Source organism: Leptosomus discolor, chromosome Z (genome assembly GCF_034619465.1).
Source record: "Leptosomus discolor isolate bLepDis1 chromosome Z, bLepDis1.hap2, whole genome shotgun sequence".
Classification (NCBI taxonomy): Eukaryota; Metazoa; Chordata; class Aves; order Leptosomiformes; family Leptosomidae; genus Leptosomus; species Leptosomus discolor.
Window position 1 is genome coordinate 41686515 of NC_141419.1, and position 72089 is coordinate 41758603.

General features: G+C 40.6%; 1 protein-coding gene across 2 annotated transcripts; it reads right to left on the reverse strand.

The window, feature by feature from the left end:
- Window positions 1-39754: 39754 nt before the first annotated feature.
- On the reverse strand, window positions 39755-43639 carry LOC104348186 (cryptic protein). 2 transcript variants are annotated; one of them, XM_009953408.1, is made up of 6 exons: window positions 43617-43639; window positions 43104-43153; window positions 42788-42964; window positions 41773-41887; window positions 41561-41670; window positions 39755-39879 (listed from the first exon to the last, which is right to left on the reverse strand). In XM_009953408.1, exons 1-6 carry the CDS (start codon window positions 43637-43639, stop codon window positions 39755-39757), a joined length of 600 nt encoding a protein of 199 aa, XP_009951710.1. The 2 variants fall into 2 exon arrangements, with proteins under 2 accessions (XP_009951710.1, XP_086336450.1); XM_086480324.1 differs by having other exon boundaries at window positions 42788-42946; window positions 43095-43153.
- Window positions 43640-72089: the final 28450 nt, after the last annotated feature.

Sequence of the window (72089 nt, forward strand, 5' to 3'; positions counted from 1 at the left end):
GCACCAATCATCTTCAGGCCACGAATATTTCACAAGGGAGTTTATTTGTTGAAAGTGATGTTGAAGGATTCACAAAAGGTCCAGACACCGCCCCACACTCTGCAGCTCCACACCTGGAGTGACCACTCCCATACCTCTGTGCATAGCCCTTGTCACTCTAAGCAGTGTCTTGTCTCACAAATTAACAGGCAGCCCAAGAGAAGGCAGAAGAGTATCCGTATGTCTATTATAAGCCATTGCTGCCTTCACCTGTATGTGTGAGGGTGACTGGGGGAAATGTGTAAATGCATTTTTCCAGGGCTGTAGGATGTGACATGCTGGCGACCCACAAAAGTCTTCTACATAGTCTGAATGAAGACAGTATGGAAGAGAGCTCACTAACAACCAGCATGAAAATGTTACAGAGGGAACTTTTTTTCTCCAATTGCTTTGTACAATCTTACAGTAAAACTGTAGTTGAGGTTTTCAGGTATTTCCTTCAGGGATTAGTTATACATTGCTGTAAGAGACAGAGGTAAGAACATTTGTCTGAATACTCATTGTTTAAACCCCAGTGATGTACACAGTACCTCCACTGTTGGCTTGAAGGTTTGTACTTATTTCCCTGGTATATCAACTTCACCTTGTTTATACTTATGACTTCACTTGTTCTTTCTTGTCTTGCCTGCTCTAGTGCCTCCAGCCCATGCACTGCATCCCTGCCCACATGTGTTCAGAAAATGGGTATTAGTGGACCTGACAATAAAATATATCTCTTGGCATTGTGTTTAAAGCATAAGAAGACATAGAGAAAGATCTTAAAATAAATTTTAAAAGTAAATTTAAAAGTACCTTGGCCCCAAATATTGCTAACACACGGAACCTTTATAGCCTTTGAGATCCCATGAAAAACATTTCTGCAGTCAATATCATTATGGAGATTTTCAACTTGGAACAGTATTCAAGGAACTCTGTTTGTTAATGTTGAAATTACAGACAATGATCTATATTTTCACAACTGTTCAAGGAAAAACATTTTCTTTGGGACTGGTCATGCAGCCACTATTTCTTTTGCTCCTCTTACCCATCCTGAAGACACACAATCCTGTTCCATGCCAGTCTTACCTGCCTTCAGGATTTTTCAGTGGTTGGACAAGGTGCCTGTAGATTTGGCTCTTTCTACCTTAAAATTTTCCAACATTGGTGCCAAAGAATTTGTATCTTCAGATAGTCCCATACTACCCTCATGCCTTATCCAGGGCATGCAAAGATACCACCTTACCAAGTGAAGAAAACTTCCCTCCAACTAGCTGCAATCCGGCCCTCATTAACAGAGAAACCAGGAGCTTTCTCTCCTTCCTATCCCCATCTTAATTAATCAGGACATGACAAGGGGCTAAACTCTTTATAGTGCAGCTGCATCCAGTTTGGACAACTTTGGATCACAGGTAGAGAGTTGTCCTCATCCCTATTTTATTTAAGGAGAGATTTCATGGATAGTCTTCTGCCACTACATCTCCAGGCGAAGCACGGTGTAAGTTTCCATTTAGCCTTTGTGACCTAGAAGTTCTTCTGTTCCTGCAGGTCTTTAGGCTCTGCATCACTACCCTTCCCTGTAAATCAGTTCTAGATGACAACATCCCGAAATGGCATTTCCAAAGTCAGATTGATCCAGATATATAGTTTGCCAAAATAAACATTAAATTTAAATCCCCTGCTCCTCCTCTTCTTCATTAGTTGAGTCAGAGTAGCATCTGCATCCCTATGAAACAGCAGTCAAATCCAGCCACCTGCATCACTGCAAATACACATGCCATCTGTTTCTTATTAAGGGCTGTCAAATTCACATAATTCAGAACTGGGTCTTTGCTGCCAGAGAAGCTGTTCAGAAGTGGCACTGCAAAAATAATGAATGCCAAGAAGATAAACAGAGGAATGTGTTAGTTTTACTTCTCGTATAATTTTTAGTTTCTCATAGATAAGCTACAACCATGAGGAGAAAAATGGCAAGAGACGGCTTTCCTGTCCTAAGACATCTGCCTGTAGTACAAACCAGTTAATACGAGCAAAGGTAGAACTGCAGAGGCAAAGGATTTACCAGGGAAATTATGTATGGTAAGACAAGGTGTGGTGGATGCTGCTAGGCTTAACCATTCTGTTGTTTTCTGCAACTGAGGAACATAGATTAATGTAATATTGTTATGGAGATATGGCCTTAGTGACACTGTCTTGGTATCAAACACATTTGTAATTCATCATGCTGTCCCCACACGGTAGAAATATTCAGAAGCGTAAAGGAGAGAGGACCCTAATAACCACCAAAAGACTGAGGCAGGGTGAGCTTGCCCTTGACAAGGAATTGAGCTAAGTTAGCGTTGCCTGATTTTCCTCCCAAATTTGGAAGGTTGCAGTTCAAAGACCTGGAAAATGTGAGTTTGTAAGAAACCCCTGATGAAGTTCAGAAGAGAGGGGATGTAATTTGGTGAGGAGGGCAGAGCAGTTGCCTGCTAAAACTGAACTCAGGAGATGCCTTCGAGTACAGGAAGGAGACAACCGTGCAGAGACTTGTAGAAAGAGGAACATTCATTGCCTTCCACAGAAATGGTGTAACAGGCTCAATGACTGAAATGCATGAATGAGCTACTACCACTCTTCTTTGTCTTGCTCTTGCACTAATCAGGATCACATTCAGCTTAGCCAGTTCCTCTTCAAAGCACACCAGAAAGTGGACAGGTGTGTAGCAGGTCCTCTCTCAGAGGCTGACAGCTGGAGGTGGTGTAGTTTGGATTGAATACTAGGAAGCTTCTAGTCATTCGTTTGTGGTGTGCTTTACTATCTGTCTCCTAGAGCGAGTTCTGAGTCATATTTAACATGGCAATTAATGGGGATTAGAGTCTTCTAAAGGAGGCAGATTATGTCAGAGCATTATAATGTGTCACCATCCATATCACTAAACTATCATGGGGAGTAGTACATTCATTACTTGATTAAAAGTTGCTGTTTGCCCATTAATGAAAATCAGACGTTATAGGTCAGCTGACAGCTTTTATGAGACTGGAATAAAATGAAAATGAGGAAAATGGCCTCTGAAACCTGAAACACTACAGTCATAAATTTTTAATACTAATGCTTTGTGATCTCAGCGTGGACCTCTTGAAAAGCTTGAGCTTCTGTTTGGACTTTTGTCATATCACCATCAGTAGGGCTGTGCTTATAAGGGAAGATAGGTAGGGTGGCTTCTTGCCTGTAAGGGTTGAAAGGCTGCCATGACTCATTTTAAAATGAAACTGAGACTTGTGGGAGATCTTGGAGGTCCTCTTCCATCAGCTTCCTAATATATATATATTATACTGGTGCAAAGATTTTGTATGCAACTTACAGCTTCAGGAAAGCTGGTTTCCTTTCACTTATTGCTTATACATACACATGCTCAACTTAATGCCCGTGAATACGTTTTTTCACAACTGAGTTCAAATATCATAAAACAGTTGAGGTTTTTTTCACAGAGACGCAGTCAGGAATTTGGTGCAGCTGAGGAAACTCTGTATCTCTTCCTTGCTGGGAACGTGCCCTGCTAGGCAGAGTCCCTGAACTAATGAAATGGAAAGCATTTTCTTTGTCCGTATGTTCTATATCCCTTCTGCAACCTGATGTTCTGTTTCTGCTATGTTCTCCAGGAGAGATGCTCTTCTTGACACATGAGAAATATGCCAACCCCACTGGCTCTGTCAGAGGTCTTGTTTGCCTTGTCTATTTTCATGCCTGAATGAGCCATGAGTGAAGTGTTTAATGGTTCAGTCTGGGGCAGCAGTCCAGTAGCAGAGATGTGGGCATTTGGGGGAACATTTATGCTAAAAGTTCCTTCAGACCTATGCACTTGCTGTGTTTTGATCTCATATGTCAACCTGGTCTATTTGGTTCAGCATGCTGGGTCTCCTGAGTCTTTGGATGAAAAAGATCAAATTAAATAAGGAACTGGTCCAAGATGAGTTTTAACATTTGATGTTCTGAAGGAAAAACTAGTAGCATCTCAGCTAAATCATTCTCCCAGTTCAGCTATGTGTTGTCTCATTCTTTCCAGAGTATAAAAGTGGAGAAATATTACAACAATATTACACTAGGAGGCAACCTTCGGCTCCTGAAAGCTGCTCTATTCAGGTAAAGCAATATGAAGCTGAGGAGCTTTATTTAAATTTTCTTGAAAAAAATATTGCTCTTGAACTGAAAGAAATTATAAAAGAAGAGATCAAGGTCATCATAATCATGAAAGTAATTTGTGGAGTTCATAACTTACAAGTAAAGAAGGATTATTTGGTTAAATATAATAGTCTTTGACCTGAGATGTCCACTTTCTTGAATAACCCATTTTAATGTGAACATATGTCAGATGATTAAATGCTTTGTACAGAAGATGCTTGAAATGAAGAGCTTCTGTGCAAGCAGTTCTATAGAGTCTTCAGAAAATTCAACCTGGGTCAATTTTTGTAATGGATTGTTAACCTCCATGTTGTATACATGCTGGATTTTTATTTTTTATTTGCTTTGCCCCAAAATTCTGGAGGGGTTAGATTGCAAAACAACGATGGAAAAAGGGTGTTCCTCCCCCACCTAAGCATGAGAATGAAACATGGCTTTAAAGAGAACTGAAGAACCTGTCCAGACCAGGTTTGAGCCACATGCACTGTTTGCAATATTTTGACCAGTTTGCATGCATTTTTATTGTGTTTGGCAAACAGGTCATGTTTCCTGGCAGATAAGGGGCTGGACTGGTGCATAGAGCTGGCATTATAACAAAGCTCCAGCACCGGCCAGTTATGTGCCCTAAAACACAGCAGTTCCCTTCCTTATTTTCCCTGTTAGAGAAAGAATGAGGTAATGTCTCATCTTTAAATGCTCTGAGGCCTACTAATAAAAATCACTATGTAAATTTTAGGTATATGTCGCCGTTTAGCGTCTTGAATTTTTTTTTTTTAACCATTTAGAGTAGTTATTAATGAAATGCTTTTGCATTCAAACAGACTGGGGAAGTAGCATGTTAAATAGCTCAGACATGCGCAGAATGGAGCCTGTCTTAAATATCCAGGACGAGTGGTGTGCTGAGCAGCTCTGTTCTCCATCAGTCATGCTGCTGGCACCACTCTATCTCCTGTACAAGTACGTGAGCAGGGGAAGAATAAGATCAGGGAGCAGATCTAGCTGAAAATCACTCAAGTAAAAATATGTGTGCATCTGTTTATTTCAGCTGGATGGGTCCTCTGCCTTACTTCACTGCACAGCTCCCCAGCAGCTCTGCAACCACAAGGAGGGAGGGGGGGAGGCTAGAGGGGAGAGCACGGCTCACGGCTAGGAGCATGGCTAGGAGCCACTAGTGTTTGTCTGCTTATTTATTTGTTAAAACTGCAAACCATGGATCAGCCTGTGAGCTTGTGTGGTGGAATCTTCAGGAAAAGGCCAGCCTCCTGGCCCTTCAAGATTTCCAGGAATGAAACCTTAAGTATCAGAGCAAAGCTCTCCTTGGGAATCGTGCACTGCACAAAAGATGTGGGGGCAGAGAAATGGACATGGAGCAAGCAGGGTCTCTTTTGTGTTGAGGGCCTGGGCTGTGATGCAGAGCTCCTCTCTCAAGCTCAGCTGCTTCTCTTTACACTGTGCATCAGCTGGGCTAGAGGGTCTCTGTATTCCCACAGGTCAGTAGTTCCCCAAGGGCTGTAAAAAAGCCGTGGTACTTCTGACTTACTGGTTATTGTTAGTACAACTGCTTTTGGGCTGTTGTGGATGAGTGTGCCTAGGGCTTTTGGTACTGTTTCATCATGAAAATCTATCCATGTGTAGCTCTAGTAACAACTGAGGAACCATTTGCAGAGCTCCTTTTGGGGTGGCTGCTGATGCTGTTCATGGGACCATTCAGCAACCCACAGAGTCCCACTGCCATTGCTTTTGGTACAGCTGATCCTCAGCTTTGAATCTGCTCTCTGTGGGTAAAAAGGCTGTCCCAGGATTTGGCTGTCAGTGTAACACTGTCTATTAATAACCTGCAAACAATACAAGGATTATACGGGCTGATTTCTGTTTGCTTTTCTTCTCAATAGACTACCAGATAACTTCCCAAACTTCCCTTTAAAATATGACCTAAATCATGAAACATTGTTTAGATATTCTGACAACAGCATTTAATCTAGGTAGATCAAGTCAATCAGAGAACATTTTTTCTTCCAGTTGGTTTCTGCTCTAACCTTTCTAATTACAATGATTTTAAATACAACATGCAGTTTCATTCACATTGCTTGGACATTAAACGAACTATTAGGTAGTATAGGATTAGAGCAACATCAAAGCCCTCATAGATTTTCAGCATTATGCAAAGCCTCTCATTTTCCTTTTGACTTAGAGCACCATGAAGATTATAGGTTGTATTCAATAATTATACTGGCACTGTTCTTTCCTGTCCATGGGTAATGCTGTGTCAGCATTTCTATTATAATCCCCTAGTTTCAAAGGACTCTATTACTCGCCCATAAAAATTTGTTCTGGGATAGAATTTGGTATTAAACTCTCATCCTGGGATAAGGAGAAGAAAAACTATTTAAACACTTGGTGACTGCTGTCTGGTTTTAGAGATAGTATGTGCATTTTAAAGCAATCAGAGTCAGTGCCTGAAAATTCTCTGCCAGTTTTACAATTCAAAACTAACTCTATTTTCTACAGTGAATGTTGGCAGGTTGCTATTAGACTGCTTGGTGGATTTGTTCTTTCTTCTTTCTGAAGCAGGGACAGGGCAAAGGGTCACAAATACAAAGCGCTCAAATCTCAGAGTAAACTTCACCAGTGACCTCTGACACTAGGGCTACTGCACTGAATCCTCTGGGACAGAAGAGTGGTGAGATTATAAAAAAGAATATGTGCAAGGAGTGAGGTGGGAATAGAAACAAGCCTCTGGGAAAGGTTCCGTGCTTTTAAAGCAGCTGCAACCAAGATCTTGCATGCTGTGCTCACTAATAAGAAAATGGTTGCAGAGGAGGATGAAGAGCTGAGGGAGTTTTTTCTTTGTAAGGAATGCTCTAGGGGTGCTTGCATTAATAATAAGTATTATAGAAGTAAGATGAAATGTACAAGTGTAGAATAGGTTGAGGGTATCATATTTACTCATTAGCAAAAAGTAGATTGTGTTGATAGAAGTGTAAGTTAAGAGATGCAAGTAGGATATTGTGTGACAGCACTTTATAAAGTGCCCCTGTACTGGGCTAACTCTCCAAATGGCTACCAGCAGCCACAGACAGCAGACTGCCAACAGAGTAAGACATCTGTTGCAAATGTAAGGCGTCAACCTAAAGAGCTGTGAGCTAGGTGTATCACAGCTGTCTTCTCTGGAGGCTCTAAGACAGAACGTGTCTTTGGGCACTGTCGTTTGATTGTCCCTTCTTACTGCAGGCACTGTGCTGTCCTTGCTCTAATTATAGAATCAGAAAATCACAGAATCATAGAATTATAGAATGGTTTAGGTTGTAAGGGCCCTTTAAAGATCATCTAGTTCAACTCACTTGCCATAGGCAGGGACATCTTTCACTACACCAGGTTGCTCAAAACCCCATCCAACATGACATTGAACACTTCCAGGGAGGGGGAATCCACAAGTTCACTTGGCAACCTGTTTCTGTGTCTCACCACCCTCACAGTAAACAATTTCCTCCTGATGTCCAATCTAAACCTACCCTTTCAGTTTAAAACTGTTACACCCTGTCCTGTCACTACAGGCCCTGGTAGAAAGCCTCCCTCCATCTTTCTTATAAGCCCCTTTTTTATACTGAAAAGCTGCAATAAGGTCTTCCCTGAGCCTTCTCTTCTCCAGGCTGAACAACCCCAACTCTTTCAGACTTTCTCCATAGGAGAGGTGTTCCAGCCCTCTGACCATTTTTGTCCGTGGCTTTCTTGTACTTGAACCCCAGATCTGGGTGCAACACTCCAGGTGAGGTCTCATGAGAGTGCAGTAGAGGGGCAGAATCACCTCCCTGACCTGCTGGCCAAACTTTTTTTTTATGCAGGCTGGGATATGGTTGGCTTTCTGGGCTGCAAGCACACATTGCTGGCTCATGTCCAATTTTCCATCCCCTAGTATCTCTCAGTCCTTCTCCACAGGGGTGCCCTCAATCCGTTCATCCTCCTGTCTGTATTGGTACTGGGGATTGCCCTGACCCACAGGAGCACTCTCAGAATGGGACTGTCATCCTAAGGTGGATAAATTCAGACCAATAAATTCAGAGACCATTCAAAAAGCTATCTATATTTTGACATACTTTGTAATGGATATGAACATTCCTCATCAACCTTTAAACTTCAGGACTTTCTTACCGGTCCTACTTGCAGGATGTAAGCCAATTTGACCCAAACTAACTCCTCTTTATGCAAGAAGAGGGTGGCTACATCTTCTAGCACGGGGGAACAACTTGTTTGATTATAGAAAGGCTCACACAACACAGATCTTAGGGTCCAGATCTCTTCTGCTGAGCAGTTGCTGCAGATTGTGTGTGGTTAATGTGCACGTGACTGAGCTAACATCAGCAGTGATGTCTGGGAGAGGTTCCATGTGTAACATGGAAAGGTGAGAGGAAGAGTTCAAAACAATAAAACTTGTAATTGACATTAGGCCTTCAGCTGAATCTCTTCAAGACCCTTTCAGTTTAAGAGATTACCTCTTCTTCATCTTCTTTAACTTTTGTCCCCAAAGATATCTATCCTGCTTCTCCAGACTCAGTGATCTCCCCATTGTCTTAATGAGTCTGGCATCCCAGTGGCATCTGACTCCTCATTTTCCTCAGACTTTTACAGTGGGAATCCAGTTACACAAGTAGCGATTCCCTCGACGTGCAGCGTATTTTACCGCAGATGTGGCACCTTTCATGGAATGGTTCAGGATGATTTTATGTTTCAGACATATTTATTCTTCTTTATTAGAGGAAACTATCTATGGATTTCAGTTTTAGCTGGAGCACTAGCTACAGTGTACGTGGATCACACTGATTTCGTACCTGACCCAGGTACCATGGCTCTTCCTTGACATCTGGCTCTGGCACATCTTTCCACTCCCCCTCCACAGTTTCTGTCCTGTTTACACAGTGAGCTCGCTGTGGCTGGGATTCTCTCTCACATTGCTTCTGTATCACAGGATCAAAATCTCGGAGGTAACCTGTAGGCTTTTCTATAGTGCAAAATAACCCATCTGTACTTAATGTTACACTAAACACAGAGTATGGTAGGTGGACTTGGTATTGTATGGTGGGTTTATTTCAATGCTGACAACTTCAAGCACACCAGAATTGGCCAATAGATCAGTCTCCGTTTCAGTGAATGTGACCAGAAGCCCAAAGAGGCATAGCTGCACCAACAAACATGAAGTAGTTGTGCAGTAGGAAACATATGACCTTTGGGTGTCATACTGAAGACAGTCTGCTGGGTGATCCTGCACTGGGATGCAGGACAGGCTTTACTTCAGAAACTCTGCTGTGGCAGGGCTGGGGATAGCTGAACCATCTACCTGTTTGTCTCCACCATCTTACCAGAAAGACTTGTCTTTTGCCTGACTTGCATCAGTTGTTCAAGTTCAAAATCTGGCCACAGTGTCCGAGTTACGCTTATTTGCTCCTTAATTATTTATAAGAAAGCTCCAGAGAGGAGCTCCTTGGTCAGGGAAGGACCTTGCTCAGGAAGGACTACTGAGAAGAGAACTGTATTTAAGCTGTCTCATTTCAGGCTAAACTGCTAAGAAGTCTGTTAAGTTACTGACAGAATCATTCTTCGCAGCTGTCAGCCCTTATCCATACGCTAGAAGGATCATTAATACAGCTAAAATGGAGTATCTATCACTCTTGTGCTAACATGCCGAGTACTTCCTATAAATACGATTTAAAATGACGTGGGTCCAGATTGTTTAGTGTTTATTTCAGAGGATGGTAAAACTTTACTACATTTGATTTTTGTCACTGTTACAAGATTTTTCAAAAAGTTCTGTACCATGTGTTCATAATGAGAAAGTGACATGCATTTTTTTGCTACTCAGTGTCAGGATGAAGCAAAGGAATGGTAAAATAATGAAAGCTGGGAAGCTAAGCAAGTATCTACTGCATTTTAATTACAAAGTGAATAAAATTAGATTGCCATAACTCAAAAACTCTTGCTGTTACCCTCAAAACCAATGGAAAATATGGATAGAAAAAATCAAGAGAAATGAAGTATATTTTATCTTATAAACACTGGAATTACTAAGTTTAACCTGTTTAACTGAATAGTGCACTCTTCTGAAACTGTATATTGGTGAAAAAGAGCCTGAAGAGCATCTAAGCATCTTTTCTAACCATAATGATTTATTAAAACCCGATCAGATTTTACCATTTTTGGGTGATGACTTTTCCAGTCCTACAGTCAGGTTTCTCTACTCCATTTTATAACATTTCTGAGCCTCTCAGAAATTGCAGTTTACTTTTTTTTTGCCACCTTTTAATTTCTCTTGTGACCTTCAAGGTAAATTACAGATTTATATTTTTGTGTTTTCAAATTGCCGGAACCATTTTCATCTTGGAGTCTGCTCCAACTTCTGATTAAGGTTGTTTATTGACATTTATATTTGAATTTTCATGCTATCACACTTCTTTATTTTTGCTGATTGACTCTAGATTATAGCTATTTACCTGGATATATCTTCTTTTTTTGTTGATAATTTATAAAACTGCTACGTAGGTTACCCCTGCAAAAGTGGTGGTGTTTGTATCAAAACATGTTGTTAGCACTTACATAAATAAAGATTACATGGACCAAAGACCTCAGTCTAATGCTATGGAACCTGAGCCTGAAATAATTAATCTAGACACAAAAGGTGAAATTGCAAATCTCAGAAGAAAAGTGTCTTAGTTCTGGAAGTATGTTTTCAGAACTCCCCTTGGCCTTAGGCTGGAACAGATGCAGTCTGTAAAAAGTAACTTCCTTTTTATCATTTTAAAGAGGTGATTTTGGGCTGTCCTAGCTTGATAGGGCCCTATTCCAAAGCATTCTTAAGTGACATCATCATACAAGATGTGCAATGAGGAAATCAGATGGGAGTTGCTTCCTGGCACATCTTTTCCTGTCTCTCCATTGATTTTTCTTATTCTAGCTTACTTTATGAGAAGAAGAGAAGAAGGATCTCAACTATGTGAGATGCAAAGAAGAGCTTATTCCAAGGATACCTCTTTCATTTTTAAAATATGCCAACTCTGATTCTGATTCCCTCTGTTTTGCAACTTGTGCTATCACTTACACAATGAATGAGGGGATGTGAAATGTTTCCCTTATCTCAGTTCAAGCACTAATTTCATCCAAAATAGAATAAAAATCAATACTGTTTCATGATAGAGTTCAGGTAGAGCTTCAGTAAGCACAAGGAACAGGCAGATGATAGGAGAACTGAAGTATGTTAACTGCCATTTTAAAAGAAATCTAGTTTTTACTAAAACCCGATATTGTTATGTGTCTACCTGGTGATTTTTTATTAAAGAACAGCTATATTGCAATTATACTGTTATCCTCCCTAATTCCCAGTTGACCTTACTTTAAAAATTGCTTAGGAAAAGACTCAACTGAAGAACATGACTTTAGCATCTTTTTTCTCCTGGCAGGCAAATTCTGCTCTCAAGTTCAGTGACATACCTGCCGATGTCTTGATTTCTCAGTACATGTTCCAAAGTCATCTTTTTTTCATGCTTTCATGGATTTCTCAGGCTTCCCAAATATTATTTACATGTTTAAATCCCCATAATAGATTTGGTTTGATCTTGGGACACACAGAAGTGAATTTAAAAGGTGATGGATAAAGAGAAAAATTATCATTTCAAATTTTTGTTTTGCTTTAAAAAGAACAGATGTTCTAAAAATTTTAAAACCTCAAATCCTTCTGCTGTTCTTTTCTGGCCCCACTGGCAATTCAAATCTTCTTTGCTCTGAAAGAATATGAATTACCAGAGAAATCATGAAACAGTCTTATAAAAAGGGATTAAAAGGTTAAGCAATTGAGGAAAGAGATATTTAGCATGTTCAAAACAATGCATTTTGCAGTACATTACCCCAAGCTTTCTAGTGGCAACGAAGTAGTCACCCTAAAAACAAGACATTTTATTGCCCCAGCTTATTGAAATGCTTTTATACTATTGGAGGAAATGACACATTTCCTGATGAAGGATTAGGAAGGGAACTAGAAACATTTTGACTAACGGTGAATGTGGGAGAGGAAATCTGCCATGTTTCCGATGGTACTGGTTGTTAAGGAATATGTACTGGGTCTTAAGGGGAAAAAGCATTAGAGGAAAAAATGTGCTCATCACTCGTGATGAAAGACAACTGTGAAAATGCATCAAGCTGCTCTGTGAAACAAAGATACCAGTCCAGCTCTAGACAAGCCAGGTTGGGTACCAGAAGCAGACTCAAAACTCCAGGTTGTCTTGTCTTTGCTGATACAGTGTTTCAAGTGAGCTAATGTGGGATAACTAATTAAGCAACTCTTGCTGGTGTCTCAGAGTCTGTTCTCAGAGTACTAATTAATAGCTTCAAGACTTTTAATATGGCAGCTAGGATCTGTAACTCCCACTGAGTCTGGCTCCACTAGTGATCTGGGATGTAGTGTCATTGTGCATGTCCTCTCTTTCCTAGTCTGAGCTGGGCTCTGCTGTGTTTAAAAAAACCCCTCAACTATTAATTAAATGATTTTGAAAGAAGATAACATCATTAGATTACAATCAGTCCCTACAGAAACCTAAAACGTCAAGGAAATGCTTCTGCTGAACACTGTGTAACTAAACCCTTTTTCTAGGCATCTATGGCTCAGTGAACCACGATTTATTCGTCTTGAAGACTTCAGAGGACTTCAGTCTCCATTTATCAAATGAAGGGATGGATGCATAATCTTAAAAGCAGAAATAGATATTTCACATATGAAACTTCTAACAGTGACAGCTAATTAATTATAGCTCATTTAAGCCACAAAATAGAATTGACATAAGCTTTTGCATCACACCGTTCATGCTTTCCTACAAAACAATTTTCTTTTCCCCCCAAACATGTAACGAGTGTGGGATCTTCAGCTAGATGGGTCTTCAGGTTGAGTTCTCAACATCTTTATCCGTTTTTCCAGCCTCTCCATCCATTCATTTCTGAGCCTAGGGACAGAAACATGGATCAGCTTGTCCCCATATTTCTACAGGGAATAGATTTACACTCTTCATGTTTCCCACCAGTGCTATCCTTTGGTGCTTTTTCCCTGTTGTCGTACAAACTGTCCTGACCCTTTAGAGTGCTTTGGTGGATGGCACTTCGGGTCTAGCTCTTAAATCCCCATGAGGGCTCGTCTGAACTTTGCGGTTTGTCTTCATCTCCAGTGTACCCTCTCTCAAATGCCTCTGTGTGTCTGAGTGACTTATCATCTTTACTGGAGATTGCCTGCTGCCACCTGCTGGGTAGCATCACCCAACATTTCCCCAGTCACCCTCCTCCTCAGAAATGCATTAGAAATAGTACTTCATAGGGGCTTCTGAGCACTATTTGGCTTGGAAACACTGTGCATGTTGAAACTTCTGTTAGACCCATAGCAGACAGCTTTAGGTGACAGGTGGCATTTTGTTTTCGTTTTGGCAGTATCTAGGTACTACTGAAAGACTGCCTCAAATAGAAAACACAGGAATTTCACAGCTGAGGAGTTGAGATCTTGAAATTAGGTTAGTTACAAATGGATAAAACATGCTAGAGACTAATTCTGGTGTTCCCTCATCCAGGGATATTAATACAAGGCCACCCTTGTTCTTATTTTTCCAAGTATGAATCCAAATAGAGGTATGACGGTGATTTTGAAAAAAATGCTTTCTCATTGAATGATCTCAAGCTATCTGAAAAATAGACATCTTTGCATGTGCCTTCAATTTATGGAACTTCATGTGTCTGTACTGACGTTGCTGAAGACTGATCTTTCTCATTGTGTCTGATTAAGGTAAATATGATTGATTGAGGTAAATATGGCTATGAATGATGTTTGCCTTGGTCAGTTGAACTGCCTGCTTTATTACGGATTTACATCATGCAAATTAACCCATCTTAATGCAAACTATATTCTGGTGAAAACAAGGCCACAGAGAAAGAAGGGGGCCCAGGTGTACATGAGTGCCAGCTCTGCTGTGAACATAAGCCTTGATGTTCAAGACAAGCCTGCACCGCTAGATGTTGTCCTGATAACTTAAGAAAGTTCCATACTTTGCACCCAGTTACGGAACAAGAGTGAATTATTCTCTTATCCTGTGAAACCATAGCTTAGACATGTTAACAGAGCATGCTGATTTGGGAAGCTTTATTATTTTTAAAAAATCGAAGGAAAAATACTTTCAGCTTTCATTGTGTGTCTTAAATATAGATATAATTTTCTTTAGAAAGAATGACAATGCAAACTCAAATGAGCTTTCTGGATGCAAACTACCTACTTTGTCAGAGCACTTCTTTGCTGACGCTCTTTTTCAATTTGCAGATACCGAGTTTGTTGTTCAATAGTCTTTTCCCAGAAGTTCCTCAGGTCACTAGTTTCACATCCCCGCACCTCATGACGTATGTATTGGCTATTCATTTTCTCTAAAGGAGAAATCTGAAACAACCATATGACAAGTTATTGGTTCCTCATCTGTTTTCATGTCTAAAGCACAGTCTTGGTTTTGCATTTTCACATTGTTAGGGTCACACAGTATTTTTTTTTTTTTTGGTAGGATCAGGATAACAGAGGGAATAACTCCCTATTTAAGCTTTTCATTCCTAGCTCTGAGGATATGCTGCCTGTGGTGATTTGAATTCTTACTTGTTCACCTCAAACATCTCTCACCTCCATCCGCCTCTGACCTTTCAGCTCTCAATGCAGGACGGTTCTGTTTTATTCTCTAGCTTAATGATCAAGATATCTTTTACTGTACTCATAAATGGAAAGAAAATATAAAAATTGCTGGATCTAGTGGGATTTTTCCTCACTCTTTTCATGTCTATAAAATGATAAAGAGACCATTGTAGATTAAGATTGAAACAATTGAGAAAAAAAGCTCTGGTGGTTTGCTGTTAATCATAGCTGTATTTGGGAATGGAGAAAATTGATATGTATAAAAGTATGTACATAATTTCATAAGATGCTGACTTGCTGAAGCCACCTTGCTTATTAAACATTTTTCCCTCTTCTGCAATTTTCAAAACAGAGCAAATTAATTGAATATATTTAGATATCTGTGCCCATTCTGCACTTCCCCCTTCATTTAATGTCATCTCAAAAATAAATTTTGGAGTGAGTCTTATGAAAAGAGTATCTCAGGATGACTCTTCATGGGCTAACAGTCAAGCCCCTGTATCCCACATTACAGCCAGAAAATCATATCATTACTTTCAAAACTTCATTAAATATGGAATGAATATATCCATGCTGCCTTCCAAACTGCTGTATGGTGTTGCATGAATATACCATTATAATATTTTCCAGAACATTTAATTTTTTTTAACAAGTGTTTAGGGCTCTCTCATGCGTTGTTTGAGTTCATGGCAATTATTTGTAATTTATTTTAATCAGAGCCATAGGGAGCTAGTAAACAAGCCCCTCAAGGCTAGCTTGGAAAAGCTTGAAGAAACTGCTGCCATCAGCCTGCCAGGCATTGTAAGAAAAGCGAAATTGGGAACCGGCATTCTTTACAGAATTTCATTTGGAGATTTGGTTGTTTTGCGAAAACTGTGAAATACATAGAAAGACTATATGAGCAGAGAACAAAACCTGCCCTTTTGAAGAGGTCCCTTTCTTGCTGGTCTTTCCCTGTGACTCCGCTGTGGTTCCCTGTAAAACCTCCATATATCAACTCATGGTCTCCAAATGACAGAAGTACAGTGTCTGAGCCTGACTTTTGCAGAAGAAATTTACTGAGTATTTTTTTCAGGTTCTGAGCAGATTATAGCTGGATGTGTAAGTGTTGATGTCAGTCTGTAATGTGAATTGCAAGTACATCTGAACCTCTCCAGCTGTGCTAGGGGATAACCAATTACAGGTTAAAAGTCCTCTTAATACGAGTATGTGTTTTCAGAAAATACATGTGTTCTGTAAGTATGCACGTATATATCAATGCTAACCCAAATCTCTCTTCCAGGGTAGCAGTTACTACCCTTTCAAACTTTTTCTGTACCAGGAGTCATCCAGAAATGTATGACAAAGATATAGTAACGGTCACATGGTCAGAAATGGCCTTTCCACTCTAGGAGTAATCTCTGAGAATAACAGTGTTTTTGAAGAGTAGCAAGCAAAATTCCCAGATGTCCCTGAGGCTTCAAAATAGACTGCCAGGAAATAATGTCTCCTCCTGGTTGTTTAGTTTTTTCTGGTGTTTGTTTTTTTCGTTTTTTTTTTGTTTGTTTGTTTGTTTTTGGGGGGGGTTTAGTTTTTGAACAAGGTAGAGTTGTGGAACTTGTTGCCATGGAGTATAACTGAGCCCAAGTGTGTGCTTTTAGAATACACTTATCCTTTACTGGTTTTAAATGCTCTGCCTCCTGGTTTGATTACATATATTCGTGGTGCTAGCTTGAATGTATTTTATAGATGTGTTTCTCCAACATCCCTCTGCACAGCAAAAAATCACAAGGAATATTTTTTAAACCCAGTAAAATAGAAGTTCAGAATTAGTTTTCATTGTTTTCACCTTACATCTGGTGCTGGCAGTATTTAGAAGACTGTTAGAACCCTGATGAGACTACAAAATGTGTATAGGACTACACAATACAGGTGGTTGGTTTTTTTTTTGAGGGGTGGGGCAGGAATTGGTGCTTTCCTCTGTCTGTTATCTGTGAAATTTTCTTTGTGTGTGCTTGCTCAGGTACACTGAAAGTATTGTCCAAGCCTGTCCTTCTTTCCTAACATTTTATTTTGTGTTAATGTATGGACACTCTGGTGTTGAACTTTCTCTTGTTCAGCCCTTAGTCTTGCTCTTTATTTTCTCTCTAATACTGGAGAACATTCAAATATTTATCAAAGCAACTGAGCTTAGAATTTCTGCATCATTATTTTACTGATCCTCGTACATAATTGACAAACATCAGTGTGTCACTGTGCCAGCATTTGCTTCACTGAACTGTGGAATCATGCTACCTTGAACTTCTTTTATTTCAAGCCCTCTATTTGAGCCTATTCACGTGGTGATTGTAGGAACTGTAAAATAGCTCTGCTAAAATAACCCACCCAATTTCCTTTGCCTTTATGCATCACGTGCACAGTGTTTTAATTCACCTCTGTCCTGACATCCATTTCAAAGCTGTTCCCATAAACCTTCAGGGTTGTATGGGCAGTCAGTGATATCAAACCTAGTCTATCAGTATTTTGCTTGCCTTAAGATAAAGTTTCTGTGCTAAAATCTTCTCAGTGATGGAAACTCTTTATTTTCCCCTCCTACTTCAGCTTTTTTTCAGAGAGTATCAAGACTTAAGCCTGTATTGTGGCTTTGCGCCAGCAGTTATCATCTGAGTACAGTTTCTTTCATGCCTTGGAATCGAAATCACAGTAAGTTAGCAAAAAGGGCCTTGTTTCATAGGGAAAGAGAAGAATGGAAAAGACTTGATGAAAGCAGACTCCAAAACACCTTGAACAAATAATCTCTATGCAATAGGTGGATCGAAATACACTGTTAAAGCACATAAGCAGTTGTAATAGCGCTTTTATAGATCTTGCAGTTAGGTCTGAGTCAACTACTCTGCAAGAGCTATGACTAAATGAAACTTTATTTAAGCCTCTAGTGACAATCCTTCAAGAGGACGATAATGAAGAGCCTCTTTCTGGTAATCATCTTTGACAGAGCCCTGGTTGAAAGCTGGTGAACAAATGTAGCTGCTCTCAAATGAAAGAAATAGCTGGATAAAGTCTAGGAAGGCTTTATTCTACACAAGATGAAGATGACTATTTTTAGATTTAATATTTTTAGAGCAGGTTGATATTATTTAGACTCAATTTGCTAAAGGAGATCTTACAAAGGTGGGGAAGTTGTGACACTAGCACTGTTATCTGGAACTCAAAAATTACGTTAGTAGAACAAAAGAGGAATGCAAGATCAATTTGATGTGACATCTTGACTTTTTTTGAAGGTAAAAAAATCAATAGTTTGAGGCTGGAACTCACTGGTTCTATAAGAAACCATTACCACCACAAGAAACATAATGTTTCATGGAGAGAACTGGAAGTCACATGTTTCTTTGCTAGAAAATGGTATGTAAAGAAAACGATAGGGATTTTTTTTTTCCTGTAGTAGAACACAAATTGTTATTTAAATGTTTTTTTTTTTTTTTTTAAATTTTCGAAGTATCTACATGAGTCAGGAAAGCTATTTTCCCCCTCTTCTTGTGCTTCTTGGATAACGTAATCAGTCAGAGTTTTCAGGGTGTTGTACATCTTGCTAGAAATAATACAATATTTTATTCATCTGCCTTTTCATGAACCTTCCTTGGTGACTGTGCTTATTATATAAATGCATTGGATTAGTAAAAAAATTGCACTATGTATAGGAGAGTAAACTATCTATGCTAATGTTGATGCTTAACTTCAAAACAATAAGACTGGGGGAGGCTGGTGTGGTCTTCTGGTGTATGCAGGTCCGTAACACGGTACTGGTCTCTTTCAGAAATTCATGAGTGTATCATCTCCTCAGCAAAGATACATGGCTTTGCATGTATACTGTGCTATTCTCTTTCCATTTGCACTTCAGCATTACAGACTATCAGTCTATGCTTTTATTTTGTAAGCAGTATCGTCTGGAGTTTGCAATGAGATAAGAGAATTCTAGAAAAGTGATTTATTCTCCCAGCAATATTTCCTAGTTTGGAAGGATTTGAAAGACATGCTTTTACTGGGATATGTGTTCAGTCAGGAGGTCATTCTCTGGGTTTAAACTCCAGTCAAATTAACTGGACTTTTCCATGTGATGGGAATTTTCTGTGCGTGAAAATGACAGCCACGCTGACATGTGACGCAGCAATACTAGTAGGAGTTACCTGTGTGCATGAGTTACAGGAATGCATCTAGCAAATCAATTCTAACATACAAGTTTAGCAATTTTAACATGTTAAGTTAAAATGTTTGCACTCAGGCACTATGCAGGAGTCTCTGTTCAACCACTCTCCTTGTTCCTAATTCCCACAGTTCATTATTGCTTTGCTGTGAAAACCTGATGGGTCTGGGTCTATTATTCTGATCTGGAGAATAGCTATTCTTGAAATGCTTCGAACTGTTACAAAATTTGGAGCTTTTCTTATTTGATACCTTTATGACAAAGAAACGTATTAAGGCAAGTCTTGTGGCAGCTATGTGGTTTTTCCAAGTCATACTGCTACAGCAGCACACCAATGCCTTTGAATGCCACACACTGTAAGTATTTTCTTCTGTCCTCCTCATCTGTTGGGCCTTAGTTCTCTTTGTCTACTTGCATTCTTCCCTGGATACTAGACTTCTGAATGATTGAATTATTGAAGTGGAGGGAACAGATTTTTTGCCTTGCATTTCTGTACCAGAGGGCTCAGCAGTCCTCCGGCTGAGGGTTAAAACTCTTAATACCTTTTGTGCAAAACACTTGAGAAATTAACATTTTCATTTCCCTCCAGGTCATCCACTCAATTGTTACTATCCTAGCTCTGCTCCTGTGCCTATTTATTTATTTAGCTACTTGCTCTCTTCCACCCTGCAGTTCTCATGGATTCTTCTCATTCAGCCCACAGCCAAGGACTTCCACGAGAGGTCTCTTTGCTTTTCCCTTCTCTGCCTTCTGTGTCTGTTGAGCTTCCCCTCCTGCCCTGTTCACCTCTCATGCCAGCCCTCCAGCTTAACCTGGCTGACTCACACCTCCACTTTTAAACATATTTCTGGCTGATTTCCCTGGCTCTGTTGTTACCTCTGGAAAAATCTCTCTCCACTTCTAGCTGGAGCTGCATTTCTCTCTGATGGCTTGTGCTGATGTCACCAAACTTTCCCTGCAGCATCTTTTCAGTCCCTCCCTGCTTGCCAGCTTCTCCTACTCCCCGCACGTGACTCTCCGTGCTGGCTGTCTGCGTTCCCACACATCCTGCTACCGGCACACACGAACAGGACTGCGGTGGCAGTTGCACAGAGGCAAGCATGGAGCGAACAAGCATTCATAAGCATCACGCAATACAGAATGTCCAAATACCTTTCATGAGCTTTCCATAGATTTCTCCAACCCTTATTGGCTTATAATTTTCAACATCTAAGGCATATTTAAAGTGGCTGTAGCTTTCTTGCATTATCAAATATTGTTTTTGATCACTAGATTTTCCCAACTGCCACATACATTTGAAGTCTGATCCTGTGAACTCCTGAATTCATAAGATCAAGTATATAGCATAAATTAATATTTATTATTCGGGGATCTTGAACATGGTTTTTTTGCTTTTGATTTTAGGGTACAGGGGGACTCTATGGTCGAGGATTAAAGAAGATAAATACTGCCCAGGGCTCATGTTCTTCATTAGATCACCCAGTTCTGACAAAACATGTAAGAGAAATTGATCCTGATTCATGTGATGTTGTCTACCATTAAATTACAACGCCTCTCGGCAGCAGATCGCTGTTGAAAAACATTTGTGAGAGGAGTGTATGTGTACATGGCTACCACCTAGCCTGTCAGTTGAGAATGTACAGCCACATCTCCTGGTGTTTTATCCAGGGTTGTGGCATGGAAATTGTTCATAAATATTTTTTCTGTATCAATGCTGCTCAGCTTCCTTAGAATGCTGCTAAACTGGGCACTCTTCCCTGGCATTTTCCTCACACTCTCATCTTTCCTAGAATATACTTTTGTAAGAATTAAAGTTAGAGAACAAATGCATTTCTTGCTAACATTGTTATGAAAAACTCATTATAAAAACCAAATACTTACCTTTGGAGTTGAACTCTTTCTGCAAATAAATCCTCTGTGTGACACAAACAAATGAGGAATATTACCACTGCAGCCCTAGCTTCTCCAGTGTCACAGGGCAGTAATGAAATGCATCCCTCCGTACTTTTTATTTGAAGTGGGGGTAGCATAAATCCTTCATCATATCAAGGCTATTTTGAACAGAACCAGCAATGAGATAAGATCATTTAATGAACTTTGCAGCCCCCTGCCTGAAATGACCATGAAACACAGGCCTCCCTTGAGAGCACGCATCCCTCCCACACTGGCAGATACCTCAGAGAGCATGACTTGGCAAGTGCTGAGAATTTTCTTTAAAATGCATGATAGTATTATCCATTTTAATATTCCTCCTGTGAAGCCTGAAAAATTCCACACTACTATCTTAGCTGTAATGGAGGCTGAAATGGTATGACAAATCACACTTGGTTTTGCATTACAGGGTGACTTACAGAAGTATGCAGTACTTTGGAGCTGTTATTCTAAGGATGTGTGCTTGATTACGACCTATCACACAATCTGTTCTCTTCAGGGCAATCATCATAGGAATTGTCTATTTGGTCAACATTAGCTGACAAACTGCATTAAACCAGCACTAGTTTTACCGTTTGGAGTTGTTATAACTCTATTACAGATGAGCTGTTTTATCATTATATTTTGTTTTCTGAGGAAAATATTTTGTAGGTTTGGTTGATGACAGATGTATGCACTGATCTCAGTTTTCATTACACCCATCTACATTGCTAATATACCATATGTGACTGCTGGCTTAAGTAGTGTTTATACTATTGCTGATTATTTTAACTTTCCTTTGTTGTAATTTTTCAGACCTCAAGTAGCAAAAGCAGCAGCCATTCGATGGATGCTTTCTGTAGTTCATATTTACTTACTTATTTTTTTCTGCAGTTTGTTTTACAGCAGAAAACACTGAGCAAACCCCAGCAGCTGCAGCCTTTCTCTGTAAAGGAAAATTTCAACTCTTTCCAAATACTGGTCAGTTTAACTCCTCAAGAACATTAAGATATTAACTTTCTTCAATGTATTGTCCCCCCCAGTATCATATGAGACCAGAAACCAACTCTTCTCTCTACACATATGATAATAAAAAAGGTATCAGAGCTTTTGATCCTAGATAAATGCATGGCATTGGAAAAAAACATGTCATAAGTAAAGTTGATTGCTCTATTTTTGCAAAACCAGATCAAACTCTGGCTGGCTTTGGAAATCACAACCAAACACAATCTGCTGGGTTAATATTAAAATAATACAGTGGTGTTAGCTGCCACAGTGCTGCAGAGCAGCGTAACTGCTTCCTTGCTGTTTAACTCACAGCTTGAGTAAGTTTCCCTTCTCCCGAAATACATCAAGCTAAATTTACAATAAATCAGAGTTTTTTAATGTTATAATGTAGGCAATACCTTCCCTGAACATTTGCAAATATCTAATTTCAGGAGGGGACTTCAGTGTCCAGGATTCATCAAACAGAACATGTATTTCTGGTCTAATATGCTCTAGATGCATTGACATTTCTGCATTTCTGCAGATTAGATGCCGTGTGTAAGCACAGCCAAAATGTGATAGACATTGCATGCACTCTGATCATTTGCAGTAGATTAGATACACCTTGCATGATACACACTGGCCATATTTACAATGAATAACTTGTCTGTGCATTCATGGTAGCCTCTTATGCACGATAAACGTATACCCAGCATCCATAAATCCTGGACAGAACTAATACTCTGCTGGACCTGGGCTACCCATATCTGAAGAAACAGTCAGCTGACAGGTAACTGGAAAGACATCGTTCACCCTCAAAAGCAGGGCAGTAGTAAAGTAAGCTTTTATGCAGTGAAAATTATTTAGGCTGTTTATGCACCTCAGCCTTCGTTTACTTTATAAGCAAATCTCAGAGCTGCTTAATGTAACCTGCCACACTTATCTCTAGTTAGCAAAAGTTTGTGTAAAAACCTGCTTGTTGTTGGCAGGAACCACAGAAGAATCTGTAAAATGATTGACAAAGTGCAAAACTTTGGAGGGCCTGAGGTGTTACTTATCTGTAGCAACCAACTTCTGCCTCAGTGTTCTGTTGCTCATTTGGGAGAGCTGGAAATAAAACCAGCAACTGGCTCTTACTCTTACACAGGTAATCCTGGTACGTTTTACACGAATTTTGTCAGTCTGGCCCCTTCAGTCTGTGTGTGTTCTTAGACTTGATGCTAAAGAGGAGGATGTGAAAGGAGAAGACATCATACAGAATCTACAGGAACTTGCTAATTAAGTAAATATCTCATGTTTCTTTTCTCTTTGATGCCAGAGAAAATAAAATACAGAAAGGTAAGTTTTTAAAGCAGGTATCGTACCATGTTGTCGGGGTGGCTTTCTTTTGTATTCACTGTGCACCTGGTATTCACATCCTTTGCATTCTTGATTGATGCAAAGGCAGTCAGAAAGTTGTGAGGAGGGATTTCTGTTGTTACTGGACTTTGTCCTCACTGGTCCAGGAGCAGCACAGGTCACAGCAGTTTTAGCAGAACTCTCCAAGCTTCACAAATTCCAGAATGAAGCAGTTGCCTCAGACAGTAGGTATGGGCCTGATCAGTTTAGGTGTATATATTCCCATGAATGTGGGTTGTTAACTATTTTTGAGGCTTCGTTTTTAAGATCTGTCTTTGAAAACCATCAGACTGGGTCCTTTAATGGGTCTAGGACTGCAGAGTGAGACAACAGGGAGGAGGTTCCTTGATGGACTGTCCTGCAGCTGCTGCCATGCATCTGTGCGGAGAGTCAGTGTTTCCGTTTCTCTGCTGCAGGTGCATTGATTTGAACCCTGCTATGCCACGTTGGCATCTCTGAAAGCACATCTGGAGAAAAAAGGTCTGTTAGAAGTTTCTAGTCCTGCCTGCTGGATGTGGCACTGAGTGTAGGATTAAAGTATATGGGAAAAATTGTCATGGCTGAACAACTGAACGGGTCAATCAATTTCACTGAGGTTTTGAAAAACATTTTTCCTCTCTTGGGCTGAGCACTGGATTGGGCAGTGAGAAAGCAGCAGGGACTTGTTTAAATAACAGAAAAAAAATCAAGATTGAGTACAAACTGGAATTCCACTTTACACACAAGAATACCTTTTATCTACACTGGATTTTTCCTCTGAGTGGATTCTGGATGGTGCATACATCACATCATCCACGCTTATGACACACAATTTTTTTCTTTATAATACCTCTTACAGGACAGTCTCAAGGTCAGCAAAGCAGCAGGTTGAAGAGCTGACATGTTTTATTAGCTGAATGAAACTTCTTGAAACCAGTTAGCTGACATCTGAAACATTTATAGAGGTTGTTTAGTGTTTATTGCAATTGTGATATTGCCTTTGTGACATAGACCAGAAAAATTAGATATGTAAGATCCACGAGTACCTTTTGGTAATTCTCTTGTTAGATGCCTGCCTGCAGCTTTTTTGTGATTCGTTTTTCCAGGAATGTAAAGATTTCAAGCAGTTTAAATTGCATCAGGCTGAAATTTACCCGCTGGAGCTGCTAGATACACAGATGCTTTCACGTAGAAGCGTAATTAGTCTGGCTTCTTACACTGCAGAGGGAATTCTGCTACAAAGGAAGAAAACTGCTGCTCATGTCACCTGTTCGAGCTCAGCATTTCCATGTGTTTGAAACTACCTTAAAGTCCACATCATATGAATTTCTATGGGGACCTGTCCAGAAAGGCTTCTATGATGAAGTGTTGAATTTGCCTCCAAATTTGGCCTGGATGTGTTTCCATCTTACTATGGCACTGGAGTTAGGAACTCAATTGCTCTAGACACCCTCAGGCATCAATTTAATGAGCGCAGGAAAGAGTTTTTTGATTCACTGTTAAAATCAGCCAATGCAGAGCATGCTTCAGTGCACACACTGTTTGAGCTGGGATTGCGGCTGTTCTACCCTCATTCAAACCATGGAGAAAGAACAGTATCTCAGTGGGGTAATGCAGTCTTCTATGTCTTTTTGCAGCATTATACTTCCTATATAGCCAAATTTTAGGTGCTTCAGTTAAATAAAGCTAAGTTGGATGAACTGGAGCTGTTGGAGACTCCAAACTTGCTGCTAGAATGTTAATGAAGGTCCACAGAGATTTTGCTATTGGTATTAATTTCCATAGGATGATGTCAGATACTTTGGTGATAGGGAAGTAGAAAGTTAAGGCAGCATATTAATTGCATAGGTTTTGATCTTCTAATATTTACCAGAGCTTAAGTGTCCAGCCCTCCTGTACCTGTGACAGAGGCCAATACTACTTCACTATTTTATTTATGGAAGGTTAAGTCTTCCCCAAGATAATCTTTGGATGAGTTTGAACAACTTTGCTTAAAGAAGAAGGTAAGATAAGAAGACATATGATTAAGATCCCTATACATCCCTATTCACTTTTAAAAGTAAAATTCATGGTCATGAATAAATCTGTGGTTGTGTAAATACCTCAGGGATAGTATAGCTGTACCCCTGTTTTACCCCAGCTGCACCCCAGTTTTAACTCAACTAAAACTTGACTTAGTACTGAGAATAGATGTGCTTTCCATCTACCAGTGTATCAGAGGGAAGGGATTTAGCTGCATTACATCTCGGGGCACCTCTGTGCTGTCCTACAGTGCTTTTCTACAGCCAATTAACTGAACTGAGAAGCAGACTGTGTTTTGCAGCTTCTTGGCTCCTGTTGAGAGTATGTCAGTTAGCATTAAAAAGACAGCCCAGACCTTATTCTGGCTGGCCTGAGACTTAGGAGACCATGAATGTGAGATCTGAGGGCACATTCTACCTCTTCCGTGTGCTTCTTGGAAAGAAATCTGATTTTTAACTCTTGCACTCAATCCAGTAATGAAAAGCAATGTCGGATGTGAAAGGTTGTCACCAACATGTTTCCTGTAAACACTGAGACCCAAACTGACCATTAGCTCTTAGAAGCTACCATTATAAAAGTCTCTGACTAAAACAATCCTCAGTGAGCAAAGATTGCTAGAAAGATTACAAGAGTACCAGGTATGTGCTAAGTAAAATTGAAGTCATGGCAGATTAAGATCACATATTTACAAGAGAGCAGGGAGCAGCCTGGGTCATCACATGGTAGCAGACGTCGGCATCCTGAGCGCTGAAAAAGCTCTGCTGGTTTAGTTGCAAGACCTGCTATAAGAATAGTTTGTAGACACAGATCTATCAGCTATGAAACAGCCAAACTTGAAGGAGGAATGAAAACAAAAAAGTTTTTCTGTTCCTTTTCCTTTTCATTAGTGCATATAGCTAATACAAATTACTATAGATGGTAAATAGTCTTAAGTGTGAGTGCTATGGCAAATTAGACCTCTTCCTAAGTATGGATTTAAATGCTTGATATTATGTACCAAGAGCTGAAACTTTTGTCCATAGTTGTTGAAAGAGGACCATAGCGACAACAAATGGAATAAGAAAAGGAAATGATATCTTGCGTTGGCAAACAACATTTTTCTGAACAGGAGCAGAATAAATTCTTTCCTTGCCTGTTGTGTACACATGGATTGCTGCTGAAATTTTAAAATGTTTAATGAGTCAAACCTATCGATCAAATTCACGTAAGGAACCATTATATCCCTACAAAGAATCAAAAGAATCTTCACAAAATGTATTATCTAATGTCTCTAACTTGAAGGCAAAATTTCTTCAGTGTAAGTTTCCTGTATGCTAAAGTTGCTCTGCAGTCGAATTATCTAGAAAATAATATTAACTGAGTAGGCATTTAAAATCTCTTTTTGCAGGAAATTGAATAGGCTTAGCAAATTCTTCACAACCATGCCAGTTTAGGGGCATTCTCCAAGCACATTCCTATACTTGTTTGAGCTCTGCTTCCTGGACTGTCATCTTGTCTCCCTTCCTGTTCATCGTGTACACAGAAGTGTTAGTGGAGAGGCATGGGTGGTGGTCACTAAATGCCCTGCTCCTGGCCTGTGTTTGTTTTCCCCTTGCAATGCTACCCTGTAGCTGAGCACCTTCCTGTCTGCATAGTGGAGGCTAAGTCTTGACAGTTGAAGCCCGCAGTTCAGACACAGGGGAAAGACGCCAGGAGGTGGGCCAAGAATACTTTTGACAGAAGAGACTGGTCTGATGCTTATTACTTAAGCTACAAACCTGGATGAATCCCATCCTTAATGAACATGACTGGCAAACTGGTAACAGTGGATGAGGAGAGGGCTGAGGTACTCAACAACATTTTTGCTACAGTCTTCACTGACAACCTCTCTTTCCACACCTCTCGAGTGGATGAGCTGCAAGACAGGGACTGGGGGAGCAAAGTCCCTCCCACTATAGGAGAAGATCCGGTTCATGACCACCTGAGGAACCTGAACATACCTGTCTATGGGACCTGACGAGATGCATCCGAGTCTTGATGGAATTGGCTGATGTAGTTGCCAAGCCACTCTCCATGACATCTGAAAAGTCATGGCAGTCAGGTGAAGTCCCTGGTGACTGGAAAAAGGGAAACATTGCACCCATTTTTAAAAGGGGTAGAAAAGAGGATGCTGGGAACTACTGGCCTGTCAGTCTCACCTCTGTGCCTGGGAAGATCATGGAACAGATCCTCCTAGAAGCTGTGCTAAAGCACATGGAGGATAGGAAGGTGATTCAAGACAGCCAGTGTGGCTTCACCAAGGGCAAGTCCTGCCTGACCAAACTAGAGGCCTTCTATAATGGAGTGACTAGATCAGTGGAAGAGAAGAGCTACAGAATCACAGAATGGTAGGAGTTGGAAGGGACCTCTAGAGATCATTTAGTCCAACTCCCCAGCCAAAGCAGATTAGCCTACAGCAGGTCACACAGGAACACGTCCAGATGGGTTCTTAATATCTCCAGAGAAGGAGACTCTACAACCTCTCTGGGCAGCCTGTTCCACTGCTCTGCCACCCTTGGAGTAAAGAAGTTCCTCCTCATCTTCAAGCAGAACTTCCTGTGTTCTATCTTGTGCTTGTTGCCCCTTGTCCTGTCACTGGGCACCACTGAGAAGAGCCTGGCCCCATCCTCTTGACACCTGCCCTTTAGATATTTATGTGTTGATAAGGTCCTCTGTCAGTCTTCTCTTCTCCAGGCTAAAGAGCCCCAGGTCTCTCAGCCTTTCCTCATATGAGGGAAACTCCAGCCCCCTAATCATCTTCGTAGCCCTCTCCTGGACTCTTTCCAGTAGTTCCCTGTCTCTCTTGAACTGGGGAGTCCAGAACTGGACACAGTACTCCAGATGTCGCCTCACCAGGGCAGAGTAGAGTGGGAGGATGACCTCTTTTGACCTGCTGGCCACACTCTTCTTAATGCACCCCAGAATGTTGTTGACCTTCTTGTCCATAAGGGCACATTGTCATACAGATGTCATCTATCTGGACTTGTGTAAGGCCTTCAGCATGTCCCCCACAACAACTTTCTCTCTAAACTGGAGAGATATGAGTTTGATGGATGGACTGTTCGGTGGATAAGGAATTGGCTGGATGGTCACATCCAGAGGGTAGTGGTCAAGGGCTGTGTCAGCATGGAGATCAGTGATGAGTGGTGTCCCTCAGGGTTCCATACTTTGTCCAGCACTGTTTAACATCTTCATCAGTGATACAGATGGTGGAATTGAGTGCACCCTCACCAAATGGCAGATGACAACAAGCTGAGTGGCGTGGCTGACACACCTGAGGAATGAGATGCCACCCAGAGGGACCTGGACAAGCTTGAGAAGTGGGCCCATGTGAACCGAGATTCAACAAAGACAAGTGCAAGGGCCTGCATATGGGTTGGGGCAACCCCTGCTATCAATACAGGCTGGGGGATGAAGAGATTGAGAGCAGCCCTGTGGAGAAGGATTTGGGGGTGTTGGTGGACAAAAAATTGGACATGGGCCAGAAATGTGCGCTTTCAACCGAGAAAGCCAACCGTATCCTGTGGTGCATCAAAAGAAGTGTGGCCAGCAGGTTGAGGAAGGTGATTCTGCTTCTCTGCTCCACTCTTATGAGATGCCACTTGGTGTACTGCATCCAGATCTGGGGTTCCAGTACAAGAAAGACCCAGACCCATCAGAGCAGGTCCAGAGGAGGGCCACAAAAATGGTCGGGAGGCTGGACCACCTCTTCTATGGAGAGAGGCTGAGAGATTTGGGGTTGTTTAGCCCCGCGAAGAGAAGGTTCCAGGGAGACCTTATTGTGGCTGTCCAATACTCAAAGGGGGCTTATAAGAAAGATGTAGGCAACATTTTTAGCACAGCCTGTTGTGATAGGACAATGTGTAAGGGTTTTAAACTAAAAGAGGATGGATTTGGACTTGATACAAGGAATAAATTTTTTTACCAGGAGGGTGATAAAACACTGGAACAGGTTGCCCAGGGAGGTGGTAGATAACCTGTAGCTGGAAATATTCAAGGTCAGGCTCTGAGCAACCTGATCTAGTTGAAGATGTCCGTGCTTATTGCAGGAGGGTTGGACTAGATGACCTTTAAAGGTCCCTTCCAACCCAAACTGTTCTATGAGTCTATGATTCTATGATTCCATCTGACAATGGAAGATAAGGTCAACCTTCTTCTGCTAGATTTGCAGAAGAATTAATGACTGCATTAAACCAACCAGCAAAATTGGAAACTTCCAAGTATAGAAAGATTATTTGTGTCTGAAACAAGATATATAAGTGGCAGGAAGCAATATACTTTTTGCTTTCCACCTGTGTTTAGAAATTGTTTGTCTTGAAGGGAAGATTATTCTTGTCAGTATTCGTGTTATTGTCACTTCTGATTAGAACAGCAGAGTACCCAGTGGGCTTCACCACTCATCAAGCAAGATGTTTCCTGCTCTGCTTCATGTTCAAAGCAAGTCTTTCCTTCCCGCCCTGCCCTTTCTAATCATCTCTATAGAGTGCTCAAATTTTCTGGCCATTTTGTTATATGTACACATATAAATCTACTGTGTCAGTCTCTTCTAGGAAGCTACCTATTTTAATGTGACAAGAGAACCTGGCCCTAGTGGACTGTATTATGTATTGGTTGCCTTGTGGCTTTGAATATGATTAATGCTACACATTTTGACTTTCAAGAAGGTTTCAGGAATTAATGAGTCTCTGACATTCTTGTCAGGGAGGTGCCTCATTGATAAGGGCATTGGATGACTGTGGAAGTTCCTAGTGGAAGTGCATTAATTTGAGTGCTTTGGATTAGCAGGATGAAGACTTGAAAGTCTGGAAAGCTCTGAGAAGTCCTTAACTGGGTTGTCTTCCTGTTGTCTTGGTCCAAGCATCTGCTTTTTTTTCAAACTGTGCCACAAGTAATTTAGATAGTCTTGGGGCCTTGAGGTCGGCTGCCAGAACACACTTTGATGAGTCACGAGCGCTTAGCACTTCTGAAAATGAAAAGCCACATGGACAAAGGAGACCATTGATGCAGAGAGTGCAAAAACTCTCTCTTACGTGCCAGTGTTAAGGTAACTATGTAAAGCAACGGCCCTGTAAAAGAAATAGCCCTGAAATAGTAACCTCCTTCAATATAATGTAAGCCCCATGAAATCAGTACCAATGGCTCCCCTGATCCTGGCAAGAAGGCTGCCAGCACTGAGAATGCAGCTTGAATCCCTTATAACTCCCCCATTTGAGTTCATATTCACGATCTTGTGTAGGCGGTTGAGAGACATATGTGATCCTCATCACAAAAACAGATCTTGTTGATGTTCGTCCTCTACAGGTGTCTTCCAGTGGTCCTGACACTATTTCTAAATTATTTTTTTGAAGACTTTAAGGGAGTTGACCATTTATTTTCAAGGACATTGAGCCTTTTTGGGGAATTTGATTGGAGGTACCTTCCCTTCACACTGGTGAGCTCCTGTTATGTTCCTGGGAAGTGACTGCCTTTATATGACCGCTTTCTCCTTTTCTGCCATGGTTTCCCCATTAGCTGGTGCTGAAGTTATCTACTAACAGCTGTGTGAGGCTGGGTCCTTGAGCCATTCCTCTAACTAGCTGCACTAGGTGACCGCATGGACCAAAGCAAAACATATAAGTTTATATAAAAAGTGCAAATCTAACATGACTCCTTCTCCAAGTCACACGTGCCCTATATCCTGTGACTTCACATCTGTCCTCGTGATATATTCCCATGCGTTTTGCACATATCTCATCATTCTTGAACCTCATTAACCAAAAGAAAGGGATGTTTTGGGAGTTAGTTCATCATGCGTGATGGAGTAACTGGCCTCTCCTTTCCAGATCTGTCTTCTGCAGTGGATTTCCAGGCTTATGGTCACTGTACAACCAGTTATGCTGGAGAAATTTGGAGTTATTTTTTAACCAGGTAACTGCAAAAAAAAGTTTAAAAACATTAGTGGTCATAGATTCTGGGTTGTTATTGCTGCCTGAGTCGTGAGTGCTCGTGGAGAATAAAAAGAGGACCAAAGAAATATGCTGTAAGCCAGGCTAGGGAGAAGCATAGACCCTTCGACCAACATGAAATCCTACCCACTGTCTAGAAAATCATCTGTTGCAGTAATCAGCCATAGCTGAAAAATCCCTCCCTGTTATGTTATGTTTCTGTTGGTGACATTAAGGACAGTGATTAACATTTACCAAGTTTTGAAGTCTGTTACTGAAGTTCTTTTCTAGATTGCTCCTTAGACCTGCCCTTAAAAGAAAAGTTACTCAAATTTCTTGTTAGGTCAACAGGCTGCCAGAGCGGATCTTTGCCTACCTTATCTTCAGGCTGTTCCTGAAACTCATCTGCCTTGGCTCTTCTTGGTGAGTTTTTCTTACAGGAAGAGTAGAAATCACATCTCAGATCTTTTGAGTTTAAATTGAAGTTGTAGTAGAGGGTGGGCTTTGTGGGAGATGGTCCTTCACAGATCTATGAGTGCTTGACTGCTCTGTGTACCAGCTAGAAGCATTTTGGGCAGAAAACACTTTTACATTTTGAAAGTAAGGATGAGTTGACTCTGGTATTTGGAAATGAAGGGGTGGCACTTGCAGAATGTGTATGAGTTTGCAGGTAGATTTTGACAGCGAAGGAATAAGTAGTGAGACAGTGTTATATCAACACGTGGAATATTCTTGGCAGAAGAGAAACATACTTGTCTTTTTTTACTGCCTTTTGTGTAATGGTGGCACAGGTGTTGTATCAGCCCAGCTGTACCTGTAAGCATTTCGTATGAAGCTGGAAAATGGTCATCCAGCATACACTTTTTCTCAAGTCATTTAAAGAAGGCAGTTCACTTCCCAGAGCACCATACAGTTTTTCCCGACCTTAACGTTTCTGTGATTTGGGGTACAGTAGCATAACTAAAATACCAGTCTCTTTTTACTCTTAATTCCCGAGAACATTATCACAGGCAGACCTGCTTACCCATAGATTTTTCTAAGGTTAAAGCAACCCTTTATTTTGCCTAGCAGCAGTTCTCATCGGTATTCAGGAGCAGAATGATACAGTAAAAGAGACCAGGCATATATACCACAGTATCTATTTCAATGTATTTTGAATTATTAAAGAAATATTTTTGTTGTAGCTGGGGTAATCACACATGCAGAACATCAAGGTTAGAGCATGAAAGTGTTAAGGAAAAAACCATAAATGCAGCAGATAACTAACTAATTTATCTCTTGGGAATGTTATTTCACGCACTGACACATTTTCCTCTTTAGCATCAATCTATAAGGCTGAGTTCTATGAAGCACTTTAATTAACCTATCATCATGTACTTGTTTATGGTGTCCCTAAATGATATTATCAAAATACAATAGTCTATTTTCTATGCTCATACTATAAAATATTCCAATATCTGAATATTTATAAGGAATAGTGATTTTTGAAAAGAAATTATTTTCAAGCCTACTTTATATGTGTAACTTTGCATGCTGTTAAACTTTAATTGCCAGCAGACAGGCAAAGCATATACTCTTGAAAAGTAACAAGTCCCTGTTACTTCTTTTCATCTGGCTATCTGATAAAACTCCTTTAAAATTAGTATTCAGCACCTCAGAATCCATGCACACAGGTCTGATATAATTTGTCATCCTGACACATTTAACCCAGCAAGTGGGTTACTTGGTCTCTTTGATAGAACAGTAACATTAAAGGTAACTATTTCACTTTCTGTAGGTCTTTGCACAGTGATACAAGAATCACTCCTCATACGCAGTAGGTCAGATCATACTTATTCGCTCGCTGCAAGTTTGATTTAACACTAATGGAATGGTGACATGAAAACCACTTGAAAAATAATGTATTATTGCCCATAACTTTAGTTCTGTGATGGCCTTTATATAATTGTATGCTCCTTTTATCAGCCTAAGCTTTTCTTTCTCTTAATTGCTCAGGAAAAGCTGTCTCATTGATTCTACAGTAAATATTAGTACAGCTTTGCTAAGTGCTAAACTGGTATGCTCAGCCCTAGTACATACGGGGAGATATATGGTTTGTAGGCAAATTAGCAGATAGCGGCAGCTTCATCTTTTGAAAATTACGTTTAAAAAACTGACACCTTGCATTCAAATACTTGCTGTGCTTTGCTTTGGGTATGTTAGGTTTTATCAGTAGTGTGAGGCTCAGGAAGTCGTTCATTAGTGCTATATTCAGTCTCACACTTTATCTAACTGTAGTTAAAACTCAGTGTTATTGACTTCTAATAATGCCATCTCCTGGTGAGTGGCTTCTGTTCTGGTGTTCTGATCTAGGAACAGTACAGAGAAGACGGAAAATAAAAGCAAAACCAACAGGGCTGATAAAAACATGACTGAAGTAAGAGTGTGTGCACACTAAGGGTTTTGCCTTGGAGTATGAAGCCAGACTCTGTGGTGACAGATATTTTATTAACTGTCAGAAAATAATTCATCAGTTTTTGTCAGTTGCTGAGGGCGGTTCATTCTTCCTATGCACTTGTACAGTGACTAGCACAGCAAAATCTCAGTCTTGGTCAGGGCTTGTAGGCACTCTACTAATAATATTATATAGCCATGTTTTAACACAATGATGTTGCTTGCAATTCATGTTCATGGCTTTAATGTTATTGTTTGCAATGAATCAGTGCACAGATTGCTGATAAAATGTCTCATCTTCTTCGCTCCATTTCTTTGGGCTTTCTCTTTCTTCACTTGTAGCAGTGATTGTGGCATCAAAGCCTGCTCCAGAATTACGTTCATTCACCAGACATGTACGTGCACACACCATTGTGCATGCAACAGTGCCAGTTCATTGGCTTGACAGACTTTTAATAAACAGCCTATCTGCAAATACTAGATGAATCTAAATTTTTAACACTGATAATGAATGACATCTTTGTCTCCTGGTGAAAGGTACACTGGCTGCATTGGGGCACCTCTGTATGAAACAGGGAAAATGGCTCTGTCACTTCAACAAAGTAATGGGACTGAGTATATTCCCGTGTGATCCTTTGGAGGATCAAGTTACTGTTATTCTTGCCTTTGTAAATGACTGGCCTTGCTGAACTTTTCATTGTAGTATATTTTTTCACATCTTAAATGATGCCTGTATCTATTTTTTTCTGGAACTTCTACAAATTTCAATATCCTTTCCAGAGTGAAGATGACAAAATGGCATGTAACATTCCATTAATGGTGTCACTACTGCCAACACATATTTTTCACTTGTCCCCACGGGATGTTGTACTGCTTATACTCTGTAATGGGAATTCATGATTGGGCTGCACCATTTGTTTTACTTTTGGAGTCAACTGTGAGGAGTGAAAGGGCTAACAGCTCTGGGGCCTGTGAAGCATTTGATAAAACATTTCTTTGAGGATCTTCCCCCTGCCCAAACGCGGCTGCATATTGAGAGGACACATGCATGAACCTGGTTGTGACTGTGCGCTTTCCTTTGTTCCTCAGTGCTTTCTGTTTTCTTCCTTCTTACTTGCATTTTTATTAGCAAATGAGGCTATGCATGGAACAGGTTCTGAATACCTTTCTTCCCCCCTTCTCTCTTCTTTTTTTCTTTAACTTAAGGAGATACCTGACTCTCTGCTTGTTCTGTTTAAAGAGGCTCTTGCAAAGTTCGTCTTTCCAGCATTGTAACACTTCTTCATCTTTAATTAATTTTTTCATGGTACTTCTTTCCGTACTTTTTGGAAAGATGTAATCTTGGCAATATGAAAACAGGAAGCACAACTTTCCCTGCAAAACTTTCTAGAATTTGACTAAATATTTTCTGTCAGTACAGGAGACAGAACTGTCTGTTTCATTGGTCTATATTAAAATTGGTCATTAAAATCTTTTGAAATGCTTTGTGAGTAGGATGAGTCACATAAAGCTTTCTGTTTAGTGGGCAGATACAAGCATCATGTTAAAGAGAGGGGGCAAAAGACAGGCTGCTGGTAAGAGAAACAGGGTATTATGTGTCATGCTTATAAAGGAAGTTAATGTTCAGCACTGTGGTGCTGCCTGAAGACAGAAACTGGATGGTTTGAAAATGTCTCTCATAGTCCTGCCAGACCCAATCTTGTGACTTGGGGCCCCATAGGTTGCACATCTATGTCTGCTCACAAGTCTCTATGCCTAGTGAAAGGTGACTAGGTATGACCCTGGTCATGTGAAGCTCAGAGAAATGTCTCAGCTGGCAGAAAAACAGATTTTCTGAGTCCACAGGGCCAGCTGCCAGGAGGCTCAGCCAGGATAACGTGCCTTCTCTAATTAGTGGAACTATAATGCCTTTCTTTCTGTTTGCTTTCGAGCCTTTACCAGCGGTTGTCTCCTGGTGGTACATTTCCAGCATTTCATCCAGATGTTATCATACAAATAATAACTGAACTGAAGCCTCACAGGCTGGTTTATAAATTGTAGTTTCATAAAGATGGTGTTGGACTACAGGAGATAAAGACAGCTGCTAATGAAAGCTATTGCTGTGCCAGCATGTACCTGAAGACAAATGCTAGGGCCAATATGCATAAGGCATCTGGTTTTATTCCAGTGACATATGGCAGCTCCACGCCCTTAACAAGAAGTCACCCTCACAGCAGCATCAGCCAAGGGCAAGGTCAATCAGCCAAATGGGGAAGGAATTACGTGTTTTAATGTCTTCTCTGACCAAGAATGTGCTTTGCAATCACAAGGAGTCCTTATGATACTTGGGTAATTTTGCAGAGCACAAGTATACAGCTGCTCAGTTGTCATTATGTCTCCCACGCTCATACATGATTGTGCCGTAAAAAGGTGAGACAGGCAGTGAATTACATGCGATAATTGCAGGGTGACTAGATAGACCTCTACAAGACATACGCCTATAACTTGCAATTCACGGGCTGCTCAGTACGTGAGCCAGCCTGCTGTACCATATTACCCTTCTAATAAACCGAAGCCAAAATATAAAGCTGCTATATACTTGCTCAGGCACATGAAATTGGTTGGTGTAACGATCCAGACACACAGCCTGCTGATGCTCTGTTTGAGTCAATGAAAGACGAATAACGGAATGTGTGTAGGTAGACCTTAATAATCTTAAATATGCCAATTAAAAAAATCAACTCTGGATAAGCAATTGTGGGAAATTACTTCTGATGCTGTTTTGACTGGCTGGAAAAAAAAAGCCTTTTTCACAGTTATAGGTGAGGGAAGGCTGTTGGCATCTATGGGCACCATTAGCACTTCTCAGGGGCAACAGAAATTCATCTGTCTTTGCTAGGAATACAGTCACCTTCAGAGATAACCATCAGATATTAAAAAAGCTGAACGAGTGACTCTTTCTCAGCATCTGGTGCCTGAAATTTAGTTTTTCAGGTTTATATCAAGAAACCTTAGTGCACTACATGTCTTTTATGCAAAACTGACCACTTTCTTTAAACAGGCAGCACATTAAGGGCAGATAGCAGCATCCCTCTGCAGACCTGTGCTGGGCTGCAAAGCTTCAACTCTGGGGGCTGGCAGAGGGGACAGCCCCCACCACCATGCTGCTCCCCTGGTCTGGGGCTCTTATCAGCGGCATGCCCTGAGGCATGGCTGAGACTGGAGAGACTGCAAGGGCAAAGCTGTAGATGCTTGTTGCGGGCTGCACCATTTGTTTTACTTTTGGAGTCAACTGTGAGGAGTGAAAGGGCTAACAGCTCTGGGGCCTGTGAAGCATTTGATAAAACATTTCTTTGAGGATCTTCCCCCTGCCCAAACGCGGCTGCATATTGAGAGGACACATGCATGAACCTGTGGCAACAGATGCCTATTTTGCTGGGACATGCCATGTTTGACAGAGAGGCCCAGGAAGAGTTAGCATGAGGCTGGAGAGCAAGCATTGTTGTTTGCTACAAACAAACCTTACCAAAGTGCCTGTAATTGCAGTGTTAGAATGTTGGCCAGGCCTACAGGGTAGCAAGTGAGGGAAATAGTGCTTTCTTTTATCTGTTTTGGCAAGCAGCTGGAGACAGATAAAAGTGGAGACAGTTTTAACCTAAGCAAAGGTTGTGACTGTGCGCTTTCCTTTGTTCCTCAGTGCTTTCTGTTTTCTTCCTTCTTACTTGCATTTTTATTAGCAAATGAGGCTATGCATGGAACAGGTTCTGAATACCTTTCTTCCCCCCTTCTCTCTTCTTTTTTTCTTTAACTTAAGGAGATACCTGCTTCTCCTCAAACTCAACTCCTCTGCCTGCCTCTGCTTCAGAGGTGTGCAAGGACTACATACTTTGTGCTCTGTTCTGCCTACTCAGGGCAACTTCCAGAGGCCTGACACAAAGACCAGACAAACATCTTCCACAACTACCCATTGCTGAGGATATGTTTTGCCGTAGTATGGTAGATGTAAAACAAGAACCTGAAGAAAGTATTTTCAGATTTTCTGGTAACACAAAATGCAATGGCGTAAGATAGAGAAAGAAAAGGAACTGTTATCTTAAAAACGAATAAAAATCTTCTACCACTTCTTTCAGGTACACAGGAGAAAATTTTCAAATCCCAGAATTCTGAGTGAGTAGTGGTTTACACTACTTTGCTAGACTTTTCAATTGGTCTAATTCTTCAAGTCATACTGACCCAAAAATGTGTAGCTCCATCGGGGTGACTCTTGCAGGCACATAGGCTCATCTGCGTAAGGAGTCATTCCAGACCAGCTTTTCCTGATTAAATCTACTGTGGATGTTATCTCAACAGAAACAGCTCTTCTATTGTAAATCCTGTATTAGACGACTCTTTCTTTTTGTTAATTGCAAACTTTCATGGCTCTGTATGTTTTTGTATGGATTAAAAATAAGTATTACTGCAGATATAATTTTACTGTTCTATGTACTTTCCACATATCTTGCTGCTTTCCTTCAAAAAGTGAAGCCTATTTGAAGGACATTACAAGCTCTATTGCCTACAGACTTCTCAGGTATGCTTTACAGCAAGCCAAGAGGTTTTCACAATGGCATTCCTGCAATTTCAACATCTGATAAATAAAGGCATGACTATTTTCCTCCAGCTGTTCTCTTTGATATTTAATTGTCCTAAGCTGGTAGCTCCTTTTCAAAGTCTGTGGAAACACAGGCATATGGGTACAGAGAGTTTGTGCGAATAATGAGAAAAGGACTGTTTCTGGTCTAATGTATCTTATGTGAAGAGTGAGAAATGTTACTCCCTCCATTCAAGTCTAGGGTGTGGAAAGGAGCAGTTTGAATCCTTTGCAGTATTTAACATGAATACATTTTTACACAATGACACCCTGCAAAAGTCTGTTACTGAAATGCCATAGATTCAAAGGCAGCCACAATATTATGTCATTTGTTGGTGATACATCCATCTCTGCTTAATAACTGGACTGTAGTCTTGGTTTATGGCACCAAATAAATTAGTAAAGAAATTTTAAGAATTAAATATATTGAACTTTTAAAAATAATTAGGGGTTTTATATATCAATAATGTTTTTTGTACCAGAATGAAGATACCTTTTGGGCTTCTCTTTGCAGTTTTGGTTTTGTTCTGGTTTTCATTTTTTTTCTTTTCCTTTTTTTTTAAACAAACATATTTCTGATGTTTTATAAACTTGCATTACCAATGCGGTTACAGTTTCCATACAGTTTTTATTTTACAGCCTAGAAATACTCATATTTAAAAGGTATATAAATCACGACTGGCTTCCTACAGAAAAAGTTTAAAGAGGTTGCTCTTTGCTGTTCTTTTAAAAAGAAAAATTTCTAGGATGTGAAATACAACACCAAAAGATAAATAAGCATCAGCTATGTGTTCTTAAGAAACATATGCTTCCTGCCTAAGATTATGTATATGTAGAATTTAGCTATGATAAATAGTAATAAAACCTGAAAGACTATTTAACTTTTAGACTTTTTCTTTATATTAGGATTTGAAATATACCTGCCCTTAAAACCCTTCATATCACTTCAAATTTGAGTTTGTTCGTTCTAGCCCTGCCGTTATCTTTGTTACAGGATACAATACACCTACAAAAGGTAGATAAGAATTTTCAAGTTTAAATAAAGCCAAACATAAAAGCTCTTCAGAAATTAAATCAGCTTCATTTGTTAAAATACTTGTACCATGTACAAAGAAAATTTCTATAATTTACAATACATAAGGCATAGGACATCGAGCGTTTTTTGCTTCCACTGGAAGAAGAGTATTTTAGAAATAAAGAAGCATTAGAAATCAGACGTTGATAATAGTAATAAAATAATAATATAACAATAAATACTTCACATTCATATAGTCTGAATGTATAATAATCCAAGCATTTCAGCATTAACTAATACATCTTAATCTGCTTCCAACATGTCGATAGAAGTGTCTCATGTAGCTCACAGAAGAAAAAAGTTGTATGACTCATGGTGAGGGTTACATCAATCCTGAGATACTTCCCTTTGCCCAGTTTTACAACTGCCAGCAGCAGAGCTCCAGGAGGACGGTGAGCAGGCAAGTGAGTGTGAACACTGTTTGCTGTAATCTTAGCCCATTAGAATATAATCTGGTAATTTCCTCTTTTTCTGATTTCGGTTCTAAAAAAAACCAAACCAAAACAAAACAAAACAAACCACCAATAAAACTGTTAATGAGTAAAGTTTGTGAATTTTAAAACATAAGGGTTTTCAACATACTTTGAAAGTCCTCGGACATCTCACAGGTACTTAAGTTAGAGGTATTAGCTGTTCAAGCCAATCAAAGAGCCTATTCTCAGGGGAGAGATGTGAATAGATGTCCCATCAATGATCGTTTGAGGAGCAACTGATAGCACTTATCAGCTCTTGCTGGCATTAATCTCAGAATAATCAAAAGTAAATACCTGGTAAAAGCAAGAGCAAGATCTTCACAAGAGGTATGCTCTCAAGTCTGCATATAGCCTTTTAACCCTTTACAAGAAGGGACGTAATTTATTAGTAAGGGCAGAAAGCCGTACCCTCATGCATGTGAAAGCCACCGCGTTCCTGCTCAGAGGAGGAGCAGATGATTCTCCACTGCCACCTTTATTGCCTTTTGTTAAGCTGACCGCAAGAGTAGTAAGCAGTAGACTGCTTCTACTGAGCATGGCAGTCTTTTGCTCCTGTAATGGGAAAAAATAGGGCATATCCTTGGGACCTAAGAGGCTCAAGTTTTGAAATTTGTATTTACATCCGAGTTGGTGTATAAGTCAGGAGTCACAGCTTTGATGCACTGCTGCTTAGATAGGAATCTGATCAGGAAAGAAGCGGCTGGCAGTTTCTTGGGGTGCAAATGAATCTTGAAGCTATTTAAGTCTGTTGTTTTCTTACCCTGATAACTAGTGATGCTGGCACAACTGAAGGAAAGGATATCACAGCACTGTGTGGGGTTGAGATATTCTAGATGTAGAAGGGCAAGAATATTTTGCACTAACTTTGCCACTGGAAACAAAATAATATTAAACTCTTATTGGTCATCTCAGAGTACCGAAAACAGTCTGGATCTCAGTAGCCAGTTCTCCATGGAAAATAAGTACCTGTAAAGCAATCCTTCAAGTTTTTATGCTAGCTGATACACTGTTTTCAAAAATACTCAGGCCTTTATAGAGAGGGATTTTCACAGGCAGATGTATAAAGACATAAAGTCTTTGTAGAGATTTTACACTGAGTAGGACTATAGCTACACTTTTTTTTGTGGAGTGTGTTCAGTCTTAGAACTCTGTACAAGAATATTTTGAAGATTAAAATACAGATCTTAAAATAAGGTTCAGATTAGTTTTCTGCCACTTAGGTGTTAAGCAGCTTATGCAAGAACCTGCAAGTTTACTGTACGTGTTTCTTTAGCACAATACTGGATTCTGCTTCTAACACCCCAGCTTGCTACCGTTTTTTCTCTTTCCTCTTCTAAGAAACATTTCTGTATCCTTGGATATAGTTTAGTTGTACAAACTGTTTTGGTTACATGGGAAGTCGTAGGCATAAGCGGGTTTTGTGGAACAGAGGAATATTTATAATTTTCAATCAAAATGGAGGAAAGTTTCCTACTGTGTAGGATTAGAAAGATCTCAAAGTATTTTTTGTGATATACTATACAGGCAACAGTAGTAATATTTACTCTCTCACTGATGCATTCTCTGAAGAAAAGCATGCTACTGCAACAGTTTAAATAGAGCAATACAGCATCCTCTGAGCACTTCACCTTTGTAGAAGGCCATTCTGTTACCCACAAAGTAAAACTGGTTGATGTAATGCCATTCCTTACCACAGTTATCATGCATTATTTCTGAGAGGCAGTTCAGAGTACCGTAGCCGCACCGACACAGCCAACAGCCCTTCAGCACCCAGGCGCCATGGGAAATGCTGCCGCAGTTGCTGTCAAAGACAAGGGAGACATTTAGTATGTCCCTGATCCCAGCACAGAAAATAAGCACCCGGAGCAGCTCGCTCACTTTCTGGTTTTGGTCCAGTTTTTACCTTTTCCGCTCATCATGTTCACAGTATCTGCCAGTGAAATGCTTTAGGCAGGCACAGAAAGCCCCTAGGATACAGGTCCCTCCATTTTGGCAGCAGTGTCTATTCAGTTCTTTACCTGAAAGACAATATTACAAAGATTATGAATGGTCCTGGGGGCTCTGAACCTCCCTTTTCCTCACTTGTTCGCTCAGGTCTCTCCAGTTGCCAGTGGATCTTAAGGATATCTAGTTTTATTTTCTTTAGAGACAATAAAATTATCTGCCTATTAGGAGTGTTTGTTCAGTTAAGACCAGTTTGTTTAGTTAAGGATTAGAAGCAAACTGCTAGGGATTACAGGATGGTCAAGAAGCAACACCTGGAAAGCCCCATAGCAGCAGCAGCATATATTCAATTGAAATATTTCATTTTGACGGAGGCAGGTTTCAGTCACACTAAGAAACCAGGCATTGTTTCCGGGAAGTGGTGCTTATTTTTGAAAAAAAGGAGGCTTTGTTTCTGGGAAAAGTTGCTTAGTTTTGAGGGGGGAGTGGAACACTCCTTCAAACCTTTCTCAGACTCCTGGGTTTGAGTACCTATCTAAAGCTTTACATACATGGTAGGAAACATAAGTCTGTGCTTGTTTTTATTTCCTGTTAGTACTGTTGCTTTCAGACAGCTTAAACTTTTTTATGTTAAATAATTTTTGGTCATGAAATATGGTGAATTTTAAAAAATGAACAGAATTTTACAAAATTTCACAAACATTTTGCAAATCCAAGGGACCAACCAACCCCTTCTTAATTCCTAAAATCCTTCCCTGTTTTCCGTTACCACCTTTTGCAGTTAAGGAATCTCCGGTTCTACCTTAAATTTTTATCACCATTTTATCACCAAGTGGCCACGTGAATAGTTTAAGTAAGTGGCCACAGAAAACCAATCGGCTGGAATCTTTCAGGACAACGGTCAAAACATTACTGTGATATAATATTTTCAAAAGCAATTTTAAGGCATCGTTTAAATAAATAATGTTACCTACTCTCTGTAATCCCCGTGAAAGGTACCAGTGCCCTGGAATTCTGTTGCTTTCTGCTTTCATAGCTCTGATTCATGTCACTGAGAACATTTACAATAGTCCCTTCATTCTTCGGCTGCAGCTTTTGTGCTGTGGCATTAAGGCTTTTCACATCTTCTTCACGTCCTTCTTTTTCAAGGCCTTCACAAGAAGTGCGAATACGGAAAAGAAGTGTAGCTTGTAATAAAGCAATGCATACTGTAAACATACCAGGGAAAAACGGCGGGGTGAGGGTGGGGCGGGGACGGGACACACCACAAAATTTCAAAATTTTCCTTACATTTTCCTAAATGAACAGCCTGCCAGACCAGAGTCACAGCGAAGATAATTCTACAAAAAACAAAGAGCTGAAATAAAATTGTGCTAAGACAGAAACACCATCAACCACTGATAATACAAACAATAAATATTTTACGCCACCAGTAATTCAAATTAATACATCAAAAATCTCAAATTAAGCTTGAAATGTGCGGGGGGGGGGGGGGGGGGGGGGCAAAGAACACGGACACACAGATTAGGCTTGCTTCCACAAAACTACGGATTTTGTACATTTGCGGGTTGACAACCAGTCAAAAATATCTCTTTCTGGACATTTCTTTACCAAAACTAGGTTGTTGCCAGCAGTTACAAAAACCGCTAAGGCAAGAGGAAAACACTAGCCCTCACTTCGCCTGCAGTTCCAGGTACATTTGTTCCTTTCAGTTTACTGGCCTGATTATCAACCAAAAAAAGCATTGCTAAAAGGAAAACCATCTTTGGCTAGAGAAGGTCCCTGGCACTCAGGCAGCCTTACCTAATATGATTTCCCCAGTACATTTTCCTGCAGCCTGAAATACCCTTGAGATCCTCCAGGAATGCTTGAGCAGAAGGAAGAGGTAGGTCCAAAGCCCCGCACTGAAGGCTGTTTCATGCAGCAGTCCTTACACCACACACATCAACAAGAGAAGGAGAAAGAAGGATGAATGAAACTTTCCTCTTTCTGTCCAGCTTATAACAACGTCAAAAGCATACTTCCCAGTTGTACCGCTTGCTGAGCCCTCACTGAGGTCCTGGCAGGCAGGGACCATCTCTTCGAGCTGGGACTCCCTGGCCTGCCCCCGATTTACACGCACTGCAGAAGGGTGGAGCAAAGTGAGGGCACCTACTGCTGGGGAGACAGGGCAACAAAAAAGCCCAAGTCAGGAAGATCTCAACTCCAGTTTATTTCTTAACTTAAAAATCCTTGTACCACCACACACTGCATGGGGAAGAAAAAACTGCTCTGCAGAACTGCAATACCTGCAATAATAAACTACAGTAGGTATATAACAAAGGTTAAAAAGCCTCAAATCCACCTATACATCTTGTCTCCATCAGGGTTTTCCACAGGGTCTCTACTTTATGAAGTTGTACCACTTTGCAGCACAGATAATCCTTAGAGTCTGCATTAGATTTCTACCAAAAGTACTACAGAAAGCAGTATAAGGTTCTTTACAGAGGTTTGTTGTCTCACAAGAGCTGTTAATAAACTCCTGAAATACCTTTTGAAATCCTTTTATTAGTAGTAAAATTAGACCCATTAGTGAGAATTCCTAGTCTGAACCCATGCAATACCAGATACCTGCATTTCATTTACCATGTGCCCTGAAATGGGCTAGGACCACTCACACAACTTTACTATGGCTCCAGCAGCATTAGCAAAAAGAACTGCAGCTGGACGGTGGTAGAAAAGCAGCTCCAGGAAGCCTTTTCTCAAATGGCTCTACCTGTACCCCGGAGTGCACATGGCCTTTACCTAAGTTATAATAGGAAACTGCAGCAATACAGCTTTGTTGGGGGGGGGGGGGGGGGGGGGGGAGCGGGACATGTGGAAGAGGGATGCTTTCACTATGCCGGTGCAAATCAAGCTAGTACAAATTGCACTTGGCTAGACACATGATGACGTTAGATACATGGGTCAGACCTTCACTGAAGAAATGGTTGTACTGGTTAAAGACATTGTGACATTGCGATCTCTCATTTTTTGTAACTCCCTGTGGCTGACGCTTATCAGCTTTGCGCCCCCCCCCCCCCCCCCCCGGGTTTGAAATCTGAGAACATCCTTCATCTGGTTTGGTACAAAGGCTGGCTTAATTTACAAAAAGAGCTGCCTGAATTAAGTCAACCTACTTGGCACTGAAGCAGATGCAGAGTGTTCTGAGACCATGCTGTTTTGTATCTCCTGTGAGGACACTGGTCTCCCAACAAGAGGATAGAAGTGCATGGCTGGAGAAGTGAAATGCTTGCAGGGAGTGCTCTGCTACATCAGTCTTAACGGATAAGGCATTCCCAGTGCTGGTACAACTGTTGACTCCAATTGAGAAACCATTTTCTTGTAGACGTAGGCTAACTCTTTTAGCTTCATGGTAACTTTTTTCATGGCGTGTTTATGTTTGTTACTAATTTAAACTGATTTAGATGAAGCTGTTCTTGTTTCAGACTTGGCCAAAGTATCATGTCTTTTGGAATTGAGAGTCTGTGATGTATGTTTGTATGTAATTCAGCTATAACAGTGCTAGAAGAGCTTACATGCTAATACTTCTAGGTAAGACAGTTAATAGAAAGAATGTTATGATAAAAATCATAACATGTTAATTCAGGAAGGGATTTTGTTTTTCCTGTTTTAAATAGCAACAATTTTGAAGAAGCAGATTATTCCCACCATTATGCTGTCTGCCTCTACCTGTTGTGATTCACAAGAACTTCTAAAATAAACATGTATTAAGGTTTAAGTACTTGCTTAAAACTTATCACATGTGTTCAAGCACTGTCGTGACAACAGATGCTGTTCTGAATTAGGACTGTAAGATGTTTCACATAAAATGAAAGAGGTCTTTTTTGCATATATTCACAAAACATGTATGTTTGTTTTATCAACATATGAAAATATTTACTTGTGGTATATAGAATCCGAACAACTCTTGCTTTCATTTGAGTTCTCTAGCTGTATAACTGGGTATTCTGAGTTTAAAAAGAACAGCTGTTTTTTTGTTACTATATTAGGAACAAAATATTAATTTACAATTTGGTCTAACTGGTAGTATCACTTTAAGTTACAATATTCAGATATTGAAATGCCATCATTTAGCATCTCGTTTGTTAGTTTTCTCCTTTCCATAGCTTGAAGGAAGAAAAAATAAACAGAGATAAGTAAACACAGGAACATCACTTTTTTTTTTTTTTTTTTGACTAAAAGCATTGTCAATATAGTTGTCCTGGAGGGGTTTTCTGGGTATCAGATTCCTAGCCCTATACTGGAGGTAACTTTCAAAATGGGGATGCTGGCAAAGAAATATTGATCAATTTTCCCACCCTGTATCGTTTGTTTAAGATCAGAAGTCATCCCTGCAAGACCTAACAACCTGGAGAACTGTAAAGCAGTTGGTAAACGTTTCTCACTGTGGTACCTTGTTTCTTCCTTCATTCTCCCTACAGCCTCACCAGCAAGGCACACACAGGAATGGGAACAACATAAATTGTTCAGATGCTGCTGTTGTCTGACTGGCCTATGGAGTTGAGATTAGTGTGACACCATGGAAAAGCGCTGCTGTTTATTGTTCACAGAATCTACCAGAAGGTGATTGCTTCTGCCCAGGGATTTGCAAGGAGCTGCAGTAAGGGTAGATGAACCCCCTTTATCAACTTCAAGTAAGATAAGAGTGGAGCCAACCAAAGAGCTGGTCCTGACCAGTACACAGGAGGTGGTTAACCATTAGTTAGGGGCTTCAGTGCTGTTCATTCTGACAGCAGGTCACATAGCCTGTGTGGATACGGGTGGTAGGAAAATGTGATGTTGCTTTATTCATTCACATAACCCCACTTGTGCTTGTCCAGGGAACTGTAAGTCTGTAGCCTACATCTTCTGGGACTGTTCCCCAATGTGCAAGAAGACCACTACACTGAAAGATGAAGTGTGGATAATACATGATGCATTTTGGTATAGTAGTGTTTCACACCAACTGTATTCCTGTGTAGATACTTAATATTTCTGACAGCTTGAGCATCAATAGATGCCTAAGGACAGGAGGTAGCAACGGAAAACATAGAAACAAGGATGAAGAAAATGTGGGTGTCCCTGGCTTCCTGGGAGCTCTGCTGCAAAGCCTGCTCAGGGGTATGAAAAGTTTAACAATGGCCAAGTGCAGCCAAAGTGTCTGCTGATTAGAAAGCTTTAGGTTCCCATATTCCAGCTTAGGGCTAGGACCAGAGCTCTAATCAAATTGGGCACTGTTAAATCAGTTATGCAGAATGTTATGGAAAATAATGGAAAGCAATTATCTCCCCTGGACATTTATTGAAATTTTGGGAACAGATACTTCTCTGAAGAAAAGCTGTCAGCCTGAGTGACTTACAATTCTCTGAGAAAAGGGCAGACCCCAGGCTTGGAGCTCTGAGTGTGCTTAACTCATTAAATTGTAAGGATCCTGGATGGAAAGACCTAAACTGAGCCAGTCTGGGATTTTTATGTTTATTTGTTAATTTTTTGTTGACTACAGCTGCTACTAGGTCTTTTGACAGCCTCCCAGGAGTTTTTGCTTCCTAAAGCCTATGTAAAACTTAAACACCATTGGACTAAATGATTTTTATGGTGCCACAGAACTTTCCCAATTTTCTGTAGGATTGTGTAGGGATTGCTATTGTTGCCTCTTCATCTCTGTGTATGTATGAAGCGGAGATCATACACAGGCACAAGAGCTTGCAGTGGTTCAGGTGAGCAGTATAAATGCCCTCAGCAGCCTTTTTCGCTCTGGATTAAGAACAGCTTACACCGGTTTAGTTGAATCTGCCACTAACTGACTAGAAAGTAAGAAGCAGGAAAATAAGATAGTCCACACAGTGACTGACACCAGTTTAACTAATGCCACAGGTCTACAATCAACTTAAGCAGGATAAATGGCTGCTGCTGCTAAAAGGATGAGTCCCCTTCTGTTCATACCATGGGCTATTTGTTCTTGCTGCCTCCCTCACGCTGCCTTTAATGTATTTGCAGTCATGAGTGAGGCGGAGCAGGGACTTTATCTGAATGAAAACTCAGCTGGCAAAAAAAAACCCGGTTAATTTTCAGCTGGATCAGTTCCTTGATGTGGTTCACCACATAAACACTAGCGCTGGCAGAAGCAGGAGGAAGGGATGAGCAGCCATGGTCATGCAATGGGCAGCCCCTTTCTGTAGCACATCTGATTTATACCACATTAAATTGACTGTGGAATTTGTAAATAGATTTCAGTTTATAAATTTAAACTGGTCTCCCCCTCCCTAGGAAATAAACCACAGCCAACATGTCCACATGATAGTGATACCACTTTCTATGCTCTTATCCTATTAGCACTGACTAATACAGAGGAGTAAAGCAGTCATCCCAATTCTCTCTGACAGCATATGGATGTGGGTTAGTAGAAAGAAGATGGGAGTGGTATTACCAAATGAAAGGAAACAGCTACAGCAGTCCCTTGGAGAGGGAGTGTTATGCAGATGTCATACAAAGATGTAATACTCTGTCACAAACTGACATAAATTTATGGAATAAAACCAGCCTCATAACAAAGCATCTCGTAGGTTTTCCTTCTACTGAGTCTGATGGTTAGTCATTAAATATGATGAAAAAAATCAACGTGATAATGAAAGAGTTTTGTAGTGAAAATTAATGTAGTTTGTGTCTTCTGTGTACAGGAAAAAAAAATCTGCCAATGCACAGGCAAAGTGATAAGAAGATCCCGGTTATCTTCCTCTGAGGGAAAGGTTCTTTGGACAATGGATCAACATGAACACCAAGAGGCTGCAAAACTGAGACTTCTTTTCTTCTTCTTCTTCAAATAAAAGAAGTTTTAGTATTTTATTGAAGAAAAAGAAAGTACTGAGGGAAAGGAAGTTTTGACCAATTATTTGTTTCAAAGTTTGAAAAGATGATGCTTTTAATCCCTCAGGCTCTGCAGAAAGCCAGAAAGTATTTTGTAGAGTTAGTAGCACTGAGCTCTACCACATCTTTCGTTGAACGCACTTCTCCATGTGCTATCAGGTGTGTGTCCCTGTCCTGTCCACTATTTGGGAAGCCATGTCTACATTTCAGGTTTAAGAATGGGCTGATTTTGGTTGCATTAAGCAAAGTCTTGTGCTGTCTTACTAATGGGCCATTAGGGGACACTGTATTAGTGCAGTCATGCACTCAAGCTATTTCTCTCTTGCAAAATTGCCTTAGGCATCTATCTGAAAGTCTATCTTTTCCATACACAAAATACAATTTCTCGAGTTTAATGGCATATTTTGACCTGGCTCAGCAGTCTTGTTTGGTGCTGTCAGCTGAAACCAGAGTGAAATTTTCACTCAGTCAGGTGATCTAACCTAGCAGTAAAGACAGAAGCAATTCAAAGGCTGAACAGCTGTCAGGTATTTCCCCCTCTGTTTTCATTGGGAAGTATTGCAGTGTGGCTTAGCCTCTTGTTAAAAGTGCTGCAGGATTATATGACCCCAGAAAAACTTCTGGGTTTATGTGGCATGACACAAACTGGGAATTTCATAGCAGTCTTGAAGGAGTCGCAGGTGAAGTGGTGATCCCACAGCCTAATTCAGGGACGGGGATGTATATCCCAGGCAGCTATGGATAGAAAACATGGATCTTGGCTTTGACCTTCAAGCTAGCCAAGGATGCTGGCATTTCTTTAAGATGAAACTACATGTTAAAGCTGAGCCAATGTTAGAAGGCTAATTCCCAAGTCAAGCATGTGCTGAGATTTGTACTGGCTTTAGTGGCATTGGACATCTTATGGAGCTGAATCCATTTGTTAAGCTGCAATAAACTTATCTACCTTTTTTCCTGGGCTAGTTTTCTGTCTTATGAATCGAAGCGTCTCAACAAGAGGTTCAGTGAGCACTGGAGTTGACATGTTGGGGGGTGAGGGAATGTGTGGCTGGGAGCTAGGTATTGAAGGAAGGAGGTGGGCAAGACATATTTTCAGGTGTTATGAGCGATGAGATCATGCTAAACCGTAGCTTCTTCCCCCCCACCCCCCCACCCCCACCTTGAATTAACTGTTTCAAATACAAAGTAGGATGCAGCTTGTGAAACTTGGTATTGGTGATGAGATATGTGTAAGGAACAGGTCTGATTATTCTTGAAGGGTATCTTTGTAGGCACCAGGGATGGCAGGCAAAAATGAGAGATCCAGTGGTTATTTTAATCTATGATAATAGCAGTTAAATGTTAGTATAAATTAAAATAGAAACAAAACATTATATTGTAAGACATACTGCTGTCAGCAGTCTAGGCCTTCCTATTGTCTCCAGCCAAGCTCCGCTTGAGGGCTCCTGTCCCCTGTGCCAGCCCTGAGTTCCAGCTTGGCCCTGGCCCAACAACTCAAAATGTGGGGCATGTGCCACTGTTTGCAGATGGCTTGTGCTCCAGGTTGCTTTCCTGCGAGGAGCAGGTTGAAGTTGAACTTCTGCCATTACAGTGGCTTAATTTCTGCTCCATACTAATGGGAACTGCATGAATTGAACTGGAGCTACACAGGTTGGCATCTCTAAAAAACATCCGTATTCCAGAGCTGGCACATGTGTAGGGATTCTTGGAGGAAGCTGCATTAGTCAACACAGGCCAAATTTTAGTATCTTCACCCAGGCATTCAGAATGGATTGCCATATTAAAAGGCAGTTTTGAACATTTCTAGCCTGTGGGTGTTTGGGACAGTCTGTGAACCACTTCTGAGAATACAATAATTCCATGATAAAGAACAAACTAGAAGCCACATGAGTGAAGTCTGAAATATAAGAGTTATTTTAAGCAGTTAGATCACACATGGGGCTACAGAAAGAAAGGAGTCATCTCTCTTTCAGCAATGGTTGACTCCAATGTGCTGGAGGGCTCTGTGCTAACAGTGGGATTAAAATAGGGGAAAGTAAAAGCAACATCTATACAGATAGAGTCATGCTCTGAGGGACAGAGCACATCTCAACATCCACTTGACTTGGGTGTTAGCCTTCTAACACCACTTTTCCCTTTTGGTTTGGGAAGAGTGGTTACAGATTTAAGAAAAAGTGACTAGTGTATTTCCATAGTCAGTTAAGTGTCTGCAAATAGTAAAACTTTCTCTTTTTTTAAGCATGGCTATACAGTGAGGAGAAGAAATAGTTAAGAGTGACATAAGTAATTACGACAAACTCTGCTTGATGGCATTTGTTTGTTGAGGCTGGAGAGATGCATTGTGAAAACCCAATTTTCTGGTTACTCTGCAGATTAGGAACAATATAACACTGGCATGGTAGGACAGTCACTCTGCCACAGAAACAAGTCGTTATGGCATGAATGTTTAATTCCCTGAAGACAAGAAGGCAGAAATAGTTTGAGTCACCTAACATGGGCCTGTTGTTAGCAGTTATATTAAGAGTGTGACTGCTCTAACATCAAACATTCTGAGGAGGAGTTTCTTGAAGCCAGGAATGGTAAATTGGTAGAAGGTTTTTCTGGAACACAAAGTTTTACTTGATAATAAGGACTATGAAGGACATAAGACAGGATGCCAGCTGCAGTGTCACACTGTGAAATACATATGTATACATGTGCAAATGTAACTTTAGTTTTCGCAAAAAAGCTGATTTTTATGAGCTTCCTGCCTTGCTTCTCCTCCCACAGGCTTCTGCCTCCTAAGTTGTTCTGCCCAAATAATTCAGGTCGTCATTCCCAGCAGAGAAAAGATTCAAGTTCCCAACTATTTAATTTAAATTTGGGCCTTTTATAGATCAAACATAGAGGGCAGCCTCACAAAAAGTTGAGTTGATATAACTGTATTTAAAAGAAATCTTTGCCCATGTTCTCAGCTCCTCTGAATATGGCACACTTGAATGACTGAAGAAGAAAACTAAATTTCTGTAAATATAGTGATTTTTCAGCAGTGTTTGCTTGTAGCCACCTTTAGGGGTAAAAAATGATCGAACCAGTTTAATAGTTTACCACTACATCCTGAGTGTCTGAGGGTCATAGAGGCCTGAAATGAGAACACAGTGTGTGCGCATTTTGTTAATACAGTTTTGTTTGGCTAAAGATGAAAAAGAAATAGTTGGGGAATTCTAGTGAGTAGTAAACTTCATCCCAGGCAATGACAGCAGAGAAAATAGCTGTGAACTTGGGACTTTACAGCTTGACATGAGTATGTGCCTAACATCTATAGTGAAACTTGGCCTAGCTTAATTAATTTCAGCTAGTGTTTATTGGATGCTCTGGAAACACTTAAAACTTCCTCTTTAAGTGAAAATCTACCTTTTTTTTTTCTGCTAAATCTTCTGGTTTTTACACAGGTACAGATTTGCAGGGGCATGCGACAGTTTATCATTTGGAAAACTGCCTTTCATTTACACACATGAAAATTGACAAGAAAAAATGTTTTCTTCTTTTAGTAAATTGTGTTGATGTTTCTCTAGCGGTACAAAATTTCTTCTACAGTCCTTTCCCTGGCTACATGTGTATTTTTAATAGATTAAATCTATTCAACAGAATAGATTCTGTTCACAAGACTAAAACCAGAAACATTTGTGGGAGAGGAGCACAATCCCTGATCTAGGTGAAAGAATCATGTCACCATGGTACGCCCTCTGATATTTGGAAGTGTTGTATTAGCTGGGGATAGAGTTTGTGCAGCTGGGATAACGTCACTGAGGCACCTGTGCCCACTGATCCCATAGTGATAAATCTGTACTTGCATGCACACATCTTATGTGCTTTTATCAAAATTATGGCTGCCATCTATAAACTACTGCAAAACATCTGGCAAGTTAATTTGCAAATTAGATGCAGAGCTACATTAACAAATATTTAGTCTAGCACTGCTTTCAAGGACATATTTTAACACCCAGATAGTGATCTTATCCAATGCCCATCTATGCGTGCCTGACCTTGAGTGACTACATCATGACGATTTTTATGTGTCTTGTCTTCACTGTGATTTTACTCTGAGACAACTGTCTCCAGTTACCTTCTGTTTTCCCTAAAAATACACAAGTAAGTATATACATACCTGTTGGGGTGAAGTCTCATAGATTCACTCTGTAAGCAGTAGCTGGGGTTCTGCAGAGCTGTATTCGCCCCATGAGGACAGGCCGTACCGCTTCTTTAGCCTGGTGCAGAGATCAGAGACTACTATTTGTCTTCCTGCACACACTAAGTATCGAAGCGAGTTTGCTTTCCTCCACTTGTGCAAAGGAGGAAAAGAACTATGTTGGGAATCATTTTGCTTTTTTTCCCCTTCCTGCACCGATTGAGCTGGCAGATTGGCAGGAATTTATTGCAGTGGCTGAAGGTTCATCAGCATGTCCCGAGGCTCATCTTTCACCAGTTGACACAGTTTGCATTTTAGGTTTCTGTTGGGAATGAACACTGCTCAATTTGGTGGCTGTCAGCCAGGGCCTTGTCGTTATCTAGGACTCTGTTGGGATAGGTGCAATCAAATATTGATAAGTAAGAAAGACTCTGCTCCAGAAAGCTTATAGATCACTAGGTACTTAGAGCAACTCCTAGCTTCACTGAAGGAGAAAAGTGGAAATGAGTAGCTACTTTTCAAAGCACTGATCTTCAGTCTGATTGGTTTTCTTCCTCTAGCATTGAATCTCTCTATTCTCTCTCTCTCAAACTCGCCCCAGTGCTAAGACTTTAATGTAGCAGTGTGTAACCCTCACCCTGGTTAACCTCTCCTGGATGTTTCCTGTTTCCACCTTTTGTAGGCTTGTGCATGGGAATGCAGATGTTGGTGAATGCCTGTGCTTGCTGTCCTGTAGGCTGTGCAGAGAAGCATGGCTGAATAGGGACAAGCAGCAGTTCTCAGTGTAGAGTTACTCTGTGATGTATCTAACTCTTCATTAGTAGCTGACAGTTTTGCAGCTTTAGGAGCTTCAGGGAAGTATCTATAACCCTCTGCAGATCAAAGAGACAGAACAATATCTCATTTTATATGAAACAGGCCTTTCAATGAGCCACGCCACATCTGTTCCCTTACATCCACTCTGACACTTTACTGCTAACTGGAGACTTATATATATATTTACATTAACAAGACAGATTAGTAAGCATACCCAAAAAAATATTTTGGGGGATTTGGTACTAGAGTATTCTCCTGAAGCGTTTTTCTGCTGCTTTACAAACTTACCATATCTCCCTTCTCCTCCAATTGTGAAAAGACTGCTTGTGCATAGATTGCCTTTTCAGAAAGACTCTGTCTAGAAACTCTTAGCACTGGGTTGCAATATTAGAGAATAATAGTTGTCTGATGAAGAAATTACACTTAAAAAAACCCTAAAACAAATCACAGGGACCACTTTAGTGGTGCATAGAAAGAAAATGGAAGATGTATACTGCACAAAGGGGAGCCTTGAGAAACCAAGGTGACAAAATGTGTAGGATGTATACAGTACTGTTACATACACTGGATACCGTTCATTTGTCTGTTTTAGGTGAGTGGTGCTCAGACCACACAGGACAACTCTAGTCTGGGTGGCATCAATGCTGCTGGCTTGTTTTTAGCGCAGGATTCCACTGTGCTTCAATGCAGTTCTAGGAAGCTAGATTTGCTGGTTGTGGTGCTTTTGTGGGACAACGAGGATTGAATGTGAGCTTTACATTGTCTGTAAAGGAGTGGTCAGCCTGAGCATGAAACAACTCCATCCTAGAGATCAGTGAAACTGTGAGATACAACCTCCTGGATTCTACTCCAGCTTAACTTTCTGTCTTGTAGAGGCCTGCTTGAGAATTTTTACCGAAAAAAGGCAGGTAGATGCATAAAAGATTTTGCAGCAGAGCTTATTTTTCAGTCTGGTCACTTTCTCCCATCTAGTTTACAGCACAACCTCCTAAACACTTGAGTAGCATGCCTGAAAGGAAGGTGTACCCTGCTGTGGAGACTGGAGGAAGGAGAAGAGGGAATGGGAATATTTTAAGTTATTATTGTTCGTGCAAGTGGAATTGAAGGTCTAGTAGGGAGTAAAGGACAGAAAAATCACAGCCACATTGAAAAATGGTCTGCTGTAAAATATTCAAATAAAGCGTTGTTTATATTGGTTTAAAGCAGAGTCCTACTGTCAATTAATCTGTGTTAAGGTTTTACTCTGTCAGAAACTGTCCATTCCCAAGTGTCCATTTAGCAAAAAGAAGACTTATCTTTGGATACAGAAAAAAAAAATTAAAATGCTCTGTCTTTATGCCAAGTTGAATTTCTGGGCTTGCATAGAGGTAGCCTCAGGCAACCATTCTGTGAGTCTAACAATGAGGATGCAGTCCTGTAACTATGGCTGGTTGAAACGTTGACAAATTGGAAAAGGCCCGATGTCCAAATGAGATGCTGTGGAAATGTATCGTTTTGACAGAGCATTGTTGAGGAAGAGGGACTCACCTTTGAAAAAGGGAAATAACTTGACAGCTGTAGATCTCACCTGGGATTTGTGAGACCTAGGTTTGAATTCTTACTTTTTCTGATTTAGCCTAAGGAATGGACTTGGGTTTTCGCAAAAATCTAATTTTAGTGTCCTAGTCAAAAGTCTGTTAGGTATTTCGAAGCCCATCACTGTTCATCTGTTTCTGCCTTCCTCTGTCTTTTGTGTCTTGCAGATTTTTTTTCTGTTAAAAAAAAAAGAAAGAAAGAAGAGCCTTGGCTTTGTCCTGCTGCAAAGCAGGAATGTGTTTTACATCTCAGCATTTGCAGGACAGGGAATCAATTTTCTGCCCAGCTTGTCTGGAATGTAATTACGGCAATTTTAATATCCTTAGCATTTATTCTTATTATTGATCATTTTATTGATCGATGTGTTCTTGTTATTGTGTAAATGCTGGCAAAGAAACTGGTAGAAAATAACACTTACTGTGTGGCATCAATTAATTTTTTTCTTTTCCGAATGGAGAAGAATGTTCTCAATATTTCTGCAGCAAAAATAAAGACAAAAATAAGTTCTATGCCCATTTTGAAATCAAAATATAGGAAAAAACCCAGCAAAGGGCACTGCACTGACAGCAATTATTTCCATAATGAATTTGGGTTTGTTTTTCAAGTACTACTTTTGAGTTAACTGCTTTGCTGAATGGCTGCAGAAATCAGGGGTGGAAATGAGTTAGGATGCAGTGGTTCAGACTGTAGGCTTACACCTGATGTGAGTTCTTGTCTGCATCTAGGCCATTTCTCAGATTCTTCATTTCTGATGTCAGAGCATGTCTGGCATCCAGGGCATACGTAACACAGTACTTGAATTCTGTTTGTTTTAGCGTGTTTTGTGCATAATTAAATGGGTTATGGGTAGATTGTCTTTGTCAAGCACATTGGCAGATTACTTCCCCTGCATGGTCAACATGAGGAAAAACGATCACTTAGCTCTATTTTTATCTACTTTATTGTTGGAAAAAAAGTAGTGAACATGATTTTACTGCGCCCATGTATGCAGTCAGGAAAGACGTTTGTTTGACAGAATTGCAGAGATCTTTTGCTGGTTTAGTCAAAGCCAGTTCTTGCCGCAGAAGCTAAGTGCAACTAAATCGTTGGTATTTGAACGTTTTTTTTTTTTTTTTTCTCTCATTTTAGTCCGATAGAACTACCTAATGCAGACAAAAGGTGTTATCTTATTAATAGCTAGAAATAGCATGTCAACCCGTTCATATTCATGGTGTAAGGGCTTTGATGCAAGCAGTGTATTACAATCACACTGAACCGAACAGAAGTAGGCCAGGTTACATCCAGGGACAGATTTCCAGGAAGGGTCTTTTTTGGCACTCTTGGTTTGGCATTGCTGCCAGTTCTTTCTTCCGATTCCCTTATGTTGATGTGAGGAGGTGGAGGGAGGCAAACTGTAGATTTTAGGCACAGCAGTTAAAGAACATACAGTTTTATCATGTAATTGCTGTGTGTGAAGAAGATGGCCAAGGTTGTGCTCTCTTTGTGCTGGGACTGCATCTGGCCCTGGAGTTGTATTAGGCAGTGTTTTTGGGCAAAGCCAAGAATGATGTCTCAGCTGTGAGTACTGGGACAGTTACAGGCCACCGCTCCAACGTGTGACTGGAATCAGTGCAGTTCAGTTTTTCACTTGCTGTACCAGGACATGACAAATTGGGAAAACAAAAAAAGCTCTGCACATGATAAAACATAGGATAAAATAATAACAAAAAACAACAGAAGCTGTCAGGGGAAACAAGGAATTATGTTTGGTTGGAAGTTTAGAAAAAAGGCTTAAAAAAAAGCCTACAGGCGATGAAATGAAATCTAATCTGTTTTCCTCTCTGCAGGACATCTGGACTGGAGTATAATCTCTGTTACTGTCATATTGCTTTCCAAGGATGGCGTTTTAAAACTAACTCTTGTTGATTAGTTTGCTTATTTTGCATCCACCAGGATTTTTCGCTCCCATCATGAAAGATCTGTCAGTTATGCAGTTTGGTGTGCGTGCATGCACATAGGCTCACTGAGCTTTACCATTATTGACAGTAAAACTTCTAAAATTTTTAAATCCAGGTTCAGCTCATATTTGCATTTGGATATTTGGAAGAAAGTAGTGGAGAGAAAAGCTTCCTTGAAGTTTGCACTTTTCATTTCATAGTATTTTCCTTTTGAAAGTGTTGTTTGGACAAAACAAAAGGACAAAACAAAACATTGACAAATATCTTGAGGACAGGGGGAAGGAGGAAACTTACATATCTTGCTAGAAATTTGAAAAGCTGTAGAACTTGTCTTTTATTGTAATAATCTTCATGTCATACTTGGGCATTCAGGGTAAAAACCTGAATTCACCAAGCTGTCAGGTTCTCCACCCATGCAGCTCTCTACAGGCAATGCCTTGTAAAGCATTTTACTCTAAGCCATGACTCCTTGAAAGTGGGGACACCAAAAACTTCAGCATTGATTAATAATATCTTGTTTTCATAACGAGTTAAAATTAAAATAGATACAAAATGCACATTTTGGATAACCTAGTATTTACTGTGAGGTATAGATAGGCTCATGTGTAAACTATTACCTTATGGAATTAAAAATTACTCTTTTTTCACCAGAGAGCAGTGAACTTCATATTCACTGCATAACCAGAACAAATATCTGTGCAATTACTGTGAAACAACTGTTATCATTGATATTAACTAAATGTAAAACGTGATTGAAGCAACTGGGAAGCTGCTAAGAGTCTTTTGTATTGTCTTGATCCAGTTCTGGTGAACCAGTAACTAAACTAGATTTAAGACTAGATTTAAGAACTATTAGACAACGTGGTTCTGTCAGAAAGGATGATGGATTGTGGTTTGGCCAGCAAACCATGAAGAACTGCTTGGGACTGCCAAGATTAGAGAAGAAGTAGGCAAAAAGTAATCCTGGCAAGGGGAGATTGAGCGACTCCATTGATCACCTACCCAAATTATACCACCTACTCAAAAAGAAGAAGACGACAGAGACTGAGAGCTAATTTACATCAGAAGCGAGGAAGAAGAGCCAATCATCGAAGGGAATAATGATGAATACGTATTAGCTAAGTATATAATTATGGGAAACTCTGAGGCTAGGTGTGCTGTCTTGGGACAGACATGCATTGGTGTACATCAATGAAATAACATACCTCGACTCTGTGTGTATATTGGCGTTTTGCACACCGGGTACTGGACTCCGCTCGTGGGACAACACAACTACTGTGTGATTACTTGTTACACTGCTTTTAGGGCTCCTACATCTTGGTGTGGGAAATGACTGCCCAAAATGTAAGCGCAGTGAGAGTAAAATGCCTGGGACGCACTGACTGATCTGTGTGTTGGATGGAAGGTATATAGAATAAAAGCTTCCTATATCACATACAGGCAAAAAATAATGGATTTGAGTGTGTGTATATCAAGGATTTCCATATCTCATGGAATCCTCTCAGTTCTGCTTCTCCAGCTGGGGTAGTCACGAAGTATTCAACAAAATGCCCAGTCCTGTGATAACAGTTTGTCCCTTTGCAGTCAAAGGTTCTGGTTGAACATCTCTTCTGACTGAATGCCCCCTGCCAGCAGCTCATCTGTTGAGGCTACCAGGGTAGCTCCTGCTACAGCCTGAGCTGCTGCCTTGCTTAGTAAAAAGTTAAAGATTTCCTTGATGCAGTAAAAGAATTGAATGGCTTCCTGTTAAATGCCCAGAGAAATAACAAACTGTGTGCTTATAACGCAAAAGGGTGACTGGATCTAGGATATACCAGGACGGCATCAAGGAGAAGAAGCTCTATCAAGGTTATTAAAAGCCACAGAAAAGCAAAATATCTGTTTTCAAATTTTCTTTCTTGCCAGTCTTAAGGCAATGATCAGCTCCTTTTTGTGTCTACAAGAATAGGATGAAACACTGTACGACTATGAGGCAAAAGGACAAATAACTCAATCTTTTAAATACCAGAGGGTGCTGAGGGACTTTTAATAGTCTTCTGCTTAATTTGCTCCTATAAGCAACACATATAGTTTGGGTGCTCAGAGTGCTTTCCTATCTTAGCTTTGCTTGTGTCTCATGAGCTGTCAGATTTGACACACTTAATCTGTGTGACTTTTGTGCACCTCCTTTGTGAATATTTTATTGACAAGAGTCAATATACCAGAGTTTTAGACAGTAGGTGGCTGGAGACCTGTATTCTAGCCCAAGGCAATTCAAACTAATGTCTCCTAGATCTGGTGAGAATGACCTTAACACCTAACTACAGGCTAAATTCATAGCAGAGAGTGGGTCTAAACTTGTAAACTGCTCTTTTGAAGCTATGTTCCTATGTACCAAAAAGTTCTACAGGCTATAGAGAGCAGGAGGCATAAATCTGTACTTCTTGTATGGTGACAAATGTATGCATTTTTATCTCAACAGTCTATATGTAAATCAGAAAGAAATATGTAAGTGCAGCCCAGATCTCTGCTTTAAAAATGAGTGCACTTATGTGGTGATAGAGGTTAACGAAACACAACATTTCCATCAAATTATAATTGCGTTACAGCATCATCTGTTTACAGACATAGCAGCAAGAGGCAACCACACTGCCACTCCAAGGACAAGATAAATTGACTTCAGTCATGGGGCAGATTGTGGTGGTGCAATTTCCTCTCCCTCCCTTCCTGGGCCTCTTGGTACTTGATGCGATCCCCCTCCCTGGGCCACATACGAACCTCAGGTAAGTCAGGCACGGGTTGAGAAAAGCAGTGTACCAGAGCATTAAGGCACCCCCTGTCTGAACCTGGCTCCTGCTTCTGGGAAGAGCAAAACAAACAATCACTTCCTGACAACCTGGTACATCTGTATTTGAGTCATGGGCCAAAGAGGGTGATACCAGAACTCCAAAATGCAGCAAGTCCTGGACCTGCGCAACTGGTGGAAGATACCAGAATATTACCCCATCCAAGTTGGGCTGAAATGGAAAAGTACCTGGCAAAAGTCAATTATCTCGGTCCCTATAAATAGCGACTCTTGAGTGAGACCCTTTGAGCTCTCCTGGGTCACAGTGGGCTGTGACCAGCATCTGCCCTGGCCTGGAACTCCTGTCAGGCAGTGACCCCTTAAGGACCATCTGCCCACAAAGCTGATGACTGGCCAGGACAAGAAGTCAACTTTCTTGAGGCTTAGTTATCGCCTGTTGAGGAATGCTGATGTATTGTGAGTATTTACTCTAAACTTGAGAAGCAAGAAATTTTAACTAAAGGCTAGCCTGTCAGAAAATGGGAAAACTTACCCATGAAATACAAGACTTACAGGATGAGATTGAGGGACTCAAATCTACTGAGCTGTTGTCAACTAAAATAGAACAACTGCAAAAACTATGTGAAGAACGTCAATTAAAGCAACAAAACCTGGGACAATGCATTGAAATTATGCTAATGCAATCTCCAAAATCTTCCGACATAGTTCAAATCAGAAATTAAATGTGTCTCCTGAAGACTGGAATGGTAGTATTTGGGTTTGTTCAAATAAGAATAGCTCAGATGAAGATAATACTTTCCACACACCTGAGCCTCCCCTGCTTGCAGTCATAACAATTATTAAAACAGAAGAAATCACAAGACCATGGGGTGGTGCAGGAAATTGCACTAGTAAAATAACCCCATTTGATCCAATTCAGATGGCCAATTTATAAGATTATTATGGACGCAAGCCTAGTGAAATGGAAACAGAATACCTATGGAGAGTGTCTCTAACTGGGGGAGACAGAATTTTGCTGAGCAGTGATGAAGCCAATGGCTTTTCAGGTCCTGGATTCTTTTTAAATTCTGTCCCAGAAATTCACAAATGAATGCCACTCACCAACAAGCAGAGTGGTATATTGGGCTGGTGGCATCGATGCCTTAGAGAGAGGAGAACTTTGTTAATACCTATCAAATCTCTAAATGAGCTCTCCACAGCTTTTACAAAAGCTGCCTCTATTCAAGCCATACATCAACGTGATCCGATTGATGTTCCTATTTTATAGCTCCTGCTATGCTTAAACCATTGATAAAAGGTGCCCCTAAAGCACTGAAATCTTTTCTCTTTGCAAAACAAGATGAAATTCAGAGATGCTTAAATCATAATGACTTAATAGACTTAACACAGGCTGTTAGAGACCGCGAGGAAGAAGTGTTAGAGTAAAGGGTGATTCCTGTCTGGACAGTGTTAATGTATGAAACTATAAATCATGCACAAGAAATAGGATTGAATGAGTTCCTCAGTGGAACAAGTCTCACTGTCAGACAAATTAAACAATCACATTAAAACAGCTCTCAGGAAACAAAATCCTCTGACCAACAATTAAAGGGCCAGCAGTGGAGAAATGAATTATGAAAACAAGCATTGGCACTAGGAATTCCTAGAGCCACAATTCAGAGACAGCCTACCAGCGTTGTTCTGAGTCTAATTCAAGTGCTTTGAAAATGCAACACTCCGAATACTCCAACTCCTTCATCACTGGCTCCTAGAGAGAAAGATGACCCTCTCACTCCTCATAAGGATCAATTACAAAATGCAAAACCAAACCACTAATAGCGCCTGGACAGCATTTGAGCCTGCTTGTCTGGCAAGTAGAAGCTTATCAAGGGCTAAATGAGCCCTTACATTCTTATTCTAGTTGACCCTCTACAACAGTTAACATTTTTTTAAATTGTTACTGGAGCACAGATTTTAATAATTACACAACATTATGCTGATAAGCTGGGCATATGACCTGGATGGCAAAAGGTTAAAATTACTGGAGTTACAGGAACTCACGCTGTTGCCAAACTGCAAAAGTTAATTTATGGCTCCCTGCCAAAAACCATATGACATCTTTTCACTTTTCAGTTAAAGATCACTATAAAAATATCCTAGATTTCGATGCTTTGAACAGCTGAACCCAGCGTCTGCCAGATGGCAGTTTGTGGTCTTTTGGTTTGAATGCCAACCTGAATCCTGGTAAAAGTCGACAAACTGCCACAGTACATGTGCTCCGTGCGGCCCCAGCACTTCCTGAATCAAAGGTCATGAATGTCCTGCAATATCCAATTTCTGCTGCAGATGAACTGGAATTTCTCAAGTAATTGCAGATTTAGAAAAGCGACAAATTATTTCTAGAACTCACTCCCCATACAATTCACCAGTTTGGCCAGTCTGTAAAATGAATGGGAGATGGTGTTTAACAATTGGCTGTTGGTGCTTGAATGCCAATACAGCCCCATTAACAGCTGCAGTCTCCAATATGGCAACTTAACAGCTACATAACAAGCCACCAGACATCTCGGATGGCAGTGCTAGATGTGAAAGATATGCTTTTAATTGCCCCTTTGCAGGAGAAGGATAAAGGAAAATTTGCTTTTACATGGGCGGGCATCCAATACACCTTTAATAGACTCCCACAGGGATTTAAACACTCAGCCACAATTGCTCATGCTGCACTTGCTGAACTTCTACAGACCACTTCACTCCCTGAAGAAGTAAAAGTATATCAATGTATAGATGACATTGGAATTGGAGGAACTTCCCCTGAAAAGGTGGGAGAACTGGCATCAGCAGTTTGGCAAACATTGCATGAAGCAGAAATTTAAATTCCACCTGAAAAATGTCAAGGACTAAACAAAGAAGTGAAATATCTGAACACTTGATTGATTGCCAGAAGTGTAGCAATCCCAGTGGGCACTCTAAATAAAGTAGAACAATCACAGATGCGCCAATCTGGAAAAGAATTACAAAACTAATGGGTACTTTAGGGTACCGGAGAAAACATGTACCTGGGTTCTCCATCATTGCCTGTCCACTATATTACAACAACTAATCGGTATGGTCCCTATGGAAGTCCAATTACTTGAGCCTTTTTAACACCTCCTCTGGAAAAACCCCTAAACAACAGACGTACCTAGTCTTCAATGAAACCGGGACAGCCTATGGTGGCAAAAATACCATCTGTGGGAACAATATCAGTAATCCTAATTAAACCATGAGGACTTCAAGCATGGGATGCTATTGACAACGATCGAACAGAACGCAAAATCAGTACTAGATGGATTTACCCCATATCATAAAAGGAGTAACCAGTTTGGCCTTCCCCATTGAGACGCTTTTCTCTTGCTTTTTCTTTAACAGAAATGATGAACTCCACCAATGACAGTGTGGGAACAAACAACGCATCTAACATTGTAGAAGTAGTCCTCATCTTTGACAATGGCATCTTCACAACGTTGTGCCTACTCTTTCTCTCCCGCACTGCGTTGATTTGCTGGGATATACATCAATCGCAACAACGATAATGACTGTACACTCCTTCCCTGTGCTCTCTTTTCCTGCTTATTGGAGTGAATTTATTCACAATGGCCCAAGCACAAGATCCTTGGAACCATGCACAACTAAGATACACAGGAAGCACTGGCACACCACAAAGTGAGGTGAAGCTAAATCTTTCTACTTTAGTTTTACATGGGAATAAAATATACTCAAAAGATGAATGGAGTTAGGACGACTCTCTTCATGTGACTGAACACCAGTCCATCCCAGAAGAAATACAAATTGGGTGCTGGGTAATTAATGGATCTACTTACTGTAGGCCAACCAAAATTAAAATATTTTACACTAAGTTTTCCAAACCAGAAAAGAACAATAATGATTGTTATGAAATAACAGAACCAAATTTAGATTGTTGGTATAATTTCACCTTTACCAAGCCTACAATTGCATTTGTACTTGGGGCTATAAAAATACAGACCTACTGTTTGATTTTACAATTGGCACATGCAATATATGGAACTTGTGCACAATAAGATGGCCATGGATTCATGCTCATATAGGCTATAATGGATACGCACCCAATACTTATCCCATAGTTGGTAGTGTTGTTACAGTGTAGTAGTGTTACACAATAGCTTTGCCTTCCACAGAATGCCCACTAAAGTTGTCTTTATCAGCCTTAGGAACAAGTCAATGTCTCCTATCAGACATTTTATGCCATTGGGAATAAATTGAAGAAAATTATCATCAATTAATTGTAAAAGTCCTCAGAGTAATCCAAGGCAATACCTCTCTTACTTTGAGTTGTACTGTGGATACAGTCTATAGTAGCAGCCATTATCAGAGAAGAAGGAGGAACCCGACCCACTGAGATTTGTAAATGGAATTGGGACAATGCCTCAGAATTTGAAAAGGAGTTTCAGTTGTGGTGGCAACTAGTCATCTTCATGTATCATGCAGAAAGTGATAAGATTGTCACTTTTGTCCTCATCATATGCAATGCTTCAGTATACAATATATACCCAGCTGTTGGGTTAGGACTGAATCACAATGGAACTATACTCTATCCCTTAAAGCATAGAGTGTGGGCCCATCAAAAGGAAGGAAAGTGGCAGACAATTGTGTAAACACATGCATTGTGTAAGAACAACAAGGTTTCATTTGTGAAAACAATATTCTGGAAGATCAAGACACCTGTTTGGACATGGGATAAAACATTTGCCACTTTGAAATTCACCCAAATGAGTTTCCTGAAACCATAGTCAAATGTGTTGGAAAAGGCTGTGTGTGCATGCAATGTTTATGTAAATCATTATTGATAAATGACCTTGTTTACAACATAACCAGTTAGTGCAATTTATGTGTATGTAATTTTTCTATGATTATTGGTTGTGATTTTAGTATTGCTGTACTACCAACTACTCATGATTTATATCTTGATTACATGCTATATCGTGAGCTACAACCTACACCAATCGGGATGAATTTAACTATAATCAAACAACTCCTCCATCACCCTGATTTAATCAGCCTTCTACAACAAGCACGAGAAACCAGACGAAGGCTCTTATCACAGCCCATCACGATGCTGAAGAAATACATTAAGTGTTAAGAAGAGTCAAAAAGGATGGAGAACACCAACAGTGGGAAGTCCTGTTTGGATGGTTTCTTAAGAGCTACTGGTGTACTGAACCTGATGTTGCATCCCATCATGATTTTAATAACTACTGCTGTACTGTGCTTGATATTAAACATTGTTTTATATACTAGAGTTTGGAAAATGGCTAAACAAGTTACACTACTGCAGAAATTTCCCTGAGTATATGTTTTCCTGCATGTATAATATCACTTGATCATATTGCCTGAAATTTTAATTAATTGATAGAGGCTAACGAAACACAAAATTTCCATCAAATTATAATTGCGTTACAGCATCATCTGTTTACAGACATAGCAGCAAGAGGCAACCACACTGCCACTCCAAGGACAAGATAAATTGACTTCAGTCATGGGGCAGATTGTGGTGGTGCAATTTCCTCTCCCTCCCTTCCTGGGCCTCTTGGTACTTGATGCGATCCCCCTCCCTGGGCCACATACGAATCTCAGGTAAGTCAGGCACGGGTTGAGAAAAGCAGTGTACCAGAGCATTAAGGCACCCCCTGTCTGAACCTGGCTCCTGCTTCTGGGAAGAGCAAAACAAACAATCACTTCCTGACAACCTGGTACATCTGTATTTGAGTCATGGGCCAAAGAGGGTGATACCAGAACTCCAAAATGCAGCAAGTCCTGGACCTGCGCAACTGGTGGAAGATACCAGAATATTACCCCATCCAAGTTGGGCTGAAATGGAAAAGTACCTGGCAAAAGTCAATTATCTCGGTCCCTATAAATAGCGACTCTTGAGTGAGACCCTTTGAGCTCTCCTGGGTCACAGTGGGCTGTGACCAGCATCTGCCCTGGCCTGGAACTCCTGTCAGGCAGTGACCCCTTAAGGACCATCTGCCCACAAAGCTGATGACTGGCCAGAACAAGAAGTCAACTTTCTTGAGGCTTAGTTATCGCCTGTTGAGGAATGCTGATGTATTGTGAGTATTTACTCTAAACTTGAGAAGCAAGAAGTTTTAACTATAGGCTAGCCTCTTACACCTACTTCTTTACCTATCTATGTGTTTGAATATACCCTCACGAGTGTGGGTGTTTATGTATTTCACAGGACCCAAATATCTCTGTCTGTCTGTCGTGTTTGTGTTTATACATACATACACGTGTATATTTGGTTTTTCTGATTTAGGATACCTTGTAGTAAGTTGATGTGAACCTTCTCGTTCTCAAATCTGTAATTAAGTCGCTGTTTTAATTACAATATATTCTATTAAATCACCTTGTTAATCTTTAAATTGGTTAATGATGAATTGCTGCTAGAATTCAACCTTTTGATCTACCTCACACCATTAATAAATTTTGAATCACTGCTAAATCGTAACCATGACAAAATATTAATCCACAACAACTTAACACCAGAGTATAAAAAGTATAACTCTCTAGTTTCTCTCTAGTCTGTGCGCTTGTATTCTGGCACCACTTCAGTAGCAGCAGTAAAGGATGCCCTTGCTGATACTTAAGCTTTAACATGTTGCTTACAGCTGTCAGCTTGGGAGTGAGAGATGAATGGGAGTTGCTCATGCTGAATAACAGATTTTCCATTTCTAGATGAGCAGCTGTTTGTATAAAGATGGGTATCATCTCAGAATCAGAAAATTATTTTAATTCAGTCAGCTGAAGAAGTGTGATGACTTGATTCCTTAATGACTGTTGTGCCCTGGTGTAAGCTATACACATAGATGTGGTAGATAGAAACTGAGAACACAATCTTGACGTTGATCTAGGTAGTGCTTGCCTGTGAATAATGACAAGGATGTCAAGAGCAGGTAATCTGCACTATGGATTACAGCTCTTCCCTACACCTGTGTGATTTTTCATATTCACTATTTAATGCCCAGCATGGATGTATCCATAATATTCTTTATAGATTAATCTTCCTAGAGAGGAGCCTGTCTTCAACTGGAGAGACTAGCACTTGTTAACTAACATGTGCCATGGTCTCAGCTCCCTCAGTTGTGTTCTATAGAAGTTATTTGGTCTCAGGTAGTGGGAAAGATGTGGAATGGCTGTTCTTTTACCCAAGCACCTGCTGAAATCTTGGCAAATGCAACTGAAGATATTTGCTGAAACATCTGTTTTGCTCTTTGGTGCAAAAGATCAGCAAAGAGCCTTTGCAGAGATCTTTCTCCTCTTTGTTTTAGGTTACAATCAATTGTTTAATTTAAAAAAAAAAAAAGTTTTATTAGTAAATATACTTTAGAAATGTTCCATTAGCAGCATGAAAATTTTACTTTCTGTATTTATGTATGTATACTTAGTTAGTCAAAATCTTCTTGTAGCTAGATTACATTGTCTTTATCCTATCTCAGAAAACTGAAATTCTAAATTCTGAATTTCTCGTTTATTCATTTTGGTGGACACAAGCTTTTTGAGGATCTTACTTAGTACTTGCTATTTGAAGATAAGTATCGAACTTTTTATGGAAATAAACATTTGGGCTGTTCATGAAATATGAAAGAATACCATGGAAAGATCTAGAAATTTATGAAACAATTGTTAATTCTGTGGGTGTAAAAGTTCAGTGTTCCAAAAGGTCAAAGACTTAAGACTGTAATCAGTGTAAATTTTGGATATTTAAAGACCCAAATTCTGCTTCCTTTTTATGGATGTCTAGCCAGGGTGCTGAAATTCATGGCATCTGTCTGGATTTATTATGCTGGTGTAATAACTCAGATCTCTGAAAAAGTAGTTGGAAGAACGAACTAGACAAGCTGTTTACTATGTATAACTAGTTTATATTTATAGGTGCTGTAGGAAAGGTTGTTAGTGGGAATGGAATTCAGCATTTGAACCTTTGCTGTTTTCAGTTCATTGTCTATCAGGGAGAAGGACTGGATGCATCATGATACAATATGTGTGATAGTTGCAAAATTCAGAGACATAAAGGAAGAAAAGGCAGTTTAAACTTAAAAATGTTAGTCTTTAACTACCAACTATTTTTAAAAAATAATTATGTCACTATGCAGCTGCCACAGTCCTTGAAAGGCATTTAAAGAACAATGCAGTCATCAGACACAGTCAACATGGTTTCACAAAGGGAAACTCCTGTTTAACTAATTTGATATCCTCCTATGATAAGGTCGCTTGCATAGTTGATGAAGGGAAGGCAGTGGATGTAGTTTTTCTGGATTTTAGTAATGCTGTTGACACTGTCCTTCACAGCATCCTTCTGGACAAGTTGTCCAACTGTGAGACAAGCAGGTACACAGTGTGCTGGGTGAAGAACTGGCTGGACGGCAGGGCTCAAAGTGTTGTCATGAATGGGGCTACATCTGACTGGTGACCAATCGCTAGTGCTGTTCCTCAGGGTTCACTTCTAGGGCCAGTTCTGTTCGACATGTGTATCAATGATCTGGATGGAGGAGTTGAATGAAGAAATTGGCAATCTTGCTGATGACACCAAACTGGGAGGTGCTGTTGACTCTCTCAAGGGACAAGAGGCCTTGCAGAGGGATCTAGATAGATTGGAGCATTGGGTAATCATCAGTGGCATGAAATTTGACCAGAAAAAAATGCCAGATTCTGCACTTGGGATGGAGTAACGCTGGACACAAGTACAAATTGGGAGTGGCTGGAAAGCAGCCCTGCAGAAAAGGGTCTGGGAGTGGTTGTTGATAGCGAGCTCAATATGAGTCAGCAGCCAGGAGGGCTAACTACATCCTGGGGTACATCAAACACAGCATAACCAGCTGGTCAAGAGGGGTGATTATCCCACTGTATTCAGTGTTGGTTCAGCCTCACGTTGAGCACTGTGTGCAGTTCTGGGCCCCAAAATTTAAGAAGGATGTGAAGGACCTTGAATATGCCCAGAGGAGGGCAACAAAGCTGGTGGAAGGGCTGGAAGGCATGTCCTGTGAGGAGGGGCTGAGGACTCTAGGTTTGTCTAATGTGGAGAGAAGGAGGCTGAGGGGCACCCTCATTCCTCTTTACAGCTTCCTGAGGAGAGGAAGTGGAGAAGGAGGTGCTGAGCTCTTCTCCCTCGGATCCAGTGACAGGACACATGGGAGTGGTTCAAAGCTGCGTCAGGGGAGGTTCAGACTTGACATGCACTGTTCATCTATCCTGACCATTCATGGGGTGGATGAAAAGTGCATCAAATTAGATCATTGGCCAGTCCATCCATGGGATGGGTGAAGAGCTGCTGGTCTGGATGTTGAGGGTTTCCCTCCAAAACTGCACGATGATGTTTGTGGAACGGCTTATTCATGTCGCTGTGTGACAGTGCAACAGGCTTGCATCTCTGCAGCTTGTCCCAGGGCAGATGTTTCCAGCTGGGGGCTCTCCAGGGCCATTCTGTACCCCATCACTCATCACCCCAGGCCTGTCCTTCTCTTCACAGCATCCTCTGCCCCCATGTCCTGGCAGCCTGCGCTCTGGGTGCAGCCATGCTGTGGTGGCACTCAAATCCCTCCTCTTGTGCAGATCACGACTTGGTGCTGCTCTCTGCATCCACCTAGGGTCATACCCTGCCAAAGCAGGAGACCCAAGAAGTTCAACAAGGCGAAACGCAAAGTCCTACACCTGAGGAGGCACAATCCCAGGCACCTGCACATGCGTTGGGCTGTCTAGCTGGAAAGCAGCCAGGGAAAGGTGACCATGCTGCTGCCTTCAAGCACAGAGTTTCGTCCCACTCTTCTAGGTTCAGCTTTGACAGTGACATTTCTTCTCCTCTGCTCAGGAAGGACCCATCTTTGGCAGATGGGTGTCATCAGTTCCCCAGTGCCCCTCACCACTACCCCATCACCCCTCCCTATCACATGTTCACTGTAGGACCTCTCCGAGCACAGCTCCTCTCTGCTGCGTGCGAACCACGCAGAAAAGACAGGTCATCTTCTCCATGTTCCTCAGATCCCCTCGCTGACCTCTTACACAGGACCCTTCTGCAGCAAAGCTGGCCATGCAAGATGAGGGGAGGAACAGAAGGTGGCTGCTTGGTTTGGCACCAGGAGCTGGTTCTGGGCCCCAATGAAATACCCAGGTCCCAACGTCAGGGCCACAGATGATCTTGCTTGCCTCAGGCCAGCAGCAGGAACTTGGGGAGAAGCAGAGTGGGGTGAGGTTCTCCAGCAGGCAGTCATCAAGCAGGGAGTGCTAACCAGGCTCCACCATGCTGGGGCTGCACAGAGGGTCAGAGGTCTGCCCTGGGAGGAGGACAACCTAGCTGCAAGACATGGGCTTTCTCTGGAGACGACACAATGCAGGAATTTCAGACTTGATATTATGAAATATTTCTTTATCAAGAGGGTGGTCAAACAGTGAAACAGGCTTCCGTGAGAGGAGGTGGATGCCCCATGCCTGTTGGTACCTTAAAAAGAAGCATTTGGACAATGCCTTTAATACCATACTTTAACTTTCGGTCAGCTCTGAAGTGATCAGGCAGTTGGACTACATTACAGTTGTAGGTTCCTTGCAGCTGGGACTATTCTATTTCTATTTCTATTTCTATTTCTATTTCTATTTCTATTTCTATTTCTATTTCTATTTCTATTTCTATTTCTATTTCTATTTCTATTTCTATTTCTATTTCTATTTCTATTTCTATTTCTATTTCTATTTCTGTTCTACTCCGCACATGTCCCTCCAAGAGATTGGTTCTGCTCAGGGGTCAAGTCTCATTCATTCAAAAACCAGTACTTCCACAGATCTGTTATCAGGCCTTGGTACATAAATGGTTTAAATCTGATGATCAAAACTAATGGAAATACAGAATGAATGTTTTTTTTCCGTCCTTGGAGATACTGGCTAGGACATACTGATATAAAAGTACCAGTAGAAGTAGATGTTTAAGAGTTGATCTCTTTTTTTTTTTTTTTTGAATGAGGACTTTGGTCCTCAATCTCTCCCTAGTCAAAGTTTTAATCTTGTTATGACCAAAACAGAATGAGCAATAAGACTACTAATATGGTTTCACACAACATTTTGCCTGGTCTAAGAGCAGCTGAGGTACTCCTGGCAAGTTGAAGAGCTCTTTCTGTGTTGAAATCTGGCACCCAGTCTGGGGCTAGTAAAATAACATAAAACATAAGTCAGTTTGACTTGCTTTTTATGCTCTGTAAGTTTTGCAGTTGAGGTACAGAATAAATACATCTACGTTCCCCTCCCCCAAAAACCTAAAGTGTGTGAAAGATCTTAGGGAAAAGAACAATGCACCTTACCTTGGTGAAAGGCGTGTAGCATCTCCACACTTGGCATGTTACTGCATGGGATAATGCCTTGTGAACCCTAATTCCATTATGTGTAACTTCCCAAGAGAAGCCTGCAGTCCTTGAGGAAACCTTCCTACAGAGAAGAAGTACATGAGCTATCTCAGCAAGATAATTTTAACTGGCCTAAACTTTTAACTGTTTTCTTGTTACAATCACTTTCGTGAGGGGTGTGATTTCCTGATATAAATCCTTATGTGAATGTGCACTTATACTATAGTAAAGATACTTCAGACAGTAGTATTGCTCAGGAATAATTACAAATCTTTTTTTACTGCTGTAACTTGATCTGCTTTGAGTCATTGGTACTGCTTTAGCCTACTAGACTAGGTAACACATAATTATTAACTATACAGTTAAGATGGCACCACTTTCAAAACTGGACAATCATGGTAATGACTCTCATAAGAAGGATTGCCTTTTTGGATAGCCTGAGCCAATCGGTAATGAGGTGTTTAGAGTGATATAACTTACAAAACCTCAGCATATATCCCTTTTTCTCATTCTGGAGCAAAGGGCGAATGGGGGGGGAAGACTTCCCTCTTCTTACAGTATAAATACTTTCTACAAGCTTAAAAAAAATACAAGACTTTCAGTCTTAAAAAGGTCAAACAAACAATTTATGTTAAGTCTTTACACCAGCATCAGCAGTTCAAGATGATCACTCAGTCTCTTCAAAGAGTGAATCAATTCATAAGATGGATGATATTGTCTGTAGGA

Coding starts and splice junctions, on each gene's coding strand:
- LOC104348186 (XM_009953408.1), bottom strand. CDS start 43,639: ATGTACTGGGGAAATCATATTAG. Junction 43,154..43,616: donor TACTGGGGAAATCATATTAG/GTAAGGCTGCCT, acceptor TGTTTTTTGTAG/AATTATCTTCGCTGTGACTC. Junction 42,965..43,103: donor GGCTGTTCATTTAGGAAAAT/GTAAGGAAAATT, acceptor CTTCTTGTGAAG/GCCTTGAAAAAGAAGGACGT.